The following is a 59,876-nucleotide window of genomic DNA, read 5'->3' as shown; positions in this document are numbered from 1 at the left end:
TTGTTAACGGACGGACGCAGAGTGATTTTAATAGCCCACCATCTGATGATGGTGGGCTAAAAATAGGGGGCAGAGCCAGACGAAAAATAGGTGCGCAAGTTCATATCATGATGAAAGACTCATGCAAGGTTTCATCAATTCGTATCATATACTTTCTGAGCTAGGCGTGTCACAAGGTGAAAATGTGCATTTTCGACTATTTCAGGGGCCATAACTCTAGAAATAGGGGGCAGACCCAGATGAAAAATAGGAGATGCACAAGTTCATATCATGATTAAGACTCATGCAAGGCACAAAAAGTAGGAACAGACCTAAAAAGTAGGACTACTTGAAAGCCCTGCATGGGATACTATGAATACATTTTTTTCACAAGACAGAATAATTTTAATAATCATGAAACATTGGTGTAAATTTATTAAAAAAAAAATCAGGCCAGCAGTTTCTAACAAGATTTTTCAAGTTTTCACTACATAAATATACATGTAGCTGAAAGCGACTACACCCATGGTAGTCATGTTTTTTGGCAAGTCTGATTAATTCAATAACGTTCATGCAGTCACCAAGGAACATGTGAAATTATTTTAAAATTGGGTCTGTGGTTTCTGTCATTTTTACTTTCCACTATATTCATAGAGGAAAAAAGTGATCCTGCCCCCTAGTGGCCATGTAGATCACACAAGGATTATTTGTATGAAATAAATTTAAAATCTGGACACAAGATTTTTAGTTATAAACAAGAAGTGAAAAGTAACCATGCCCCCTGGAATCAAATTAATTTGAAAATTCTTGGTAGAAGGTTATAGGATTATAAAGTGTAAAATTTGGGCAATGACACATTTTAGCACTTTGTTCTCAGGTGAGCTAAAAATACAATTACAAGAACACTGTTTTGGCTAGCCATAATTTTATTTCATATAAAAATAATATGTAAATCACCTTATCTTATCTTTAACAATTTCATTTGTTCATCTGAAATAAGCTTTAACAACTGGTCATCATTAATATTCCCGGTACATTAGTACGAGATGTCATCATTAATATACCCGGTACATTAGTACGAGATGTCATCATTAATATACCCGGTACATTAGTACGAGATGTCATCATTAATATACCCGGTACATTAGTATGAGATGTCGTTTAAAGAACTCTACTTCAAAATTGTAAAAAAATTGCATAAAACATACTTCCAACAGTAAGTAGAATTCCACTTTTTAATTCTGTTTCATATAGCTAGACAACATTATGGCTATTATATACAGAGACACTCTTCCTAACAAAACCACCTCACCCGTCTACATCCTGCTTTGATTACTTGGAGCTGCCTTGGAATGAAAAGAAAATCAAGAAGGCATTCTTACACTAACTGATGTAAATCAAAAATAGCTGCCTCTTAAAACCAAAATCACAACTATTTAATCTTGTGTAAAAATGCTTTCTACCCTCCACTTCTTAACCCACGTCAAATCTCCAACTCGCAAACATCTCCCCACTTCTAGACTTCTCAAAATATACATGTCCCTCTGTTTAAACATCTAAAGGCTAAAATACAAAGAGTTAAAATCACACAAATCTTATGTTATTCTACTGGTAAAAGCCCCAAGATTTAACTGTTTTCTGATGCAACCAATACTGTGAACTGTAATAAATTTGGTTTAAAAGCCAAGCTGTAACCATCCCTTTAAGACTGGTATGCAAACTTCAAATTTCTGTTCATATCTTGTTAACTATTTTCACATTGAGCTATTTTCTTGGTTACAACATTTATCTTGGCAATAAAGCAACATTATTCCTCTGAGTTTACCGTATTCATAAACACCTAGATGCTATCTATGAGATCAAATCCAGCAAATCACTAAAAGCAACAATCAGACTTTATTACCTTCCTAATTAAAAAGGTATTCCAACATATACTTCGAATACTACAATGATTTCATCATGATAAATATACTACAAACATGCCACTGTAAGAGTGAACATATAAAAGCACAGAACACTTACTACAATCACTGCAGTAAGTCAGTCATATGCTATTTTTAAAACATTGCATAGCATTTGTGTGTGATCCATCATAGAAGAAATTTCAGTAAAATGCCTTCTGAAATCAGCAACTATCAGTCACATTGAAAAGTTACATACATGAAGGTTTGCAAAGTTCTTCTTAGAACTACTTGTATACTTTGATTGGTATGTTTAAATTCATCAAGAAAGTAAGTTACAGATATTTCTCTCATGGTGGTACTTAATAGTTGCTACAATACAAAACGAATTCCTGAACATACAATCTCCAACATGAAGATGTGTCAAAATGTGCAGTAGGTTCTAGAAATAAGATTTCAATGATCTACTGCTTCAGCTGAAATAGTTACAAATGTGTGAAATGTGACAGTTAACTTCATAAAAACAAAAACAAACAGGCACTTAGAAAAATGTAATACATAAGTCAATCACTCCTCCACCACCATACACTGAATCAACGATTTTTACAATACTGCAAATATATGCCAATTTCATTAAAGTTCATACTGCAAATACATGCTGAATTTCATTAAAGTTCATACTGCATATAAATGCTGAATTTCATTAAAGTGAATTTCATTTAAGTTCATACTGCATATAAATGCTGAATTTCATTAAAGTTCATACTGCATATAAATGCTGAATTTCATACTGCAAATACATGCTGAATTTCATTCAAGTTCATACTGCATATAAATGCTGAATTTCATTAAAGTTCATACTGCATATAAATGCTGAATTTCATACTGCAAATACATGCTAAATTTCATACTGCAAATACATGCTGAATTTCATTAAAGTTCATAAATACGTAGTTCAAAAACCACTTTTTCCACCAGGATACACTTTTTTAAAATTAAAGCAAAAGAAAACATTACAATATACTACTTCAATAGAATGTTCTAAAGAAACAAAACTGCTAGACCTGCATCTTAGAATAAAGCAGGCAGCATCCTATTGATCAATCTACGCAATCTTGTAACTTTTTAATCTTCGCCAAATTCATTGCAGTCCCTCGCGTAGTGTCCCACCTTGTTACAGTTGTAGCAGGTCACCTCTGCGGCACCTTTGGGACAGTCACGTGCAAAGTGGCCCATCTTGTTACAGTTGTAGCATTCTACATCCTTCTTTGTGGTTGGACAGTCACGGGCAATATGATCATAATCTCCACACCTTAGAATATACATTTTTTAGTAATTTAATGCATTATAAATCTTCCAAAAATCCAGACTAGTCTAATCAAAGAAGTATAAAATACACAGAATGGCAACTGGCTGTTATCTCCCGTGAGCTCGTGTCAGAGCGTGATTCGGCGTTATCTTACTAAAAACAAACATCGGCGAGCATGGAGTTACAATTTGTACCTTTGAAACTACATTAAAAATACATGTTAGCTTCTAAAACAAAATTAGTTTAATGTGAAATGGTCTTAAGACATGAAGTACACAGGTTTTTTTTTGCCATCGACAGAAGCGTGGTCATACGGTGATAATTATTTTACCGATGAATAATTGCTTTCGCATACAAAATGGCGTGTGGAGAAAGCACCACTTCCGGTAAACGAGATCTCGTTTTTTTGTCACGGGAGGTTGGCGAGATTTGCTCTATATGCCTTTCAAGTTGCCAATCTATTTATTTTTATAGCTCTTTGGTCTAATTTGCTAGGCAAAGTGCACACATTCGTGTGTATGGTCCATGGGAACTTGCACCAAACGTTATGTTCGGAGATTATTTCATTTTGGAGCTGAACAGTGTTCATACAAGGGAGTTTAACCTTTGCCCTGCTAAATTTCTAAAATGGACTGGCCCATCTTCCAATCTGGGCAGCACTGAAAATCTACTGACTGAATAGCAAACAGTGCAGACCATGATCAGCATGTGAGGACGTGCAGGCTGATCTTGGTCTGTACTGGTTGCAAAGGCAGAATCACTTGCCAGCAGCAGGCTAAAGGTTGAAATTACACTCTGCAGGTTTACTGCTAGAATGGTTCTTCTTCAAACTTTAACTTGATCAGCTTTAAAAAGACTTTCGCTTCAACTTTTCAAAAATTCCATGCACCAACTCAAACACTGTCAAACACTTGAATTCTTTTCATGCTCCCCCCATAAACCAGTTCAGTGACAATGTCATATTTACTTTTTAAAAAATATTAACCTCATTGGGGCTTCATAACTACGCGTAAAAGTCATTTCCAATTCTAACAAGAGCCATGTTACACATAGCTAATCCCCCCACTGGGCATATTATAATTGAAGATTAAAGTTCCTGGCAATTATAGTGTCTGAAAGTATTAATTTTGGGGAAAGCTTTGAAGAACTGTTAAGTTGTGGTCCGCATCAGGGGTTTTAAAGATGTGGAAGAAAGAATAAGTCAGTAGTGAGGTGGTTTACTGCTAAATTTTATTAATTTTCAAAAACAGTATAGCTATGATGTTTTTCTATATGGTTACTGTAAAAAGAAGGAATGGAAAGCTAACAGCGACAAATTTCTTTACTCTAGCAGCTGTATTTGCAAATGGAATGTTAATTTTGTGGTTGTTTAGTAATCATTGTAAGTCTTTTGTTTTTTTTAAAAGAACAAAAAAACTCCTTACCAGGTAGAGATACCTTATATATAATAAAATACACCTAAAATTGGAGAGTAACATCTATGTTGTACCACAGAAAAGTGGTCTTGTTTTTTTCCCTACGGTCAATTATAAAAATTTTACAATATAAGTTATTTATAGTACCAACTAAGGGAAGTGAGTTTAAAAAAAAAAAAAAAAAAAAAAAAAAAAAAATTTGCAAGTCCACACAAAAATCTTTATCAGGTAGAGATTGGTCAAAATACACCTCAAAATTGGATAAAGCATGCATGTTGTACTACAGAAAAGTGGTCTCGATTTTTCCCTACGACTAGTAATGAAAAAGTTATAATAAAAGCTATTTAAGTAACAAGCAAATTCGATGAATTGGAATCCCCCGCCGAAAGGGTCAGAGTTGAGGAATGGCAAAAAAATATATCCAGCAAAAAGTTAAGAATGTTACCAAGAAGCAAATAATTTCATTAGTCAAAATCAAATTAAAAGAAAATGAATGGTTTGTTTGGGTGGGGGGTGGGGTGAGGATACAACAGTTTACATGTTGATTATAAATATTGATAGAAAACGAAAAATGAAAAAAAAAAAAAAAAATAGGGGGGGGGGGGGGGGGGGAGTGGGGTGACCAAAGTAAGGTGGTGACCAGGTGTAGGTACACAACATCACATGTTTATAAGTTTAATGATATTCTTCCAATTGGTTGGTTTGTTATGTACAGATCTGTGGATTTTCAAACAATTAAAGGGCAATAACTATATGGAAAATTGACCAATCGAAAAAAAACTTGAAGGGCATCATCGCAGTATCTTGGTTCATGTCTATTTCAAGTTTGATGAAATTCTACCTGCTAGTTACTGAGAAATGGCTGCAGACAGACATTTTTCATTAAATCAAGGGCAATAACTCTGAGGGAAATTGACCTATCAAAAAAAAAACTTGACGGGCATCAGCACAGTATCTTGGTTAATTTCTATTTCAAATCTGATGAAATTCTACCTGTTAGTTACTAAGAAATGGCTGCAGACGGACATTTTTTATTAAATCAAGGGCAATAACTCTGTGGGAAATTGACCAATCAAAAAAAAAAAAACTTGACGGGCATCATCGCAGTATGTTGGTCCATGTTTATTTCAAGTTTCATGAAATTCTACCAAGTAGTTACTGAGAAATGGCTGCGGACGGACGGACGGACAACGCCATTTCAATACCCCCCTCCCGATTTCATCGGCGGGGGATAACAACAAAGGGAAGTAATTCTAAAGAAGGGAACTGCACATGACACTTCGTCTCATGATGGTGTATTATTGTGCCAAGTTACATCAAAATCCCTCCATGCATGAAAAAGAAATGCTTCGGACAAAGTCATTCTTGTATCTGACCTTTGGCGTCTAAGTGTGACCTTGACCTTAGACCTAGTGACCTGGATATTGCGCATGACACTCGGTCTCGTGGTGGTGAACATTTGTGCCATGTTATATCAAAATCCCTCTAGGCATGAAGAAGAAATGCTCAGGACAAGGTTTTTATTCTTGTATCCTTTGACCTCTAAGTGTGACCTTGACCGTAGACCTAGGGACCTGGTTCTTGCGTATGACACTCCGCCTCGTGGTGGTAAACATTTGTGCCAAGATATATCAAAATCCCTCCATGCATGAAGAAGATATGCTCCGGACAATTTTTTTTTAGAAAATATGATAAAGGGGAATAACTCAAAACATAGGCAAGGTAGAGTTATTGTTCTTGCACACTGCACTTCCTCCTAATGTGTTCTATCAGTGTATGAAGCTTGAAGAAAATCCCTCCAGTACTTCTGGGGTTATGCTCCGGACAAAATGATGGCCCTATATTGCTCACCTGTTATCATTGCACTTGAGGACAAGAAGGTCCTCAGAAAAAATATCTAAGTCCAAAGGACAGGAACAACAAAGTAAGAAATTTAACCAAACAGAAAAACAAAATTCTTACAAGGTACATTAATGTCAAAATACACCTAAAAATTGGAGGTACCATCCATGTTGTACCACAGAAAAGTGGTCTCGGGTTTTCCCTACGGCCAATAATAAAAAAGTTACTAAAAATAAGCTATTTATAGTAACATAAAAGGGAAGTAATCAAAAAGAAAATTATTGTAAGTGAACAAAAGAAGGATCTGCCAAATAAATCTGTTGACATAAATGAAATTTCAGATCAGTATCTTCATTAGTTGTGGAGATATACCCATTTTAATTTGAAATAAAGGGAGGTAATTTGATTTGACATAAAATCAGTCCATAGTTATCTACCCTGATTGGCTCAGTCCAACTAATGACAATAATGAAATTTCAAATAAGTCCTATAAGTACTTACTGATATAAATCCATTTTGACTACAATCAGGGGAGGTAATCAGATATAAAATAGCTCTGGAAACTACCACTGGATCTGATTTGTCATGGAATCCAGGATTTATTGTTGTTGAAGATATTTTGGAAGTCTGTATCAAATAAAACCATAAATGAAGTCTCTATATGGCTGCAAAAGCCAAAATAGCCAATTTTGGACCTTTAAGGGGCCATAACTCTGGAACCCATGATGAAATCTGGCCAGTTCAAGAAAGGGACCAAGATCTTGTGGTGATACAAGTTGTGTGCAAGTTTGTTTAAAATCAAATCATAAATGAAGTTGTTATTGTGCAGACAAGGTCAAAATAGCTAATTTTGGTCCTTTCAGGGGCCATAACTCTCGAACCCATTAGGGGATCTGGCCGGTTCAATAAAGGAACTGAGATCTTACGGCAACACAAGTTTTGTGCAAGTCTGATTAAATTTAAATCATAAATGAAGCTGCTATTGTGCAGAAAAGGTCAAAATAGCTAATTCTGGCCCTTTCAGGGGCCATAACTCTGGAACCCATGATGGAATCTAGCCAGTTCAAGAAAGGAACCAAGATCTTATAGTGATACAAGTTGTGTGCAAGTTTGGTTAAAATAAAATCATAAATGAAGCTGCTATTGTGCAGACAAGGTCAAAATAGCTAATTCTGGCCCTTTCAGGGGCCATAACTCTGGAACCCATAACGGAATCTGGCCAGTTCAAGAAAGGAACCAAGATCTTATGGTGATACAAGTTGTGTGCAAGTTTGGTAAAAATTAAATCATAAATAAAGCTGCTATTGTGCAGACAAGGTCAAAATAGCTGATTTTGGCCCTTTCAGGGGCCATAACTCTGGAACCCATAATGGGATCTGGCCAGTTCAAGAAAGGAACCGAGATCTTATGGTGATACAAGTTGTGTGCAAGTTTGGTTAAAATAAAATCATAAATGAAACCACTAACGTGCAGACAAGAAATTGTTGACGGACGGATGGATGGACGACGGGTGATCACAAAAGCTCACCTTGTCACTCTTACACTGACTACTACCAGATCCCCCTTTGCCTGCCATGGGGTATACTAAGCAAAGTTAAAACAGGTTATGCAACTACAAAGTAATTTCTATTCAAAATGTTGCTTTTTTTCCAATAGTAACATCTATCCTGCCAAGCAGAAAACCTTACTTGTAACATTCCTGGGAGCGCCTCTCCGATCTTGTAGGTTTCCTTTCATCTGGACAGTCCCTCGACAAATGTCCCACCTCACCACAGTTGTAGCAAGAGCGGGTATCTTCACGTGCTTCATCCTCCATACAGTCCCGTGCAAGATGTCCACCTTCCCCACACCTACAAAATTAATTTACAGATAAGCCAAATCTTAAAACTATTGCTCTCAGGTTTTCACATCAGTATGTGCTGCAGTGCACAAATGAACCCATCATTTAAGGATGGATTACACCAAACCGGAAGTGACTACTCAGTGTAACATGTGAAGTAGTCCAAAATGTAGTTCCATGCTATGGATGAAATCTGGTATAATGAGTGACATGAGGAGGTGACAGTTAAATTTTTGGCTTATGTTTATTGCTTATAGTACTGAGAATAGATCTAGACCATTTTCATTGTAAATTTCTTGGAATAAGTTTTATTCTTTGCGAAAAATGTCTACCTACGTGTAACTGCTAAACGGCTGTTTTCATGGGGGCATTTTTAGAGGGTGATGTTTCTCAGAACAGATTATTTTTCTTATATTCAACATAACATGTCAATATTTTTCTATTTTTGATAAGAAGACATGTTATACTAAATGACCATATATGGTTTTCATATCATTGAAATGCTCTAAAGTGCTAAAAATGAGGTCTGAATGTTTTGTTATTAATATGAAACTAGAATTGTCACAGGAGTGACTCATACCCCCACCATACAGTCTTGTCACAGAAGAATGGCAACCATAAGAAATCTTAAAAATACTTAGTCTTTGGAGTACTTCATCCTGGGCTTCCACATGTAAGTAATACTAGTATAATACTAGTATAGTAATACTAGTAAATATATTAAATCTCTAATATTAGAGATACACTAAAAGTGAATACAAGAAAGTGTCTTACCGACCCATGTTACCACAGAAAAATGTATTTACTTTTTACATAGGACTTATAATAAAAAAGTTAGAAAAATACCTAAAATATTGAAAATCTAAAAATAGGATTTCTAAAAATAGACCAATTCCTGGAATTTAAGGTGAAGAAACTCCATACAAAAGTTAAAAAAAGGTTACTTCCCTTAGGCTCTAAGCCAATCAGAATGAGATATAGTGAAAATACATCAAAATTAACCTTAAATTCTAGGTAAAAGGGACACAATTCAAGAAAAATTAGTGTCAGAGTTATGCACCTTGTGTCACATGATGTGGGTGATGAGGTGGAACATCTATTTTAAGTCTGAATCAAATCCATTCAGTAGTAACTGAGATATAGTGAAAATACATAAAAATTAACCTTAAATTCTAAGTAAAAAGGGGCATAATTCATGAAAAATTGGTGTCAGAGTTATGCACCTTGTGTCACATGATGTGGGTGATGAGGTGGAATATCTATTTTAAGTTTGAATCAAATCCATTTTGTAATAACTGAGATATAAAGAAAATACATCAAAATCAACCTTAAATTTAAAGTAAAAGGGGACATAATTCATAAAAAATTTATGTCAGAGTTAAGCACCTTATGTCACATGATGTAGGTGGTGAGGTGGAACAAGTATTTTAAGTTTGAATCAAATCCATTTAGTAATAACTGAGATATAGTGAAAATACAACAAAATTAACCTTAAATTCTAAGTAAAAGGGGACATAATTCATGAAAACTTGGTGTCAGAGTTATGCACCTTGTGTCACATGATGTGGGTGATGAGGTGGAACATCTATTTTAAGTTTGAATCAAATCCATTCAGTAGTAACTGAGATATAGTGAAAATACATCAAAATCAAGCTTAAATTCTAAGTAAAAAGGGGCATAATTCATAAAAAAAATTGGTGTCAGAGTTATGCACCTTGTGTCACATGATGTGGGTGATGAGGTGGAACATCTATTTTAAGTTTGAATTAAATCCATTTAGTAATAACTGAGATAGAGTGAAAATACAGCAAAATTAACCCTAAACTCTAAGTAAAAGGGGACATAATTCATGAAAACTTGGTGTCAAGAGTTATGCACCTTGTGTCACATGATGTGGGTTACAAGGTGGAACATGTATTTTAAGTTTGAATCAAATCCATTTTGTAATAACTGAGATAATAGATTTCGGGACGCGACGGGACGGGACGGGATGCGACGGAACGCGACAAAACTGACTCCTATATACCCCCCTCAAACATGTTTGGTGGGGGTATAATAAATAAGGAATTGAATTGGTAGAATGTAACCTATAAATATGCTGTAAGTGGACATGCACAAAACCTGGATTTTCATCCTACAAACTATTCCAAACTGCAACATTTAGCAATACTGACCATCCACCATAGATACTAATAGCTCAATATGGAGAAAAGTTAAGGTGAACGTAAAAGAAAAAACTACTTTTATCCTTATCATCCTTATTCAGGGTAAATTTATGGTTAATGTTACATTAAGGTCCCTTTAGCAGATTTAACTTCATACCATCTTTGTCTTAAATGCAAACCCTGTTTAAATTATGATGTCACCAACACTTACTTGTAGCATTTACGGTCATCTTGGCGACTGTAGGAACTACTACTATAGGAACGGTCACTGGTACAGTCACGTGACAGATGACCAACTTCTCCGCAGTTGTAACATTTACGGTCATCCTGTACTTCATCCGGGCATTCACGTGCTAGATGACCCTTTTCTCCACACCTGAATAATGCAAGACATTCATGGAGGTTAACTGTCTAAGCCTAAATATATATTTACCAGAATCCTACCAAACATGTTATATTAAAGACAGCATTGTTCTTTCCTATATAACATCGTCTATAACATACCAGGTTGTGACTGGGTAACAAATGGCGAGTTCTCCTGTCATACAGATTCAGTTATTGTGTAAGTGGTTCATTAAATTTATCCATACATGTTGCAGAAATATTGCTAAATTTTGTTGTTCTTGAACCATAACTTCTTGCCAACTGGTTAATAACCAAACTTATCGCAAATTTTACACACACTTTCCTTTCACTAAGAAATAAAAAACTGGCAGATAACTGTTAACATAACCAGTGTCCCTAAATACAATCCAAAGCCAGTTCTTCATAAAAACATGCTGTACATCAAGTTTGGTGACAGTCAGTCCTAAGTGAACTTCTAAATCAGAAACCTGTATTTGATGTTCTCTAATTTAAACTGTGACAGTGATCTTGACTACTTGAGACCCTTGATCCTTGTTACCTCATATACAATCCCAAATTTTGTCCCTATGCAAGCAACCTAATTACAAACTTTCCTTGCAGTCGGACATTCCTAACCGGTTACTAATGAGCAGGAACCACAGTGTGGCGCCCACCACAATGACATTAACTTATCTAATAACCAGTTAATATTTTTTTTGTAGTTTTTGAAAAAAATATTTAAACAAGAGACCCCAAGTCTCACCTGAAGAAAACCTCAACCATCAACTTTGCTTCTAACTAGGTATGATGAAAATCCATTAAGCTGTTCATTAAAACAAAACATATTTAAACTTTTTTTCGGTAATTTGCCGTCACTCAACAAAAACGCATAATCATCAGAAGAAATCATTCAAAGGTATTTCTATTATAACTCTAGTGGCCCCTAAAAGGGCCCAAGTGCACTCCTTTTAAACAAATTTGGCAGAAGACCTTATTATGATGTTAAAGACCAAGTTTAATGAAGATCCATCAAGCAGTTCATGAGAAGAAGTACTTTAAATGGTATTTCCATTTTAAACTCTAGTGGCCCCTAAAAGGGACCATGTGCCCCCAACTGAACATACCTGGTAAAAGACCTTATAATGATGCTCTAGAGAAGGTTAGATGAAAGACCCATTATGCAGTTCACGAGATGAAGTCATTTAAAGGCATTTCAATTTTTAACTTTAGCAGCCTCTATAAGGGGCCAAGCACCACCACCCACCCAAATTGAACGGATTTGGGAGAGGGCCTTAATATATTGCTTCTGACCAAGTTTGATGAAGATCCATCCAGCAGTTCATAAGAAGAAATCGTTAAAAACTATAATTTTATTTTTAGACCTAGTAGTCCCTACAAGGGGCCGACTGCCGACATTTGAACAAATTTTGGAGAGGACTTTATAATGATGCTACAAACCATGTCTGATGAAGATCCATTCAGCAGTTCATGAGAAGCTGTTCAAATGTATTTCTGATTTTAGCGCTAGCAGCCCAGTGCCCCCCCCCCCCCCCCCCCACATTTGTATAAAACAAATGTAAGTCTTTCTGAACAAAATTGGGAGAGGACCTTGTAATGATGCTACAGACCAAGTTTGATGAAAATCCATCAAGCGATTCATGAGAAGTCAGTTAAAGGTTTTTTTCCCTATTTTTGGCACTTGTGGCCCCAAAAAAGGGCAATGTGACCCCATTTGAACAAAATTGGAAAAGTATGCTATAGACCAAGTTTGATGAAGATCCATCTAGCAGTGGGCCCCATCTGAATAGACTTGAGAGAGGACCTTATAGTGATGCTACAGACCAAGTTCGATTAAGATCCATCAAGCACTTCATGGGAAGTCTTTTAAAGGTTTTTTTTTCTCTATTTTTAGCACTAGTGGCCCCCAAAAAGGGGCCAAGTGCCCCCATTTGAACAAACTTGGTGGAGGACCTTACCATCCAGCGGTTCATTAGAAGAAGTTGTTTAAAGGTATTTCTAATTTTAGCTTTAGCGGCCCTTAAACGGGGCCAAGTGCCCCCATTTAAACAAATTTGAAAGAGGACCTTATAGCAATGCTACAGACTAAGTTTGATGAAGATGCATCAAGTGGTTCATGAGAAGAAGTTGTTTTTTTAAAGCTTTTCTATTTCTGACTCTAAGGTCATTTGAACAAACTTGATAGTTCATTTTAGGATGCTACTGACCAAGTTTGGTGCAATTCTGACCAGTAGTTTCAGCAAAAATGTTGACGTAAGACAACAGATGCCGGACTATCCACCTATACTAATAAATACCAGAACTATTGCTCAATGAAGGTCTTACCTTACTTGTTTTGTAAAGACAGTCTCATTAACCATTTGAGAATAACAAACACTTAAGTCATCTACAATATCATGCCTACTCTACGAATACTTATATTGTTAGCTTAATGAAAGCTTCTGCTTATCCAGGCTAGAAAAATATCTGAAAGAATTATGTACCTATAGCAAGTTTTGGAGTCACCATCAGCATCAGGGCAGTTTTTCTGAATGTGTCCAGATTCTCCACAATTGTAGCATATTCCTGCTGAAAGCAATATTCATGGTAGTCATCTTAAATTGAATGAACTATATTCCCTCCTGATAATTCTTACAACCACTTCTCATAATTCATTAATCTGTCCATTAAAGCAAACACAGTTTATTTATGTATTGAGATTACATAAGACACGTGATATTAACATCACCTCTACACATAAAATATTAACATCACCTGTACATAGAAATTACTGAATAAAATACACCAATCTTATTTTAAAAACTTCTTGTCAATTTAAAAGTTACTACATAACTTAAAATTCCAAAGGTCAATTTCATCTTTTTCAACCATTTGTCCTTTACTATAAAAGATACCATCTATTTCTGACAAAGGCTGTTTTAGTATGTGTAGATTTAGTTAAGCAAGCTGAAAAATTAATGCCCACTTTGTTTTCATTTTTTTTTTTTTTTTGGTCATCTGCAGGTTTATTTTGGTTGATGAGCTCAATACAACTACACTGTATCTCAGTTATGTTACTGCAGCAACTTGACTGGAGTTTCCAGATTCTGCACCAATACAAACGTGACTTCCACAAATAACCAACAACTTCCCCTAATGTGCAAGGTTAACGGGGCTTTTTTCCTCAATTGTGGTAAGCCATTATGTACTCTTTGTTTTATAAAAGACAAGTATGACTCTTCTCAAGAAACAAACTCTTTGAATTATGAAATAAAATGTGCAATATTGACTGGATTTGTGAGAAACATATTTACACTTCAAAATAAAGTTTCAAATATTGTGTTTGAATAATTCTGCATATAAATTTCCAATTGTTTTGGATCTTGTCATCTACTCAGCGGCAATCAAGCAATCTTTTTGTCTTTAGAAGCTATTTCTGAATTATGAAGAGTAACTGTCTTAAAGATAGTACCATCTTTGAACAAATTTAGTTAAGACTAGCCAATACACACTTTTCCCTTCATTCTGCTGAATCTAAATGGAAGTGTTTTTTTTTTCCTGGCAAATGGAAAATGTTACTGCTGACAAACTAATTATCACAGATAAAACATACAGCAAAGAAGTTACATGTAGCAAAATACTATGAGGAATTGATTCTAGTAGTACTGATGATAATGTTTTAAGCCAAACTGGAATCTAGGCAGATGCGGAATCGGTCTAGACCAAACTAGAGAATTCTAGTTTGCCTAGACTAATTCCAGATCTGCAAAGGCCAAACTAGAAGTCTTGTTTAAGTTTTGGTGGTGATAAATAGTTTGTATTTTTGTTTCTTTGGGTAATTTTTATAATTTATTCTTTCATAATGGATGGAAAACAGAGCATATTACTCAGTTTTAGATTTTAAAACAAATAGCCGAGTTCAATAAACGCTTGATGCCCCCAGTGGCATCCTTGTTGATACAAAGCAACCTAAGTCCAAAACGAGGTCAAGGTCAAACTGAGATGATGTCTGAAGATGAGGAATGGTCACAGGTTACATCTGCATTAGTATCAAGACATTCTAGTTATGGGTATTGATCCTAAATGAAATGGTCCCATTTGGTTAACCTCGTACAGACGGACGGACAAACGGACAGGACAATCACTATAATGCCTACCGCATCAGTAGATGCCGGGGGCATAAAAACAAATAAATATGATTATGGTACTTCATTGACAAAATACTTTAACCACTGAACAGTATTAATCATTCACTTCAGCATTAAATACAGATGAAAATGGAAAGGCCTACCTTTATACTTGTTACTATTAAACAAGATAATCTTCAAAAGGAATTGATAGTAATATTTTAGAGGTGAAATATTTTGGTTTTATTACATAATTTTGGGACATGTTTGAAAAAATACAATTAAGTATCCCTTGTAAATAGAGCTTTTTTCATACTATTTAGAGCAAAAAATATAAACCAGAACATTAATTTTCATCTATTATAAATATCTTTTATTTCATAAGAAAGATTCCAGTTTGGCCTAGGCAGATCCGGAATTGGTCTAGCCGAACTAGAATTCTAGTTTGGTCTAGACCGATTCTGGATCTGCCTAAGATTCCAGTTTGGCCTACGACAATAACATGCCTTTAACTTGATCACACTAATTTCAGCCACAACAGACACTCGCATAATTTGCCACATTTGTTCAAAACGGGTATATTAAAAGTGATACTTATTTCAATAATAGTCAGCCAAATAGCTTACCTTCATCAATTTCCTTATCACAGTCTTTGGCAATATGGCCTATCTTGTTACAGTTGTAACACCTATCCCCTTCCATCTTACAGTCACGAGCAAAGTGTCCCAGCTTATTACATTTGTAACACCTCACTGAAACAAATTAAATATAACTTACGTCAAATTCAAGCTAGTTTATAAAATTGTGGTCAACATACAATGGAAAAATCTAATATTCAGACCCAACATACAATGATTTGTGCAAAGTTATTTCAAAATTCCACAATGCACAACAAAGTCGGCAAATTTTGCTTTTAGACTTCTTAATGTCTGGTCACCCTGGTGGCCCATCGGACAAGACTTCTCTACCTGAAAATTAAGAAGTCCTTGGGTAAGAAGAAGGGGTGTAATGATACATCGAACTATCGATGCATTGCGATACTAAGTGTCCCGATAGCATGCATCAATAGAAAAGTCACGATCCAATAACAATCGCCGATAGTTCCTTCAACAATCGATAGTTTCGATAGTTTTGAAATTTTAGTAAATACAGAAATAATTTATAAACCAAGAAACAGAGCCAGCTTTCATTTGCGCCTCAGAAATGTTTACGTCTCCATTACAATAATTACCCTCACGGAATTAAACTACCATGAAGGACTGAGAAGTCTGGGAGATAATTAATAAATTTAGTTTCTTAGAAACTTTGATTAAATATGTTTAAATAACCTGTTAATTTTAGATGAGAAAATGTACTATGGACATGGAGAAAGAAGGCTACTTGTATTATACAGCAAACTGTTCGGTAGGGCCCTTCATTTAGTGCTGGTACACCTAATCAGATCAGTTAATTTTTGTCTTTTTCGATGCTTTGGGTTATTAAACATGTTGACATTCGCAACAAAATGACCGATTTGTTTGAGTATACCTTGCATAGGTTTTTTGTTTTACTTATTGTTCCAAAGCCAAGAAAGGCAAGAAATATTTAATGTTAGAATTATTTCTGTCCGTTTCAGTTGTACAAACATCTCAATGTGTGTTAACAATTATAAACAGTGCCGTCTCTTACACTGTGTAACAATGCCAGTTGGTAGCTTTACTGTATAAAATATGATGGCCGATAACTATTGCTATAGTATCGCAATAGTTTTTAAGCAATATCAATAGTAATGCAATAGTCAAAATTGGCCTCAATAGTCACCTCTAGTAAGAAGATCATGTTACGCAGAAATACAAAACTGCTTAACTTGTTTCCGAATCCTATAACCCTCTACAGAAATTAATCTCCTTTAAAGGTCTTTACATAACAATTCATTGACCAGTTTATCACAAGTTAAAAGTTTACCTGATGTCCTGCCACTTTGGCCACCTCCCCTACTTGAGCCACTAGAACGACACTCCCTGGCAAAGTGTCCTTTCTTCCCACACTTGTAGCATGTAGTGTCAGACATTTTGATCCTTCTCCACCTTTCCCTTTTCTTCAATATTCAGTAACAGCCAATTACCTCCCTTGTCCCTTCACTAAATTACTCTCTCCTACTTCCCCTCCTCCAGTCAAAACTTCTCTCCTCTCCAAACCACACCACCTCTCCTCACCGTCACCTGCAAGTTAAAACAAATGTTACTGAACACAAATATGTAGGGCAAGACTACTTTATGTCTGTAAGATTAAACTGCACAAGCCTTAAATATTTATCTCTGCAAGATAAAACTTGCATCTAGCATACAAGGTCACACATATACCGTACCTAGTGTTTCAACAAAGATTTGCACAATGTATTCAGGCTTCCTTGTTTGCTATCTTTTCTTACATGTAATCTGAGTAAACAGCTGCCTCAAAACTGAAGTAAAACCTTCTACCTTTTATCTAAGGATTTACTTGAAATTCTGCACTTAAAAGTACTTTTATCACAACAGCCAAACTTATTTTAAGATGTTACCATAGCCAAAATAAATTTCCTTCTATAGCCTAATTCAATATTAATTTTAAGGTAATAAGGCATAATTGTTTGTTTCCGGTATACCGACCTACCCTAAATTTTTGGCCCTACCCTAAATGATTTTATGGCCTTGGAGAATAATTTTTTCAACTTTTTGACAAAAAGTTGCAAAACTGCATTTTTTATGCTTTAAACATGGTCAGTGATGTTAGAAATCCACTTCCTGATGCTCTAAAGGCATAACCCCCTTACTTGTATTCATTTTTTGACACAAAAATAATTTCCGAAAAGTCTCCCTTAATAAAAAACAATTCCAAAAAAAAAAAAAAAATTCCGACCTACCTACCCTAATTGTTTTGAGCATGTTACCGGAAACAATTTTTTTTTAGGCCTAATCAGGTTTAAAACAAACGACAACATCCTATCTCAAATGCCTCTTTATTACACATAACAGGAACACTAACATTTTGACAGTTTCTTTTCAAATGAACAGAAATTGTACACAATGTTCTGATGTAAATGTAAAACTTCTAACTCAAAAAATCTAGAACAAGAGCTGTCAGAGGACATCAACACTAAACTCTTCAACAGCCTTGTCAACGGAATGAATATTATTATATAATTAAAGTTGAAAAAGGAGCATACTTTTGTGAATATGCAATACAGAGTTATGCAGTGCTCGCGCTGCCAATCGACATTATCGACAAATGGCGATTATTTTATTCAAATGTTGATTTAAATGCAATTTTTGGCGACAGAAAATGGCGATAAATTTATAAAAATGCTCAAAAAAATATTGCAAACAAGAGCTGTCTCCGTAGGATGACACATGCCCCCGATGGCACTTTGAATGAATAGTTATGGCCGATGTTAAGAGTTTAGGACCTTTGACCTATGGAGCTGGGTCTTGCGCGCGACACATTGTCTTACTGTGTCACACATTCATGCATAGTTATTTTAAAATCCATGCATGAATGACAAAGATATGGACCGGACATGCCCATCAATGCACTATCATGAAAAATGATCTTTAACGTCTAAGTGTGACCTTGACCTTTGAGCTATGGACCTGGGTCTTGCGCACTGCACGTCGTCTTACTGTGGTACACATTCATGCCAAGTTATTTGAAAATCCATCCATCGATGACAAAGATATGGACCGGACACGCCCACCAATGCACTATCCTTTAACGTCTAAGTGTGACCTTGACCTTTGAGCTACGGACCTGGGTCTTGCGCACTGTACGTCGTCTTACTGTGGTACAAATTCATGCCAAGTTATTTGAAAATCCATCCATCGATGACAAAGATATGGACCGGACACGCCCATCAATGCACTATCCTTTAACGTCTAAGTGTGACCTTGACCTTTGAGCTCCGGACCTGGGTCTTGCGCACTGCACGTCGTCTTACTGTGGTACACATTCATGCCAAGTTATTTGAAAATCCATCCATCGATGACAAAGATATGGACCGGACACGCCCATCAATGCACTACCCTTTAACGTCTAAGTGTGACCTTGACCTTTGAGCTACAGACCTGGGTCTTGTGTACTGCACGTCGTCTTACTGTGGTACACATTCATGCAAAGTTATTTGAAAATCCATCCATCGATGACAAAGATATGGACCGGACACGCCCATCAATGCACTATCCTTTAACGTCTAAGTGTGACCTTGACCTTTGAGCTACGGACCTGGGTCTTGCGCACTACACGTCGACTTACTGTGGTACACATTCATGCCAAGTTATTTGAAAATCCATCCATCGATGACAAAGATATGGACCGGACAGGAAAATTGCGGACGGACCGACAGACTGACAGACGGTTCAAAAACTATATGCCTCCCTTTGGGGGCATAAAAATTGTCCTTAAACTGCTGGAACATACGTAATTTTATCAACAAAAACGTGCTAAGTCGGTAGCAGGAAGTGCATTTGCCCAGAGGCATATACACCCTTAGACTAGCCACTAGACTGATAATAACTATATTTCTATATTTTTCCCATTTTTGACGAATTCAATTTCATAGAGACAAAAGCCAGTCTATTTTAGAGATCTTCACACAGGACTGATGTTGAAATTAATATATGATATTGGACATAGGATATAGACTGGCTCAGTTCACTACATTCAATCATAAAAATGTAAAAAGATATCATAGTCTAGGAGTTAGTCTAATACACCCTCTAAACGGTGACCTTTACACGCTTAATTGATTTGTTTATCGCCAACACGTGTACTCGGTATACTTCACTAATTGATCCACAGTTGTGCACTATTGATAGTATAGAAGTTTAAAGCAACAATTATCATCACTTCATCCTTAATCATTTAATCGCCATTAATTACCAAACAAACAAATTAATTAAACATAATTCCTTCAGATGTGGAATTCCTATGTCTGAGCAAAGAACTAAAAATACACAGAATGGAAACTTGGGATATCTCGTGTCATAGCGTTATCTTATTTCAAAGCGTTTGCAGACTTGATCAATCGTGATCAACAGGCGCTTACCGAAGTATAAAATTGGCGGTATGCCCGGCGCATAATAAACCGAATCGAGTCCTTTTTTCAAACGAAAACTGTTGATTTATTAGACTTCCAATCATAAATTCATTCCTTCCCCGTGTAGAAAATACTAATAACATTAAAAAAGCACCATTATCATTATAAACAATCGATCCGAAAGTAACCTAATTTAAAAGCGTTTGCCGACTTGATCCATCGTGATCAACAGACGCTTACAACGAGTCATGGGATGTTGGCGAGATTTGTTCTATAGATCTATGCCTTTCAAGTTGCCGATCTATTTTTTATTTTTATAGCTATTTGGTCCGACTAGACTTTTTGACGTGGACAAAGTGTGTTTTTGCATTCCGTTTGTCCGCGGACAAGCACAAATTAACAGTAGGGATTTATATTACATTAGCTTACACATTATTTTTTGACCTTTAGAAAGTATCTTACATTGACTGGCTCAGTAATTTCCTTAAATCCACTTAATTTTACTCGTATTTTTCAAAACCCAGACTTTAGAAATATATTATCACTGACACTTTGTGACATCTACATCTACATCTACATCTTTCACCCAACCGTCGATTTCCGACTATCACTGGGCGGCGCTGTCAGAGAAACAGTTGTTAAAGAACTGATATGTTACAATGTTAAAAGAATAAAAGCTAAAAAAGACAGTATGCTACAGTTAAAATGGGACAGAGGCAACAGAATTACATACTGACCACCGCCAGCCTCTCTCTAAAGATACCGAGACTGGGCTAGATTTAACATGAGTTGGTAGGGAGTTCCAGAGTCGGATGGTCCTAGGGAAGTAGGAGTTAGAAAAGTACTGAGTGTGAGACATGGGGATTAAGTAATTTAGGTTTCTAGTTGGAATAAGATGAGATTGGTCGACTGCAACTGTCTGGGTCCTTATTTTATAAAACATTACTAATGAATTGTGTAACCTTCTATATTGGAGTGTATTCCATTCTAAGGTTTTCAGCATTTGTGTAACACTACTGGTGTAACTGTAGTCATACATGACGTACCTAGCAGCTGACCTTTGGACATTTTCGACTTTGCTAGTGAGGGTTTTTTGCCAAGGATGCCAGACGCTTGAACAGTACTCAAGTTGAGGGCGGACATAGGTGTTATAGGCAGCAATTTTGACCTTTTTAATTATCAGTTTTGACATTTCGTTGTATGAAGCGAAGAGTGGAAGTTGCTTTGGAAGTGATACTGTCAATGTGTTTGGACCAGTTTAGATCTTTGGAAATGGTTATGCCTAAGTATTTAGCTGCCTCACAAGTTTTTAACTCTATGTTGTGAAGTTTGTAGGGGTAGACTACAGGATTTTTCTTTCTAAAAATTCTAAGGACTTCACACTTGTCCGGGTTGAACTCCATGGACCATGTCTTCTCCCAGGTTTCTAAGCTAATCAGGTCTTGTTGCAGAGATATACTATCTGAAATGGAGTTGATGGTAAGGTATATTATGGTGTCATCTGCAGACATTCTTGCGTTACATTTGACGGAATCTGGTAAGTCATTGATATATACCAGGAAGAGACATGGCCCAAGAACAGACCCCTGGGGAACTCCAGACAGTACAGGAAGTTCACTGGAAAAATGACCATCAACAGCGACTTTCTGGGAGCGGTTGGACAGGAAAGATTTGACCCATTTGGTAATTTGTGGGTTGACACCAAGGCTTTGTAGTTTATAAATTAGTCTAATGTGATCGACCTTGTCAAACGCCTTGGAGAAGTCCATGACAATAACATCTGTTTGTTGACCCTGTTCAGTGTTATTGTAAAGTTCCTGAGTGAAATTAATGAGCTGAGTCTCACAACTGTGACCTGATCTAAAGCCGTGCTGGAACTGGCTAAGTAGCTTATGCTTGTCAAAATAGGTCATAAGATTGGAAACAACAATGTGTTCAAGGAGTTTGGAAGCAATGCAAGTTAGGGAAATTGGGCGATAGTTACTAGGTTTAGACTTGGGACCTTTTTTAAATACGGGGGCTACGGTGGCTTTTTTCCAATCACTGGGTACTAGGCTGGGTAAAATAACCTACGCAAATTACGCAAATTTTTGACACCTGCCATCAGAAACTGGGTTTAACCTGTTTGACAATTTGTTTCTTTTAATGTGTGCCGACACCAGCAGATCAAAGAAGACACCGGCAGATCAAAGAAGACGTGCATGTAATTCCATGTGATGTCATAGTGATGTCACTGCTATTGACAGGACCAGCATAACACACACCTGCTGACTGACTTTGAGTGCATCTTGATTTATTTTTTGCTGAATTAACTTGTTTAATTGTATTCATAAGGGTTTTCTTGGTTTGGGCAATCATTTCAAGAGTGAAAAAAAAAATCTTTAATTTGCAGTTTAAATCACATTAGATTCACAAGGTTTACAAGGATAAGAAAATAGAATCACTGACATTTTCAGTGAATTTATTATTTACTTTAAATTAATAGACTTAAACAAAGACAGGAAATAAGAAAAATAGTAACGTTATATTAAGCATATTTAGTTCCTTTTTCAACTTGCATGTCATGGCACTAAAATCATTCCACGTTTTCCCTACAATCTTGTCACTTCTCCCTAAAATCTCTCCACTTCTCCTTAATCTTAGCTGAGGGAGATGTGACTTCTCCCAAAAATCTTAGCCTAGCTTAAGCCCCGACTTTCATCACAAAAAGTATTAATGATCATTCTTGACAAGAATTCACAATGGGTCATGTCACTTACTAAAACGGTATTTTCAGTGACATTTGAATACAAACAACTGAAGATATGCATAAATATATGATTATTCAAAGTCTATGATAAATATGAATAATGATAACTGAAAAATAAAGTGTGTTTAAGTGTTTCATGAAAAAAATATTAAATAGTTTTTGTGTTTTATGTTTTTCATCGGAATGCTAAAGCGCGCCCGAGGCACGCTGCCAAGTTTGTCTATTAATTTTTTCCCTGAAAAAAAAAGTGGCTATTAATTTATAATGGCCAGGGCTAGCACTGGTTATGGAACCTGTACAATGCATGTCAGCTCATCACTTGGACAAGTTTGTTAAGTTTTAATCCATTCCCAATAGTGGGTACTGAGCTACCAGCTAACCAAAAATTTCAAATCTGAAAAGGGGGCAGAATTGTGTAAAAATGCAAATTCGAGTTAGGAACCCTGTGCACTGCATGTCAGATCATCACAGTGAACAAGTGTATGAAGTTTCAATCCATTCTCGTAAGTGGTTACTGATATACCTACCTACAAAAGCTTAACCGAACACTGCTCAGTGGAAAAAGGGTCATAATTTTGTAATGAGAGGGGCCAAGATGGCCCTAGGTAGCTCACACGTTTTACCTAGTGAATACATGGAAACAAATAGTCTGACCAATTTTCAGTAAGATTGGACCAAAAAACATGGCATCTCGAGAGTAAACAAGCATTTACTTTGATTTGACCTAGTGACCTAGTTTTTTTTACCCCACATGACCCAGATATGAACTTGTCAAAGACTTCATGATAACAAACATTCTGACCAAAATTTATGAAGATAGAATAAACAAGAGCTGTGTGTTGACAGCTCACTCGACTATTCGAAGCATTGATAAAAGTATAGGGTCAAAATATTACCCGAGATTTTCAGACAAAAGAAAAGGAACAGATAAGACAATGTACCTGCATTTGTGGATTTAGATAAGTTTTGCACTATAATGCAATGTGTGACCATGTTGGTAAGCAAGTGTTCAAAGTGTAAAAGCCATATATCAAACAGTTGATAGACAAAATATCAAATGTCTTAATGGTATGCAATACCTAACTAATTTCTATGTCCAGAAAAGGGCCATAACCGAGCTCAAGTCCTTGTCCTATGTAGACTATGAAGGTAAACAAGTGGTCAAAGTTTCAAAGCCAGATGACAAACAGGTTAGGCATAGTATAGACTGGTACGAAAAACTTCACTAATTTCCAAGTCCAAAAAGGGCCATAATTAAGCCAAAATAGTTAGAGTTATGCCTACAGATGGGAATCATGGTGATCAACAACTGTTAAAAGTTTCAAAGCCACATGTCAAATAGCTTTGACAAAAAGTTGACTTATATGAAAACTAAACCAATTTCCAAGTCCAAAAAGGGCCATAATTCAGCCAAATAATGACAAAGTTATTTACTCTTGTCTATAGATCAAGATAATGATGATAAATAAGTGTTCAAAGTTTCAAAGCCACATGTCAAATACTTTGACAAAACATGGACTTGTACGAAAACTAGTCAAAATAGGGCCATAATACAGCCAAAACAGTCGACAGAGTTGCGTACTCTTGCCTACAGATATAAATCATGATGATGAACATTTGTTAAAACTTTCAACGCCACATGAAAAATAATTTTGACAAAACATGGACTTGTACACAAATTGTACCAATTTCCAAGTCCAAAAAGGGCCATAATTCAGTCAAAATAGTTGACAGAGTTATGTACTCTTGCCTACAGATATAAATCATGATGATGAACAATTGTTAAAACTTTCAAAGCCACATGTCAAATAATTTTGACAAAACATGGACTTGTACAGAAATTGTACCAATTTCCAAGTCCAAAAAAGGGTCATAGATCAGTCAAAATAGTTGACAGAGTTATGTACTCTTGCCTACAGAAAGAGACTGTTATAATAAACAAGTGAATTGATAAAAGTTTCAAAGCCATATGTCAAACACTACACAAAATGTGGACTGGTACGAAAACCTTAACCAAGATTTCTAAGATAAAAGGGGCCATAATTCAGCCAAAATCCCTGAGTTATGTACTTTTGCCTACAACTGGACATGGTGATGGTAAACAAGTGTTGAAAGTTTCAAAGCTTTATCTCAAAAGACTTTGTCAACAAGAGCTGTCACTAATGGTGACAAATGCCCCCGTAGCACCTTGACCTTTGACCTCAAAGTCAGTAGGGGTCGTGTACTCAGTAAGCATGTGAAGTTTGAAGGTCCTGGGTGCAGTTGTTTGCGAGTAAAGTGCCTTCATGCAAAAAGTTAACATTGGCCCCTGTGACCTTGAACTTTGATCTGGTGACCCCAAAGTCAATAGGGGTGGTGTACTCAATAAGTACTATCAGCATGTGAAGTTTGAAGGGCCTAGGTGCAGTGATTCGCGAGTAAAGTGCCTTCATGCAAAAAGTAACGAACAAATGGACGGACAGTTGAAAACTAATATGCCTCCCTACGGAGGTATAAAAAGTGGACTGGTACGAAAAACTTAACCAAGGTGTGACGCCGACGCCGTGGTGAGTAGGATAGCTCTACTTATTCTTCAAATAGTCGAGCTAAAAATGTGTCCCCTAGGGTGTAAATAAGCTTATTCTTTGATCTGACCTGGTGACCTAGTTTTTGACCCTACATGACCCAGGTAAAAATTCATAAGATATTTCATGCAGACAAACATTCTGACCAAGTTTCATGCATATCAAATGAACAAGAGTGTTAACACGCTTTTCCTTTGCTATGACTGGGTGACCTAGTTTCTGATCCCATATGACCCAGTTTCAAACTTGGCCTAGGAACCATCAAGATAAACATTCTGACCAAGTTTCATGAAGATAGGTTCATGAATGTTTGTTTGGTTTTGGATTTAACGCCGTTTTTCAACAGTATTTCAGTCATGTAACGGCGGGCAGTTAACCTAACCAGTGTTCCTGGATTCTGTACCAGTATAAACCTGTTCTCTTCAAGTAACTGCCAACTTCCCCACATGAATCAGAGGTGGAGGACTAACGATGGGGCCTCTAGGCTGTTTACAAGCTTTTCCAATTATTTGACCAGACATTACCTAGTTTCGATCCAGGCCTAGAGATCATCAAGATAATCATTCTGTGCAAGTTTGTATCAAATCAAAGCATAAATGAAACCTCTATATGGCTGACAAGGCCAAAATAGAAAATATTGCCCCTTTCAGGGGCAGTAATTCTAGAACCCATGATGGAATCTAGCCAGATCTCCAAAGGAACCCAGATCTTATTGTGACTTCAGTTGTGTGTAAGTGTGATTAAAATCAAAAATAAAATGTCACTTCTATCATGTTCACAAGGTAAAAATTACCAAATATTTTGTTCTTTTAGGGGTCAATCAGGGGCTGTAACTCCAGAACCTATGATTGGATCATGGAATCCAAGATTTATTGTTGTTAAAGGTATTTTACAAGTTTGTTTCAAATTCAACCATAAATGAAGTCTCTATATGGCTGCAAAGCCAAAATAGCAAATTTTGGCCCTTTAAGGGGCCATAACTCTGGAACCCATGATGGGATCTGGCCAGTTTTCAAAAGGAACCGAGATATTTAGCCAATACAAGTTGTGTGCAAGTTTGATTAAAGTTGATAGCAAAATGTTGTCTCTATCGTGTTCACAAACCAAAAATAGTAAATTTGGCCCTTGAAAGGGCCATAACTCTTGATACCCATGATGGGATCTGGCCTGTTTTCGAAAGGAACCAAGATATTATGCCAATACAAGTTGCATGCAAGTCTGATTAAAGTTGATTGCAAAATGTGGTCTCTATCGTGTTCACAAACCAAAAATAGCAAATTCTGGCCCTTTAAGGGGCCATAACTCTGGAACCCATGATGGGATCTGGAATCTGAAAGGAAGCGAGATATTATGCCAATACAAGTTGCGTGCAAGTTTGATTAAAGTTTATTGCAAAATGTGGTATCTATTGAGTTCACAAGCCAAAAATAGCAACTTTTGGCCCTTTAAGGGGCCACAACTCTGGAACCCATGATGGGATCTGGCCAGTTTTCGAAAGGAACCGAGATATTATGCCAATACAAGTTGTGTGCAAGTTTTTTTAAAGTTGATTGCAAAATATGGTCTCTATCATGTTCACAAGCCAAAATTGGCAAATTTTGGCCCTTTAAGGAGCCATAACTCTGGAACCCATGATGGGATCTGGCCAGATTTCGAAAGGAACCGAGATATTATGCCCATACAAGTTGTGTGCATTTATTTTATTTATTTGCGTTTTACGGCGCACCAACACAGTATAGGTTATATGGCGCCAAACAGGACTACAAATTTTGGTTTCACATTTCATTTACATCGAAATAAAAACATGAGGTATGGAATCAAAATTTGCATACCTGCTGGAATCACAGAGTTACAGCAAAACCAAGAATAACTGTTTTAAGTTTGAATCAAATCCATTTAGTAAAACCGAGATAAAGTGGAAGTGCATCAAAACTTTAACCAAAGTGCGAATGCGGAACAATGCCGATGCAAATGGGCAGAGTAGGACAGTTCCCCATACTTTGTATAGTTGAGCTACAAAGGGATCTGCCAAACAAGAGGGCCATGCTGGCCCTATATCGCTAACCTGAGTACCATTGCTTTAACCAACAAAAAGAAACAAGAGCTGTCTCCGTAGGATGACACATGCCCCCGATGGCACTTTGAATGAATAGTTATGGCCGATGTTAGAGTTTAGGACCGTTGACCTACGGAGCTGGGTCTTGCGCGCGACGAATCGTCTTACTGTGTCACACATTCATGCATAGTTATTTTAAAATCCATGCATGAATGACAAAGATATGGACCGGACATGCCCATCAATGCACTATCATGAAAAATGATCTTTAATGTCTAAGTGTGACCTTGACCTTTGAGCTACGGACCTGGGTCTTGCGTGTGACACGTCGTCTTATTGTGTCACACATTCATGCCAAGTTATTTGAAAATCCATCCATCGATGACAAAGATATGGACCGGACATGCCCATCAATGCACTATCCTTTAATGTCTAAGTGTGACCTTGACCTTTGAGCTACGGACCTGGGTCTTGCGCACTGCACGTCGTCTTACTGTGGTTCACATTCATGCCAAGTTATTTGAAAATCCATCCATCGATGACAAAGATATGGACCGGACATGCCCATCAATGCACTATCCTTTAATGTCTAAGTGTGACCTTGACCTTTGAGCTACGGACCTGGGTCTTGCGCACTGCACGTCGTCTTACTGTGGTACACATTCATGCCAAGTTATTTGAAAATCCATCGATCGATGACAAAGATATGGACCGGACACGCCCATCAATGCACTATCCTTTCACGTCTAAGTGTGACCTTGACCTTTGAGCTATGGACCTGGGTCTTGTGCACTGCACGTCGTCTTACTGTGGTACACATTCATGCCAAGTTATTTGAAAACCCATCGATCGATGACAAAGATATGGACCGGACACGAAAATTGCGGACAGACGGTTCAAAAACTATACGCCTCCCTTCGGGGGCATAAAAATTCTAACAAGGTACAGATATGTCAAAATACACCTAAAAATTGGAGGTACCATCCATGTTGTACCACAGAGAAGTGGTCTCCGTTTTTCCCTACAGCCAATAATAAAAAAGTTTCTAAATAAGCTATTTATAATAACATAAAACGGAAGTAATTAACAAAAAATTTATTGTAAGCGAACAAAAGAAGGATCTGCCAAATAAAAATAAAAGCACTGCAATGCAACGCAGAGCAATATACAAACAAAACAAAGACATATGACCCTTGACCCCTAAGTGTGACCTTGACGTTAAAGTGAGCCAACCGAAACATGCACTCTGCAAGAACCAAGATTTTATGGCGATACATGTTTTGTGCAAGTTTGATTAAATTCAAATCATGAATGAAGCTGCTATTGTGCAGACAAGGTCAAAATAGCTAATTCCGGCCTTATCAGGGGCCATAACTCTCTAACCAATAATGGAATCTGGCCAGTTCAAGAAAAGCACCGAGATTTTATGATGACACAAGTTTTGTGCAAGTTTGGTGAAAATCAAATCATAAATAAAGATGCAATTGTGCAGACAAGGTCAAAATAGCTAATTTTGGGCCTTTCAGAGGGCATAACTCTGGAACTCATAATGGGATCTGGCCAATTCAAGAAAAAACCAAGATCTTATAGTGATACAAGTTGTGTGCAAGTTTGGTAAAAATCAAATCATAAATAAAGCTGCTACTATACAGACAAGGTCAAAATAGCTAATTTTGGCCCTTTCAGGGGCCATAACTCTGGAACCGCCCTTTCAGGGGCCATAACTCTGGAACCCATGATGGAATCTAGCCAGTTCAAGAAAGGAAACAAGATCTTATGGTGATACAAGTTGTGTGCAAGTTTGGTTAAAATCAAATCATAAATGAAACTGCTATTGTGCAGACAAGGTTAAAATAGCTAATTCTGGCCCTTTCAGGGGCCATAACTCTGGAACCCATAAGGGAATCTGGCCAGTTCAAGAAAGGAACCAAGACCTTATGGTGATACAAGTTGTGTGCAAGTTTGGTAAAAATCAAATCCTAAATAAAGCTGCTATTGTGCAGACAAGGTCAAAATAGCTAATTTTGGCCCTTTCAGGGGCCATAACTCTGGAACCCATAATGGGATCTGGCCAGTTCAAGAAAGGAACTGACATCTTATGGTGATACAAGTTGTGTGCAAGTTTGGTTAAAATAAAATCATAAATGAAACCACTATCGTGCAGACAAGAAATTGTTGACGGACGGACGCACGATCACAAAAGCTCACCTTGTCACTATGTGACAGGTGAGCTAAAAACAAGTAGGTCAAAGTCACAGTTAAGTAACCCCTTATTGCTTGGGGTCATCAGGTAATTATAATTAAAATAATCAAGGAAATATGATCAGTTAATTTTTGTTTGTTTGTTTTGGGTTTAACGCCGTTTTTCAACAGTATTTCAGTCATGTAACGGCGGGCAGTTAACCTAACCAGTGTTCCTGGATTCTGTACCAGTACAAACCTGTTCTCAGCAAGTAAATGCCAACTTCCCCACATGAATCAGAGGTGGAGGACTAATGATTTCAGACACAATGTCGTTTATCAAATAGTCACGGAGAACATACGCCCCGCCCGAGGATCGAACTCATGACCCCGCGATCCGTAGACTGACGCTCTACCTACTGAGCTAAGCGGGCGGGCTTAGTTAATTTTTGAAGTTTTAACATTCCAATATACTTCATATAACAAGTGACCCCCAGGGCAGGGCCTCTTCACCCCAGGGGCATAATCTGAACAATCTTGTTAGAGATCCACCGGGCATACTAAATATCAAAGGCCTAGGCCTTAAACATTCATACAAGATTTTTATTTTTTCCCCTATATGAAGTCTTATGTTAAATTTGGGATCCCCACGGCAGAACTTTTCACCCCAGGGCCATTATTTGAGCAATTCTGGTAGAGGACCACAAGGCAATGCAACATACCAAATATCAAAAGCATTGGCCTTAGTTTCAGGCAAGAAATTTTTTAAAGTTTTTTTCTATTCTTCTATGTTAAACTAAAGAGCCCCCGGGGAAGGGCCTCTTCTCACCCAAGGGTTATAATTTGAGCAATTTTGGTAGAGGACCACAAGGCAATGTACAAACCAAATATCAACAGCTTAGTAAATGTGATTTTAGATCAGAAGATTTTTAAAGTTTTTTCCTATGCAAAGTCTATGTAATACTTGTGACCACCTTAGTAGGGCCTCTTTTCACCCCAGGGGCACAATTTAAACAATCTTTATAGAGGACCATTAGTCTAGATGATGTAACAAGCCAAATATTAAGGCTCTCTTCTCCGCCTTGTGGTTTTGGACATTTTTAAAGTTTTTCCTTTCGGTTGCCTTGGCAACCAGAGTTCTGCATGGAATTAAATTCTTTGAACAGTTTTGAAAGGGGGCCATCCAAGGATAATTTCTGTGAAGTTTGGTGTAATTCTGCCCAGTGGTTTTCAATTTTTTTTTTTACACCTTATACTCAAGAACTATATGAAAACTAGAAAATGCTTTTGTAAAAAAGCGCATGTCTCCCCCAATGCAAAGTCCTATAGGCAAGAAGTCAATAGGGGTCTGGAGCAAAAGTCAAAGAGACACTGATGGTTGGCTGCAATAGGGATCATCTACTTGGCATGTCCAGTCATCCCCCTAAATTTCAACACTCTTGGCCTAGTGGTTCTCAAGTCACTGTTCCTGTGACCTTGACCTTCAATCAAGTGACCTCAAAATAAATAGGGGTCATCTACTCTGCATGTCCAATCATCCCATTAAGTTTCAACATTGTAGCTCAAGTGGTTCTCAAGTTATTTCCAAAAAATGATTTTACATGAACAGGCCACTGTGACCTTGACCTTTAATAGACTGACCCCAAAATCAATAGGGGTCATCTACTCTGCATGTTCAATCATCCTATTAAGTTTCAACATTCTGGGTCAAGTGGTTCTAAGTTATTGATCGGAACTGGTTATCAATGTTCAGGCCTCTGTGACCTTGACCTTTAATGGAGTGACCCCAAAAACATAAGGGGTCATTTACTCTGCATGAACAATCATCCTATGAAGTTTCAACATTCTGGGTCAAGAGGTTCTCAAGTTATTGATTGGAAATGGTTTTCCATGTTCAGGCCCCTGTGGCCTTGACCTTTAACAGAGTGACCCTAAAATCGTTAGGGGTCATCTACTCTGCATGACCAATCATCCTATGAAGTTTCATCATTCTGGGTCAAGTGGTTCTCAAGTTACTGATCGGAAATGGTTTTCAATGTTCAGGCCCCTGTGACCTTGACCTTTCACAGAGTGACCCCAAAATCGTTAGGGGTCATCTACTCTTCATGACCAATCACCTATTAAGTTTCAACATTCTGTGTCAAGTGGTTCTCAAGTTACTGATCGGAAATGGTTTTCAATGTTCAGGCCCCTGTGACCTTGACCTTTCACAGAGTGACCCCAAAATCGTTAAGGGTCATCTACTCTTCATGACCAATCATCCTATTAAGTTTCAACATTCTGGGTCAAGTGGTTCTCAAGTTACTGACCGGAAATGGTTTTCAATGTTCAGGCCCCTGTGACCTTGACCTTTAATGGAGTGAACCCAAAATCGATAGGGGTCATCTACTTTGCATGTACAATCATCCTATGAAGTTTCAACATTCTGGGTCAAGTGGTTCTCTAGTTATTGATCGGAAATGGTTTTCCATGTTCAGGCCCCTGTGACCTTGACCTTTGATGGAGTGACCCCAAAATCACTAGGCGTCATCTACTCTTCATGACCAATCATCCTATGAAGTTTCAACATTCTGTGTCAAGTGGTTCTCTAGTTATTGATCGATATGGTTTTCAATGTTCAGGCCCCTGTGACCTTGACCTTTGATGGAGTGACCCCAAAATTAATAGGGGTCATCTACTCTTTATGACCAATCATCCTATGAAGTTTCAACATTCTGGGTCAAGTGGTTCTCTAGTTACTGATCGGAAATGGTTTTCAATGTTCAGGCCCCTGTGACCTTGACCTTTGACGGAGTGACCCCAAAATCAATACGGGTCATCTAGTCTTCATGGCCAATCATTCTATGAAGTTTCAACATTCTGGGTCAAGTGGTTCTCTAGTTATTGATCGGAAATGGTTTTCAATGTTCAGGCCCCTGTGACCTTGACCTTTGACGGAGTCACCCGAAAAACAATAGGGGTCGTCTACTCCAGCAGCCCTACAACCCTATGAAGTTTGAAGGTTCTAGGTCAAATTTCATGAAGATCAGTTGAAAATTACAGCCTCTACCGCATACACAAGGTTTTTCTTTGATTTGACCTAGTGACCTAGTTTTTGAACCCAGATTACCCATATTCAAACTTGACCTAGATTTTATCAAGGCTATCATTCTGAAGATCAGTTGAAAAATACAGCCTCCTTCACATACACGAGGTTTTCTTTGATTTGACCCCAGATGACCCATATTCAAATTCTATCTAGATTTTATCAAGGCAATCATTCTGCCATACTTTCAGGAAAATCAACTGAAACGAGATCAAGAGATCACAGAGTGATCTTGGCGCCCACCACAACCATTTTTGAAATGTTCCAAATTTCAAGACTATAGATTAAGGTCAAAATCAAGGTCAAAGTTAATTTCTGTACACAAAACTATGCATGTGCTTCAAATTTGAAGGCTGCAGCTTGAGAAATGTTGGCAATAGATAAAAATCAATGTCAGATTTCAATTCAGAACACAAAACTAGGCAAGTGGTCCAAATTTGAAGTCTGTAGCATGAAAAATGTGAAAGTAGGTTACTAGGTCAATCTAAAGGTCAAAGTTCATTTCGATACACAAAACTATGCATGTGTTCCAAATTTGACGGCTGTAGCTGAAGAATTGTGAAAGTAGGTCACTAGGTCAAAATCAGTCAAATTTCAGTTCGGAACACAGAACTATACATGTGGTCCAAATTTGAAGCCTGTACCTTCAACAAGAGATCACAGAGTGATCTTGGCGCCCACCAATGTGCCATTTTTGAGTGTTCCAAATTTCAAGACTTACTAGCTCCAGGTCAAATTTCATTTCCATACACAACACTGTGCATGTGGTCCAAATTCGAAATCTGTAGCTTGAGAAATGTGAAAGTAGGCCACTAGATCAATTTCAAGGACGAAATGTGAAAGTAGGTCACTAGGTCAAAATCAAGGTCAAATTACACTTCAGAACACAAATTTATGCATGTGGTCCGAATTTAAAGCCTGTACCTTCAAAAATGTGAAAGTAGGTCAATGTCAAGGTCAAAGTTTGTTTCGGTACACACTCCTATGCATGTGGTCTAAATTTGAAGCCTGTAGCTACAGAAATGTGAAAGTAGGTCACTAGGTCAAATTTTATTTCGGAACACAGAAGTATGCATGTGTTCCAAATTTGAAGCCTGTACCTTCAAAAATGTGAAAGTAGGTCACTAGGTCAATGTAAAGGTCAAAGTTTGTTTCGGTACAAAAAACTATGCATGTGGTCCAAATTTGAAGGCTGTAGCTTGAGAAATGTGAAAGTAGGTCAAAATCGAGGTCAAATTCCATTTCGGATCACGAAACTATTCATGTGGTTCAAATTTGAAAGCTGTACCTTCAAAAATGTGAAAGTAGGTCACTTGGTCAATGTCAAGGTTAAAGTGTTTTTCAGTGCACAAAACTATGCATGTGGTCCAAATTTGAAGGCTGTAGCTACAGAAATGTGAAAGTAGGTCAATAGGTCAAAATCAAGGTCAACTCATGTCAAGGTTCATCTTGCCACTCAAAACCATACATGTGGTCCAAATTTGAACGTTGTAGGTTATAGACAAGGTTTTAAAATCTTTTCCCTATAGAAGTCTATATGAACCATGTGACCACCCAGGGCGGGGCCATATTTGACCCTAGGGGGATCATTTGAACAAACTTGGTAGAGAACCACTAGATGATGCTACATTACAAATGCCAAAGCCCTAGGCTTTGTGGTTTCAAGAAGATTTTCAAAGTTTTTCCCTATATAAATCTATGTAATCCATGTGACCCCCGGGGCGGGGCCATATTTGACCCTAGGGGGATAATTTGAACAAGCTTAGTAGAAGACCACTAGATGATGTCATATACAAAATATCAAAGCCCTAGGCCCTGTGGTTTTGAACAAGAGGTTTTTCACTATGTAAGTCAATATAAACCATGTGACCCCCGGGGCGGGGCCATATTAGACCCCAAGGAAACAAGAGCTCGTCGAACACGAAATGCCCCCCCTTGATGCATTTAGTAATTGCACAAGGAACAGAAATTATATGCACACTGTAAATAAGTATATGTAAACCATGTGACCCACAGAGCGGAGCCAAATTTGACCCTTGGGGAATAATTTGAATTATCTTAGTAGAGGATCACTAGATGATGTCATATACAAACTATCAAAGCCCTAGGCCCTGTGGTTTTGGACAAGAGGTTTTTCAAAGTTTTTTCCTATATAAGGCTACATAAACCATGTGACCCTAGGGGTGGGGCCATATTTGACCCCAGGGAAATAATCTGAACAATCCTGGTAGAGGACCACTAGATTTTGCTACATACCAAATATCAAAGCCCTAGGCCCTATGGTTTTGGACAAGAAGATCAGAAACCATTTAACTGTTCCTGGCCAATGTGACCTTGACCTTTGACCTCAAAATCAATAGGGGTCACCTGCTGGTCATGACCAACCTCCCTATCAACTTTCATGATCCTAGGCCTAAGCGTTCTTGAGTTATCATCCGGAAACTGTTTTACTGTTCAGGGTCAGTGACCTTGACCTTTAACATGCTGACCTCAAAATCAATAGGGGTCATGACAAACCTCCCTATCAACTTTCGTGATCCTAGGCCTAAGCGTTCTTGAGTTATTGCCTGGAAACCATTTTACTGTTCCTGGTCACTGTGGCCTTGACCTTTGACATACTGACCTCAAAATCAATAGGGGTCACCTGCTGGTCATGACCAACCTCCCTATCAACTTTCGTGATCCTAGGCCTAAGCGTTCTTGAGTTATCATCTGGAAACTGTTTTACTGTTCAGGGTCACTGTGACCTTGACCTTTAACATACTGACCTCAAAATCAATAGGGGTCATCTGCTGGTCATGACAAACCTCCCTATCAACTTTCATGATCCTAGGCCCAAGTGTTCTTGAGTTATCATCCAGAAACCGTTTTACTATTCAGGGTCACTGTGACCTTGACCTTTGACATACAGACCTCAAAATCAATAGGGGTCATCTACTGGTGATGACCAACCTCCCTATCAACTTTCATGATCCTAGGCTCAAGCATTCTTGAGTTATCATCCGGAAACGGATAGGTCTACATTCCGACCGACCGACCGACATCTGCAAAACAATATACCCCTCCTTTTTCAAAGGGGGGCATAATAATTTGAATCATCTTGGTAGAGGACCACTAGATGATGCTTCATACCAAATATCAAAGCCCTAGGCTCTGTGGTTTTCGACAAGAAGATTTTCAAAGCTTTTCCCTATATAAATCTATGTAAATTATAGAAATAAACAAAGGGCCATAACTCACTAAAAAAATTGTTGAACCAGTCTGATTTTCAGGGGGACACAACTAGGGTACCAATACATCATTTTGACAAAGTTTGGTCAAAATCCCCCCCGGTAGTTTCTGAGGAGATGCGATAACGAGAAATTGTTAACGGAAGGACGGACAGACGTCGGACCACGGACGCAGAGTGATCTGAATAGCCCACCATCTATGATGGTGGGCTAAAAATACAGCCTCTATAGCATACACAAGGTTTTTCTTTGATTTGACCTAGTGACCTAGTTTTTGATCCCAGAGGATTCATTTTCGAACTCTGCCTAGATTTTTTCAAGGTGATCATTCTGACCATAATTCATGAAGATCCACTGAAAAATACAGCCGCTATCCCATACACAAGGTTTTTCTTTGATTTGACCTAGTGACCTAGTTTTTGATCCCAGAGGACTCATTTTCGAACTCTGCCTAGATTTTTTCAAGGTGATCATTCTGACCATAATTCATGAAGATCAACTGAAAAATACAGCAGGTATCCCATACACAAGTTTTTTCTTTGATTTGACCTAGTGACCTGGTTTTTGACCCCAGATGACCCATTTTCAAACCTGGCCTAGATTTCATTAAGGTAATCATTCTGACCAAATTTCATGACGATCAGTTGAAAAATACAGCCTCTATCGTATACACAATCTTAATATTGACAGACGCCAGACATCGAGTGGTCAGAAAAACTCACCCGAGCTAAAAAGTGCATTAAAACTTGAACCAAAGTGCGGACATCTGGTCAAGTAGGACAGCTCTTCATACTTCCTAGTCCAGCTAAAAAGGCAAGTAGTCCAGCTAAAAATTGTTAGAAAATTAATTCCGTGAAACCTACCCAAACTTTTTCGGTCTCAGATTTTTTTTCTGGCCTTCACTAGATACTCCAGTAAAATCTATGTTGCTACCAGTGTATTTTATTAATGGCATGATCAATTCTTTTTCAGAAATTCATGATGGAAATCCCAGCAGCTTTTTTCCCCAATGTATAGATAAAGTGATGGCACATTATGCAAGTAGCAGCAAAGCTGAAGTAAAACAACTCCAGTAATAGCATTAAAGTTTATTTTTTAAAACTGATTACAATTCATATGGCAAATAAAATCAACAAGATTCTTCAAAAAATTGAAATTCATTTGGTAAAATATTTTTTTCAGGGCAATACATGTAATTTACAACATGCTCAAAGTTAACATCTTTGTTTCACCATGAAAGCAACACAGAGTGGCCGAAGAAATTTAAAATGTCAAACTGCTAAATACAGGCCACCAAATGCAGAACGTAACTTTATATTTTTTTAATTATAAAATAAACAAAAAGTTCCAAGGATACAAGTATTCAAAACCTGTCCAAAATGGTTTTACTAATATGAATATTCTGCAATTTCATGTTGTGTAAAATGACAAAAATTTATCTTAATGGAAACAAACGGTTGAACCACAGTGATTACAAGACTTTAGGCTGGTGTTATATAGACTGGGCCCATCCTTTTTGCCCACATGTGTCATTATATAAAACAATTTTTAATAGCATTAATATTACCACATTTTGGAATTTAGAACGTATGCAACACAACAAAAGCATCAAAGAACTACAGTTACATATACTGTACAACAAAAATATCCCCTTCCTAAACCTTGAAACGTGAGCTGCCTTTATGAGAACACTGCTGATGTAGTTGTCTACATATAATCTAGTTTTGCAGCCAAGGGCCTACATTCTCTGTAGTATTTTTTAAACACTTCATTTTAGAATCTAGTCGCCAACCTTAAAGGAACCAACAGTTACTGAAAAGCTGCATACAAGTATCTGCATCTTTGAACATGCCTGCTCATAATCAAATGTTAAATGGGTCCATAAAGCTACCTACTAATTTTTACTCTGTACCCTGCTATCATAATTATGCATTCTACAGGCAAGGTAGGAAAAAGTTTAAAAATGGTGTGATTTGTAATCTAATTTATATGTAGACAACTGATCTGCCTAATTCCAACCACTTTAATATCTTTTTTTTTTTCTTTTTCATTTTGGTAAAAAAGTACAAGAACCTAGTTCTCTATATGGTAGACATCTACCAATCCAATTCAAGAAATTAAATCAAACATTATCACGAACAAATTCCGTAACAAGACTTAACAAGTGTTGCACTACCATTTGGCTCCTTTTAGAAGCAATCTGCAAAGTGTCCAACTTCTCCACATGATATTATGAATTACTGTGATAAAATGAAATGAGCAAATATGATTATCACAAGCTACCACTGCACGACTCCTTTCAATGGTCGAGTCTCCTCAAAGCACTATTAACTTCCATTAGTCAACTCTAAACAACCAATGTCAGCCTCACTTCAAAACTGGTTGACAGCCAGCAACTCTGACCCACAATTTGGGTCAAAATCTAGTATACAAAGCAACATGCTTAAATTTAATTTTAATCTGACTAAAAGTCACAGCTAGCCTTGCACCGGTTTCAAAACCAAAAACTTCTCTTCTGATCTCAGCTGTAACCGTCCATTCAACATCACCTTCGGGTTATCGGGGTATTATTTCCACAATATTTAAGCAAACACACCAAACATTTAGATTTTTCTCGGAAAATTTGGTGTGAATATTTACCAGTCCAGACATCTAAATTTCAAACAAAAAATCCTGTAACTTTACTGACGTATTTTGGAAAGTGGCATCACTTTAGCTGGTGTCAAATTCTTGAAGATTTGGAATAACAAATGAAACTTAGGTGTACTGATACCCATTAAATGGAAGCTTTTCTGCAGCACTTTATTAGTAAAAATTATTATGATCATTTATGATATTCCTATCAAGAGACCATATTACTAGACCCCCACCTACCACACAACCCCCCGTTTATTATCCATTGCTTCTCGAAGATTTCTGCATGCAAATATTGTGGAAACAATGTAAATAGTTAAACATGATTATGGTTAAGTGCAATTCCATTCCCTGCTTCTATAGGTCATTTCACATTTCTACATCTAGAAGTTAAACAACTTTTAAATTTAATGTAGCCATGTTTTGATAAAGTTCACCTTTAAACAAAAACCAACCATAACTAGACAACCATGTACAGACCAAAATACACATTAGGAATAGGTCCTAAACTACTACCAAATTAACTATCCCATCAATTAGGCATAGGAAATAGAGATCAATATAATTGCACCTTTACTAATCCTACCAGGTGTTCTGTATTACAAAAGTGGATCTATTGTGACATTTTGATACAAGCAAAACTGTATTATCTGCACTATTATTTACCTACTGGTACTTCGTTTTATTATTGGCTTGTTAAAAGTTAATTTTTTACCATATGTAAGTTGACAGAATCATAGGAACCATGTCTTAAGGGGTAAATCAAACACAAATGAATAAATCCTTAATGATTTTGTTGTGCAAAAAAGTATGATATTGTGTTTAAAACAGTTTTCATTTTCCACTCAATTGTGTAATTGCAAGGGAAGTAAACCAATAGATCTCTACTTATAAGTACTAGCCTAAGGCAAGAGTTGTCATTCTTTGTGGATCACAACTTTAAATTAAAAATTAAAACTTCTGTTATTGATAATAACAAAACTATCATAAACTCCACATTTGTGAAATCATTTTTGGTTATTTCAAGGACTTGGAAATTACTTTCTAGACTTTATTTAATGTAATATTATCATTGAAAATTTTAGGGCCTATCTCTACATCAATTAAAAAGCTTTCTTACAGCAAAGAAATTGCAAATAACCATTCACAAAGCAAAAGTGTAATTTTCTCTACATTTCAAATGGCGAGAATTAAAGATTCATCCAGCCCAAATTTCAACCATACCACCATTAGGAATGCCCAAATAATTCCTTTTCCCATTTTTAATCCATCTCGCCATTTTGCATGATTCTACCAAAACAAACACCCTAGAATTTAATAAACATTTAAAAAATACATCAATGCATTTTCTGAAATTTACATGTGGCGAATGACCTTTCTGTCTGTATATGATCATCTCCAAGTAGGAGTAACCATCACAATGCTTTCAATTCACCAAGATGTCATGTACATGCCGAAGCGCCTAAATTAATCCAGAGCGCATTTTCTGTCAACTGGCATGGATCATTAGTGTTTAATCCTTATTTTGGCAGTCACGGGCAAAATGACCTTCTTCGCCGCACTCATAGCATTTTCCACCGCCACCGCCACGTCTTTGTTGTTGTCTACCACCATCCTGTCTTTCACCCTGACAGTCTCTTGCTATATGGCCAGCCCCTCCACAGCTGAAAAAAATATAGCATTAGATACATGCAAGACAACGGCTGTATCTGAAACTATGTCTGCAGATGCAGCAGATAAGATTCCATAAAACCATATTGGGGCAAGAAAGACCAGTCCCAACAGTCGTATTTTGCTTGACAAATCAGGGTGGATTTTAACAATATTAGTAGATCTACGATCACAGAAGTATTTCTGTAATATTTCAAAATTGGACCAAACAGTTGTTAAGAGATTTTTTTATGTAGCTGAAGCCAAATGACTTAAGTGTGGACACTGGACAGATGATGGACCGAGTTTTCACAATAGCTCACGCTGAGCAATTTGTGCTCTGGCAATCTAAAGAGTAAACAACTCCAAACAAAGAGGACCATGATGGCCCTATATCGCTCACCAGAGTTGATCTGGCCTACTGACCTAGTTTTTAACCTCGCATGACCCAGTTTCAAACTTGACCCAGAGATCATGAAGACAAACATTCTGACCAAGTTTCATAAAGACTGGGTCACAACTGTGGCCTCTAGATTAACAAGTGTTTCCTTTAATTTGACCAGGTGACCCAGTATCTGGCCCCACATTACCCAGGCAGGGTTCCCACAAAGCTGAGAAAATAAAATTCTCTGACTTTTCACTGACCAAAGTCCAATTTTCCCTGACCAAAACGCTCAGTGTTCACAGAAGCTTAGCTGCTCATAGCTCAATAAATGTTGGCCTCAATCCTCCCTATCAGCTTAATTTTAGCACCTTTCTCGTTATAATGCTGTATTATTTTAGTGAGATGTAACAGACAATAAGAACGGTCCATACTATTCACTGAAACACTACCTATGATTGCATTTGCAGTTTTACTACTGGATAAGTTCAGAAAAATGTATGACATTCTGTGAAAATTTGCCCTTATTCATACATCATTTTTATAGAAAATAGTGCTTTTTTGCTAAATTTTAATATGACTGTGGTCATTAGACCCTTGTCTTGACACAGTCATATATGCTGCAATATATTTAGAAGAAATCGGTTTTTTTGTGTTTTATATTACAGTAGTTCAGTTTACATTGTAAAAATAAGATCAGTCATGAAATCAATTTAAGAAGACATGCCTGTTTATTTTCAAAAGTAAAAAACTTAAGTGTAAAGAACAAATATTTTCACCAAAAAGAAAATCTAAAATTAACCAAACTGCTGCAACTGCAATATGTAAACATACCATCATTTAATATGATTAAAAACTATATAATTATGTCTTAGTTTTCCACTATTTCTAATGCTGAGTTACTGTTTTCAATTGGAAAGAACTTTCCATACACTTTATATATATACAAGAGTAGCAGTGTTTTGATAATTTTTGTTTTGTTTAATTTTAACTTTTTGTTAGCTCAGTTATATTAGATTTGAAGCCATGATGCAAAGTATGTCCTAATATCCACTCTATGTATTCCTCCCTTTAGAAGTATACATCAGTTTGTTTATCTTCTATCAGCCCTTTTTTTGTAAATTTGGGGAAGGGTACCAGGTCCCTTTTGGAGGGGAAATTTACGTCGCGAAATCATTGTTTGGAGGAATATATTTGCTGAAAAGTTGTTAAAATCAGGACTGAATGTCAAAACTAATTTCATTTTTTTTTGCATGGGGAATTTTTGGCCAAGGTGGGGAAAAAAGTATACTTTTTAGATTGGGGAATGGGGCCGAATTTCGGCCCTAACAGGGCTTTTTCAGGGGGTTTTGGGAAAAAGGCCCCTGGTCATATTGGGAATTTTTAACGCAATAAATTGTCAAATTTGGGAAAATATACTGACAAATTAAGTGAGTTTTTAATTCATATATATTGGTTTAAATCTTCAGTTTCAAGTTTTACTGGTAGACAGTATCCCCTTGCGAAATTTTGAGAATTTTTCTTTTTTCAGGATTGTGTTCCAATATTGCCTAAAAATACAGTAACTCTTTATTTGTCATGTGAAAATTTTTGTTTACAGTTTGTTTTCACCAAAGTCATAACTGAAATTATCCAAAAAGTAAAATGGCAAAGTGGTGTATTTTCGAGTGTAAAAACTGGGTCGCGAAAATATGTGACAATTGATTTTATTGGTATAAGAACTACCTGTCAACATGTTTTGGGTACTTTATTCAATTAATATTTGTGTTTTCATGCATTTTGAGAGGTTTATGCATACAAATCATACATTTCTTTAGCAATTAATATCTTGTAATTATTTTTTGCCGAGGTTGCAGACTCATGTTACTAAAAATAGAAACGAGTTGGTTTTTCCAACATTTTGTTTGATTTACTTGGCAAACAAAACTAATTGTGCAAGATTGCCAAGAATTATTATTGAAAAACAGAAAGTAACTGATTTCAGTTGGGAAATTTTTCATTGGATTTGGAACTTTTTGCTCCAGATTGGGAAAAATAGAGCATATTTGGCATTGGGAATGGGGCCGAATATCGGCCCCATGAGATAGGGTGAAAAAGCCCTGCCTAAAATCAGCATAAAAAAAGGCCTGTCTATACCTTTCTAATCTTCTATTAGCTGATTTCAGTTATCGAACTTGGCCGAGGTCTGATGGTCAAACACGTTTTGTTCAAGTTTGGTGAAGATCGAATGAGAAATGTTTTATTAAGAGTGCAGACATGAGTAAAAAGGCCGATTTTTCGATAATTCAAGGGCTGTAACTCCAAAATGCCTGGACCGATTTGGCTAGTTATCGAACTTGGAAAAGGTCTCATGGTCAAACACATTTTGTTTAAGTCTGGTGAAGATTGGATGAGAAATATTTGAATTAGTGCGGACAAGAGTAAAAAGACCGATTTTTGGTAATTCAAGGGCCATAACTCCAAGACGCCTGGACCGATTTGGCTAGTTTTTGAACTTGGCCGAGGTCTTATGGTCAAACACGTTTTGTTCAAGTTTGGTGAAAATCGGATGAGAAATGTTCGACTCAAGAGTGCGACAAGCTTTGTTAACAGACACACACACACACACAGACTGGAGTAAATCAATGTCTCCCACACCACTGTGTGGTGGGAGACATAATTATATACTTGTGTATAAAATGAAATCTAACATTCAGGATTTCAAGTTATGAAACAGACGGACATTTCGCTAACTGCAACTCGAAAATTAGGCCTGTGTCTGAAATCTTACTCTATCTGCATTTTGTTACCATTTACTACCAACAAGAGGGCCATGATGGCCCTATATCGCTCACCTGTTATCATTGCACTTGAGGACAAGAAGATCCTCAGAAAAAATATCTAAATCCGAAGGACAGGAACAACAAAGGGATGAAATTTAACCAAAAAGAAGAAAAAAAAATCTTACAAGGTATAGATATGTCAAAAAACACCTAAAAGTTGGAGGTACCATCCATGTTGTACCACAGAAAAGTGGTCTCGGTTTTTCCCTATGGCCAATAATAAAGTTACTAAAAATAAGCTATTTATAGTAACGTAAAAGGGAAGTAATTAAAACAAGAGCTGTCGGAGGATAGCAACGCTCGACTATTCAACAGCCTTGTCATTTGAATGAATACAAAAGTTGAAAAAGGGGCATAATTTTGTAAAATGCAAAGTAGAGGTATTGAACCTCTGTACTGCATGTCATATCATGACAGTGAACAAGTGTGTGAAGTTTCAATCCTTTCCAATTTGTGGATACTGAGATACCAGCTTACATACAAAAACTTAACAAAAAACTGCTAAGTCAAAGGGGCATAATTTTGTAAAAATGCCAAGTAGAGTTATGGGACCTTCACAGTGCATGTTAGATCATGACAGTGAACAAGTGTGTGAAGTTTCAATCCATTCCAATTAGTGGATACTGAGATATCAGATTACATACAAAAATTTAACCAAAAACTGCTAAGTCGAAAAAGGGGCATAATTTTGAAAAAAAAAAGAGTAGAGTTATTGGACTTGCTTAGTGCATGTCAGATCATGATAGTGAACAAGTATGTGAAGTTTCAATCCATTCCCATTAGTAAGTACTGAGATACCAGCTTACATACAAAACGTTAACCAAAAATTTCTAAGTCGAAAAAGGGGCATAATTTTGTAAAAAAGCAAAATAGAGTTATGGAACCTGTGCAATGTAGATCAGTTCATCACAGTGAATAAGTGTGTGAAGTTTCAATCCATTCCCACAGGTGGTTACTGAGTTACCAGCTTACATACAAAACCTTAACCAAAAATTTCTAAGTCGAAAAAGGGGCATAATTTTGTAAAAAAGCAAAATAGAGTTATGGAACCTGTGCAATGTAAGTCAGTTTGTCACAGTGAATAAGTGTGTGAAGTTTCAATCCATTCCCACAAGTGGTTACTGAGATACCAGCTTACATACAAAACCTTAACCAAAATCGGGATGCGGACGCGGACGCGGACGCCGACGCATGGGCGAGTGCAATAGCTCACTATTCTATGAATAGTCGAGCTAAAAATAAATATTGTAAGTGGACAAAAGAAGGATCTGCCAAATAAATATATTGGCATGAACGAAATTTCAGATCAGTATCTTCATTAGTTACGGAGATATACCCATTTTAATCTGAAATAAAATCAGTCCACAGTTATCTACCCTGATTGTCTCAGTCCAACTAATAACAATAAGGTAATCAGATATAAAATGACTGAACCTACGACTGGATCTGATTTGTCATGGAATCCAAGAATTATTGTTGTTGGAAGTAATTTTGAAAGTTTGTATCAAATAAAACCATAAATGAAGTCTCTATATGGCTGCAAAAGCCAAAATAGCCAATTTTGGACCTTTAAGGGGCCATAACTCTTGAACCCAAGATGGAATCTGGCCAGTTCAAGACAGGAACCAAGATCTTGTGGTGATACAAGTTGTGTGCAAGTTTGGTTAAAATCAAATCATAAATGAAGCTGCTATTGTACAGACAAGGTCAAAATAGCTAATTTTGGCCCATTCAGGGGCCATAACTCTGGACCCCATTATGGGATCTGGCCGGTTCAAGAAAGGAACCGAGATCTTATGGTGACACAAGTTTTGTGCAAGTTTGATTAAATTCAAATCATAAATGAAGCTGCTATTGTGCAGACAAGGTCAAAAAAGCTAATTCTGGCCCTTTCAGGGGCCATAACTCTGGAACCCATAATGGGATCTGGCTAGTTCAAGAAAGGAACCAAGATCTTATGGTGACACAAGTTTTGTGCAAGTTTGGTTAAAATAAAATCGTAAATGAAGCTGCTATTGTGCAGACAAGGTCAAAATAGCTATTTTTGGTCCTTTCAGGGGCCATAACTCTGGAACCCATAATGGGATCTGGCCTGTTCAAGAAAGGAACCGACATCTTATGGTGATACAAGTTGTGTGCAAGTTTGGTTAAAATAAAATCAATAATGAAACCACTATCGTGCAGACAAGAAATTGTTGACGGACGCATGCAGACGACGGACGAAGGGTGATCACAAAAGCCCTTGTCACTATGTGACAGGTGAGCTAAAAATAAATTCAATCCATTCATACTTTCAGCAGTTGTCAAACAATGATCTGTCTACCATATATGAATTCCCTCTATTAAGCATTTCAAGGGGTATCCCAACAGACACCTTGCTGAATTTTTTAGTCAAAAGGGGAGCCATAACTGGCAAAAATGAGCCAACTGTTGCAATCATCCTCAACCTGGAAGTTGGATAATGTTATATACCTCCGTACCAAAAATAAACTCTATCTACCTATTTTTTCACGAGAGATCAGTTACTGCAAGTACCAGATCGGCAACTTCAGTATACCCCCTGCTAAACTCTGTTTCAAAACAAAACACCCAGTTAGCACAAAGAACAAGAGGACCATGATGGTCCTGAATCGCTCACCTATGCCCACATGACCCAGTGCTGAACTGAGTATGACGTCGTTATTTCTATCATTTGACATAGTGACCTAGTTTTTGAGCACATGTGACCTAGATATCATCAAGATAAAAAATTCTGACCAATTTTCATGAAGATCCATTCAAAAATATGGCCTCTAGAGAGGTCACAAGGTTTTTCTATTATTTGACTTAATGACCTCGTTTTTGAAGGCACGTGACCCAGTTATGAACTTGACCTAGATATCATCAAGCTAAATATTCTCACTAATTTTCATGAAGATCCATTGAGAAATATGGCCTCTAGAGAGGTCACAAGGTTTTTCTATTTTTAGACCTACTGACCTAGTTTTTGACCCCACGTGACCCAGTTTCGAACTTGACCTAGATATCATCAAGGTGAACATTCTGACCAATTTTCATGAAGATCCATTGAAAAATATGGCCTCTAGAGAGGTCACAAGGTTTTTCTATTTTTAGACCTACTGACCTAGTTTTTGACCGCACGTGAGCCAGTTTCGAACTTGACCTAAATATCATCAAGGTGAACATTCTGATCAATTTTCATGAAGATCCATTGAGAAATATGGCCTTTAGAGAGGTCATAAGAGTTTTTCTATTTTTAGACCTACTGACCTAGTTTTTGACCCCACATGACCCAGTTTCGAACTTGACCTAGATATCATCAAGGTGAACATTCTGACCAATATTCATGAAGATCTCATGAAAAATATGGCCTCTAGAGAAGTCACAAGGTTTTTCTATTTTTAGATCTACTGACCTAGTTTTTAATCCCACGTGACCCAGTTTCAAACCTGACCTAGATATCATCAAGATGAACATTCTGACCAATTTTCATGAAGATCCATTGAGAAATATGGCCTCTATAGAGGTCACAAGGTTTTTCTATTTTTAGACCTAATGACCTAGTTTTTGACCCCACGTGACCCAGTTTCGAACTTGACCTAGATATCATCAAGGTGAACATTCTGACCAATATTCATGAAGATCTCATGAAAAATATGGCCTCTAGAGAGGTCACAAAGTTTTTCTATTTTTAGACCTACTGACCTAGTTTTTGACCCAATGTGACCCAGTTTCGAACTTGACCTAGATATCATCAAGGTGAACGTTCTGACCAATATTCATGAAGATCTTATGAAATATATGGCCTCTAGAGAGGTCACAAGGTTTTTCTATTTTTAGACCTACTGACCTAGTTTTTGAGGGCACGTGACCCAGTTTCGAACTTGACCTAGATATCATCAAGATGAACATTCTGACCAACTTTCATAAAGATCCCACAAAAAATGTGACCTCTAGAGTGGTCACAAGCAAAAGTTTACGGACGGACGCTGCGTGATCACAAAAGCTCACCTTGTCACTATGTGACAGGTGAGCTAAAAAGATGAAAACAATATTACAAATTTACTTGTTAATTAACCAGTGTTCTTTCTGGCCTCAAGAATGTCAACAGGCTTTTTTTTATGAATTGAATTAGTGACCAACTTTAAAACCTGGAGTAAGCCAGTTTCAAAGCTGTCCTAGATTTTATAACAAGAGGACCATGATGGTCCTGAATCGCTCACCTATCCCCACATGACCCAGTGTTGATGTTGAACTGAGTACGACGTCGTTATTTCTATTATTTGACATAGTGTCCTAGTTTTTGAGCACATGTGACCTAGATATCATCAAGATAAAAAATTCTGACCAATTTTCATGAAGATCCATTGAAAAATATGACCTCTAGAGAGGTCACAAGGTTTTTCTATTATTTGACCTAATGACCTAGTTTTTGAAGGCACGTGACCCACTTCTGAATCCCACCTAGATATCATCAAGGTGAACATTCTCACCATTTTTCATGAAGATCTCATGAAAAATATGGCCACTAGAGAGGTCACAAGGTTTTTCTATTTTTCGACCTACTGACCTAGTTTTTGACAGCACGTGACCCAGTTTCGAACTTGGCCTAGATATCATCAAGAGGAACATTCTGATCAATTTTCATGAAGATCCATTGAGAAACATGGCCTCTAGAGACGTCACAAGGTTTTTCTATTTTTCGACCTACTGACCTAGTTTTTGACCGCACGTAACCCAGTTTCAAACCTAACCTAGATATCATCAAGGTGAACACTCTCACCAATTTTCATGAAGATCCATTGAGAAATATGGCCTCTAGAGAGGTCACAAGGTTTTTCTATTTTTAGACCTACTGACCTAGATTTTGAATCCATGTGACCGAGTTTCGAACTTGACCTAGATATCATCAAGGTGAACATTCTGATCAATTTTCATGAAGATCCATTAAGAAATATGGCCTCTAAAGAGATCACTAGGTTTTTCTATTTTTAGACCTACTGACCTAGTTTTTGACCCCACATGACCCAATTTCGAACTTGACCTAGATATCATTAAGGTGAACATTCTGACCAATTTTCATGAAGATCCATTGAGAAATATGGCCTCTAGAGAGGTCACAAGGTTTTTCTATTTTTAGACCTACTGACCTCGTTTTTGACCGCAGTTAACCCAGTTTCGAACTTGACCTAGATATCATCAAGGTGAACATTCTGACTAATTTTCATGAAGATCCATTGAGAAATATGGCCTCTAGAGAGGTCACAAGATTTTTCTATTTTTAGACCTACTGACCTAGTTTTTGACCCCACGTGACCCAGTTTCGAACTTGACCTAGATATCATTAAGGTGAACATTCTGACCAATTTTCATGAAGATCTCATGAAAAATATGGCCTCTAGAGAGGTCACAAGGTTTTTCTATTTTTAGACCTACTGACCTAGTTTTTGACGGCACGTGACCCAGTTTCGAACTTGACCTAGATATCATCAAGATGAACATTCTGACCAATTTTCATAAAGATCCCATGAAAAATGTGACCTCTAGAGAGGTCACAAGCAAAAGTTTACGCACGAACGCACGCACGGACGGACGACGGACGCCACGCGATCACAAAAGCTCACCTTGTCACTTTGTGACAGGTGAGCTAAAAACAAACTTCTGACAAAGTTTAATGAACACGAGGTAGAAAATGTGGCCTCCAGACGTAACATTTTCATATAAACTGACCTACTGTTCTTGTTTTCACCACAGATGACCCAGAAACAAGCTCAACAGATTTTATTAAATTAAGGGCAGAGGGGTCTTTCAAAAAGTAACTTCAGACTCCCACCATACACTAAATACTGAACAGCCCATACTATAAACTATCTAAATGTAAATAATTACTTGTAGCATGCGCCGCCGCCGCCACCACCAAAACCACCACCACGGCCACCTCTGCGTTGCTGCTGTTCCTCTGGACAGTCACGAGCCATGTGGCCTTCCTTGCCACAGTTGTAGCATGCGCCACCACCTGAACGTCTTCCATAACCACCCTGATTTTTGTCATAACCACCTTGATTTTTGTCGGGGCATTCTCTAGACATGTGTCCAGTTCCACCACAGCTGTAACAGGTCATCTCCCGACCTACAAAAAGAAGTTTATCATAAACTCTCCTGTACAAATCAAGGATAAAATCTCGAAAAAAAAATTCTACACCTAAAATTTTATGATGCAATAGCAACAGGTAAGCTTCAGTCTATCAAGTTCTTTCATAAAATTTACTAAATTGTTGGAATGCACCTTGCTACTGCTTAAATACTTTGTTTTATAACTGTTTTCTGACTCTTCTTCTAAACTATCAAATCTCTACAAAGAAAAGGTTTAGATCCCACTTAACATGAAAAACTAGATGTAATTTATCAAATTTTTAGTTTTAAAAGGAAGTGCTAACTTTTCACAAGATAAAACATCGGTCGCAAATTAATTTTGGTTACTAAAACACTACTAATTTAAGGGGTCTAGGAGTTGTGCATTACACTGTGCCATAGTGGAAAACATTTTGTGCCTTCACTATTGAAATCTTGCATGTTGTAGACTGACCAATGGTAAAGTGCAATTTTTAGACCAGTAGAGTACTAATAATAGCTTATCTGATGCTCTTGATGCAAAAGTGTAAAACTAAATCAACAATTACAAATAAAAGGAAGTATAAAAAGATGCAATACTCACTTCTTCCACCACCACCACGACGATCGCCATCCGGACATTCTCTAGCCATATGTCCTCCTTTACCGCAACTGTAACAAGCCCGATCTCCCATGACGACAACTTGTTTCTACTATGTTAAATCTCAACTCTGATCTCAACTTTTAACCTCTCAACTTCACCTACAGCACACAAGCAATTGCAGTGTCAAAAGCCACTCAATACAATGTCATGGTTACACAAACGTTGTTCAAGCTCCAACACTTTGCCCAGGTCACAAATTCCATATGGGAAGACATGACAGAAGCAGAGCGTATTTCACTTGTCAATATACACAGAATACAACACATAACTTGGTCGTCAACTGCACTGTAGACATGTCTCTGCCATCTTCTCTTACCAAGGTCACCAACTGAAATCAATCTGCACTTTTTCCATTAAAACAAACGTATATCAGGAACACTTGATTACAACTGCATCCCTGCAAAGTCCAGTTCCCAAATGGCTCACATCTCCTTTCTACCATTTCTCGAATTCTTATTCTAAACCATACATAAATCATATCATTTTAAATTTAATGGAACATTTTCTGCCTCAAATTGCAACAACTGGTTGTACTTCAGCAAGTGAATTTACTGCAATCACTGGCTTTCCTTCAACCAGTGAATAATCATGTGCTAAAGTATTTGTTACAAGGCACTGGAAGTGTGAATTAGTGATGTGGACCAATCTTAAATTGTGTAAACACGCTTGAATTTTTGACAGGAAGTCCTGCACACCCAATACTTTCTGACAACACAAGCCAAAAGTTGAACAACATACAGTGCCATAACCTTTTTTGCTTGATATTGTATCTTTGTTTTACTCCAATTAATACTAGTCCAGATCTTGTTCATATACACCAATGAATTACCATGCACAGCTCGGAACATTAAGCAAAAACATTTGGTCAAATTATACAATTACAACACTTACAACACGTGGCTTTTTCCGTTTGTTTTTTTTTCAGAAAAAGGCTCCTGTTCAAACTGGGAATTTTTAAGGCGGTAAATTGTCAAAATTGGGAAAATATATCGACAAATCAAATGATTTTATAACATGTAATTATCAAGTTTTACTAGTAGACATATTAAATGAATTACAAATTTAAAGTGTCCCCTTGTGAAATTTTGCGAATTTATTGTTTAAGGATTTTGAACTATTGCCAAAAAAATAAATAAAATACAGTAGCTCTTTTAATTGTTATCTTTAAAAATTTTGTTTACAGTGTTTTCACCACAATTATAACTGAATTTTCCAAAAAGTGGAGTGGCAAAGTGGGTGCATGTTCTAGTGAAAAAACTGGGTCGCAAAAATAAGTCACAACTGGTATTAATGGTATAGGAACTATCTGTCAACATGTTTTGGGTACTTTATTCAATTAATATCGATCTTTTCTTGCATTTTGAGTTTTTTTTACATATAAATCATAAATTTATTTAGCAAAATCTTGTATTTAATTTTTGCCGGGGTTGCAGACGTCATGTTACTAAAAATAGAAACAAGTTGGTTTTTCTAACAATTTGTTTGATTTCCTTGGCCAATAATTCAAATGTTTGCAGTCTTAATGGGGTACAACCTCAACAATCATTTTTTGAAAAGGATTCATTATTCTAGCCTTTTACTTTTTGAGCTATGAGCCATCACAAACAAAAAATCTACTATTTTGGTTATTCCACGGGCCATAACTCTGTAATAAGAGCTAAAATTCTCAAGAGGAATGCCAAGTGTGCAAGTTCACATCACGATAAAGACTCAAGCAAGGTTTCCTGAAGTTACATCTGATACTTTTTGAGCTAGGCACATAATTAGGTGAAAAAGAGCATTTTTTCACTGTTTCAGGGGCCATAACTTTAAAAGTAGGGGGTGGAGCCAGCCAAAAAATTAGAGGTGTGCAACTTTATATCATGATGGGGGGGTGGGGGGGGGGGGGGGGGGGGGGGGGGCACAAAAAATAGCGTACAGGGATATGAACTAGTTATTTTTATTTAGGGGCCCAGACTAAAAAAAAATGTTTAACATTAGGTATATGGGCATTTGCTCCAACAATTAAGGGGCCCAGACCAAAACCTAGGGGCCATGGGCTTCTGGGTCCCTGCTAATTTATATCCCTGGTGTACAAAGTTTGTTGATGTTCCATAAAGTGGTTCATGTTAAGTTTTTTTAAAAAGTTTTTTTCTTCTATTTTTAGCTGTCCTAGAAGGGGACGCAATTTCAAAAATTAGAAGCTACAACATTTCACAATCATTTCTTATCCAAATCTGATGTATACTGCGAGTTTCTAAATACTTCGATACTCCAAATATATCACAGAAGCATTAAATTTTTTTTCAATGTGAACAAGGTCGACATCATGAACACATTCCCTCTGAAAATGCTCACTAGGATAATCTGCATTTACTACCATACTGATATGACCGCAAGAATTTTTTGATCTGAGTTTTCCTCGATTCCTTTCCGTGATGTTTTTTGCGTATTTTTACTGCCCAATATCGACACTTTCCCTCGCCAAAATAGGCCATTTCCCCCCCAAAAATCGTCAATTTTTACCCTAAGAAAGTGACATGTTTTCCCCTCTCAAATTATAATTTATGGTCAGAGTTTCCACTCACGTAAAATACTACGTAAATCACGTAATAAAAATAAAATTCAGACAAGTATTTTTTACCCGGTGCGAGACCGCGCGCGTATAATTCTGCCGTGGACAAATCCGCTAAGCTGGAATCCCACGCTATGTGTACAATAATAAACCTTGGAAATACTGCCGCAGTGCGTCATCTGCGAATCAATTGGCTTACAGCCCTCTGACGTCAAAAATGTAGACGGGTTGTATCTTTTAACGCATTGGTAAATGAATGTACACTTATTAAAGAGTTACCGATCTACATCCCTGTTCCCGGGAACTGTCTCGTCTGCAAGAAAGTCGCAGTCGAAATTTTTGGCGTTTGGCTTCACGGCAAAAGATGCACAAACAAACGATGTTCGGCAAGGATCGAGTGAAGAGTGTCAGCCGTCAACCAGTAGACACTTCTTGTTCTAAAATTCCCAAAAAGTACCCTAAACATTTTCAAAATAAGTGGTTGTCCGAGTTTTCGGGGCTGAAATTTGATTCCGAGAAAGGAACTATGCACCGTTCAAACTATGTGTTTGTTGTTTTATGTATAGCCTTAAGCATGGAAAATTTGATCTTGAATTTTCATACCCCCAAAATTTGTGTTTTATCCCCCGTTTTTGTACCCAGGGGGCAAGTTTACCCCTGAAAAAAAAGAGTGGGAACACTGACTGTAATGAAAAATGACAATATCTCTTCTAATTTTTGAAAAATTGGAGATCAAAATCGCAGTGATTGTACAGATTTTCGGATCGACAAAATTTCGAACGTTCTCAAATTTCAAGGGCTTGAAATGAAAATTGATAAATACAATTCTTACAAGTTGTATTGGTGTCTTAATTTATTTTATCACCCAAAAATTTCACGATTTTAAATCCAAAATTGGTTTTGAAAAAATATTAACTCTTCAAACAAAATTCAGTTAGGAAATATACAGATTTATCTCTTAGTATGTAAATTAAACATATTTCTATTTTCCCCAATTTTTATAATTTATCGCGCCAAATTCAGCGGGCACAGGAACCTTTATTTTTCCCCCCAAAAAAATCACTGCCTTTTCGTACTGTATTCCCAAATGACCAACAAAAAATTCTGAATGCATCATCAATGATGCATATGTACTCACAAACTTTTAGCAATTTCACTTATATTCATAGGTACCTGATCAACTTGAGCACTAGACTGGGACCAAGTAAGAATTAGTAATGTGGTACTACCATCCAGATACGACTATAAGAATTTCTTGATCCGGGTTTTCCTCTACTCATTTTAGTATACCATATCCCAAACACAGGTGGCAGTAATGTACCTAGGGTACAGTATGGGTCCATGAGCCATATGAACTTAAATTTATCACAATTATATTTTTTTAAGAAAAAATGACAAAAAGCCATTTTGAAAAAAAATTTGCACCTGTGACAATGACCCATGAGAAAGGTAAGTAAAAACAGTTTGACACGTGCTTTGCTTCCAGGTACGTATTTTTTTTCAAAACAATATTTCCTTATACATCAATGACTGTCCGTCTTTTGGGCAAAGGAATAATCTTTCAGAAAAACCTTTCTTCAAAGGTTTAAGCCCAGTTCCAAACTGTCTACCCATCACGAGCAAGCAACAGCGTACGAAACAGTATTTTCTCTGTCCGAATAAATCCCAAACATTTTTTGCATTTAAAAACATGATAAAACACTGTTGTATCTTATCACTTTGTTTATTTAGCCCTAATTCAATCAAGCTTTCTAAACTCGTTATAAAGGTGAGAACTGATTTGCTATAAAGGCGATAAATATCACCTGCAATTTATTTACTGCACAGTAGCTATATAGTAGCTTATTATGATGAACAGAAGCAAGTCTATCAAAGGTCCAGACTTGTGTATTGGCCCTTACTGCCAATACGCAGACCTTATTATCCCCATAGGCCACATACCAGAACCAGTGTCTTGAAACATAAAATGAAGTGCAAGTCATGTTAGAATACAAACACTAGAATGTGAGACCATGTTTAGATCAAAAGAATGTCTCTCAATCAAGTGAAGTCTTCCTGTTTAAAACACTTCTCTCCAATTACATTGATACCACAACATTTGAGAAACAAGAGGACCATAATGGTCCTGAATCGCTCACCTATCCCCACATGACCCAGTATGATGTTGTTATTTCTATTATTTGACATAGTGACCTAGTTTTTGAGCACAGGTGACCTAGATATCATCCATATAAAAAATTCCGACCAATTTTCATGAAGATCCATTGAAAAATATGACTTCTAGAGAGGTCACAAGGTTTTTCTATTATTTGACCTAATGACATAGTTTTTGAAGGCACGTGACCCACTTTTGAACTTGACATAGATATCATCAAGGTGAACATTCTCACCAATTTTCATGAAGATCTCATGAAAACTATGGCCTCTAGAGAGGTCACAAGGTTTTTCTATTTTTAGACCTAATGACCTAGCTTTTGACCGCACATGACCCAGTTTCGAATCTGACCTAGATATCATCAAGATGAACATCCTCACTAATTTTCATGAAGATCCATTGAAATATATGGCTTCTAGGGAGGTCACAAGGTTTTTCTATTTTCAGACCTACTGACCTAGTTTTTGACCGCACCTGACCCAGTTTTGAATTTGATCTAGATATCAAGTTGAACCCTCTCACCAATTTTCATGAAGACCCATTGAGAAATATGGCCTCTAAAGAGGTCAAAAGGTTTTTCTATTTTTAGACCTACTGACCTAGTTTTTGACTGCACGTGACCCAGTTTCGAACTTGACCTAGATATCATCAAGATGAACATTCTAATCAATTTTCATGAAGATCTCTTGAAAAATATGGCCTCTAGAGAGGTCACAAGGTTTTTCTATTTTTAGACCTTCTGACCTAGTTATTAACCGCACGTGACCCAGTTTCAAACTTGACCTAGATATCATCAAGGTGAACAATCTGACTAATTTTCATAAAGATCCCATGAAAAATATGACCTCTAGAGAGGTCACAAGGTTTTTCTATTTTTAGACCTTCTGACCTAGTTATTAACCGCACGTGACCCAGTTTCAAACTTGACCTAGATATCATCAAGGTGAACAATCTGACTAATTTTCATAAAGATCCCATGAAAAATATGGCCTCTAGAGAGGTCACAAGGTTTTTCTATTTTTAGACATACTGACCTTGATTTTGACCCCACGTGACCCAGTTTCAAACTTGACCTAGATATCATCAAGGTGAACATTCTCACCAATTTTCATGATGATCCATTGAGAAATATGGCCTCTAGAGAGGTCACAAGGTTTTTCTATTTTTAGACCTACTGACCTAGTTTTTAACCCCATGTGACCCAGTTTCGAACTTGACCTAGATATCATCAAGATGAACATTCTGACCAACTTTCATAAAGATCCCATGAAAAATGTGACCTATAGAGTGGTCACAAGCAAAAGTTTACGCACGGACGGACGCCACGCGATCACAAAAGCTCACCTTGTCACTTTGTGACAGGTGAGCTAAAAAACAACACGTAACACTGGCAGGTTCTCTTAACCGAACAATGTAATACCTTTGGATTGGGTGATTAGCTGATAAAACAGATATAAAGTGCTGAACGGCACACATTAAAATAATGTTACAGCACTTAACTTCTTAAGACTAGATTCCTTAAATGGAAACGAAAACGAAAAAAAACAACACAAAATTAAACAAGAAATATCTTTAAAAATGATGGTCGGCGAATTGTAATAAGGAAAGAAGTTACTGAATTTTTCATCTAACGTTTTTCAAATTGCAAAACTAAACACCGCACTTTAACAATTTAAATGGTTCTCTTTTAATTTTTCGCAAAGGTTTCGTAGGGCTGCAATTTTGTTTCGTTTCTCCTTAGACGAATAATTACAGCAGTAGTTTGATGAAGATTCATGAAGCGATTCACAAGAAGAGGTCATTAAATGTGTTTATATTTTTAGTTAAATTGGTCCCTATCCCCATTTGTAACAAAATAGCAGGAGACCTTACGATATTGTTACACATCGAGTTTGATAAAAATCCATTACATTTTAGTGGTTTATGCGAAGAAAAGCATATCTACTTTTAGCTATAGTGGTCCCTAATAGGGCCCAAGTTCCTATATAAATAAATTTGAAAGAGGACCTTATAATGATGCTCCAGACCAAGTATGACAAAGATCCACCAAGCTGTTCATGAGACGCTGTATAAAGGCATTTCTAGTTTTAGCTCTAGCAGCCCCTAAATCAGGGGTTCCACTAGACCTGAAAACCCAGGAGTCCCAGGACCCTTGGGCCCAAATTTTAAAGGGTCCTTTTCCAAAATACTGGAGTCCTGTCCCAACACGTCCATATAATTGACTATATTTTTTTTTTATTTAGTAATACGTAGATCTTTACCTAAGAAAACAATAAACCCAAGATCATGTTACAGCATAATAAAAATGTCAGTTTCAGGTCATAAGTCTCATATTGTAAACTAATATTTATCAAAATTCATGTTATTTTGATTAGGTTTTTCTTCTATATTTCATTTAATTTTTAATAACAGAACAGTGCTATAACACTCTATAAATATGTATCCAAAATGTACTATCCGGATACTGGTACACTTTAGGAATGTCATCGGAAAGTAGTTTTTGCTTAGTTTACTTGGCCAACTAAGCTAAATCAGAGATAGTTCCTCAAATAATGATGCTATTTATCATTAAAAACTGCATTGAAAGTCAGTTTTTTTAAGGAATTTTGGAAATATGCTTATGACATTGGGTGTAATTAGACTCGTGAACGGACATTCTAAATTTATTTTTGCTTTCAAAATTCATCAAAATTTGTGAAGTTTCTTGTTGAAATTACGGTATGATCACTAAACAATGGTCTAATTTAAAGTTGGCATGAAAAAATGTTGCAGGGCACTTTTCACATGCTCGGTAATCAGCTGCTTACGATATTTAATAATTGGCGCCTTTTTTGACAGTACACAGGATCAATACTCTTTATCAATTAATTTCAACACTTCATTGATTCTTCTTACCTATGTGCACTCACCGTGACGTAACTTGCTGATAAAAAAATCAGCGAGGCATGTCTACAGAAGAAAGGGCGGGATTTAGCAGAAGATCAAAGAATGGAGGGCATGACCGCGAGTGTTTATTTTGGAATACACGTGTCTATCGTGGAAATAGTTTTACTGAAGGAAATGAATGATAAGAGAAAGGATTATCAAAGGAAAATGCCTCCGGGTCCCGAAGGACGCACAGGCAAGTATCATGCCGGGTCCTTTGAGTGTCTTTTGAAAATCTCCCGGGTCAAATGGAACCCCTGCTAAATGGGGTTAAATGTCCCAGCTGAACAAAGTTGGCTGCGGGCCTAATAAAAATGCTACAAATCAAGTTTGATTAGAATACACAAGAAAAAATCAATTGAAGGATTTTTTTATTTATTTCTAAAATAGGCCAACTGATCCCGCTTTAACAAATGCATATTCTCTATTCATGAATCTTTGGACAATGACCTCACACCTATAAAAAAGTGAAGGTCAAGCAAAACATACGATTGTATTTATTTCAATATTTCTATTTCGTATGCAAAGTTTGACCGTAGTCGTATCACGTAGATAAACTGTATGCAGCGTACCTTCATTTCAGTGTAATATGATTCAGTCATTATATAGCATATATATAATAAAACAGATTTCAACCGAGTTCAATATTTGCATACCATACTAAAGAAAAATATTCATATATAATAAATCAGTTAAATAATTTATAACAAATATATCAAAGCAAACAAGTACTCCTTTTAATATGCAATCTGAGTAAGTCACAAAAGCAAGAAACCTTTTCATATACAGACGACAATTGTAACAAGGAAAATCTTTTAAAAAGCACTCTCTACATAAAAGACTCTTTAATACACCCTTACTCATGTGATAAGCAGACCGTATTCAGCTCTTTCTTTAATTTGATATATGTTGGTATTTGAACAGGTTTTTATCATATTTATTAAACTTACTTATCATTTTGCGATATATCAATATTCTTGCTAAATATACTGAGCCAAAGTTAGCTTTAAAACTGTAAACAGCGTCGTTTAGGATAAAAGCTTTGCCTACATTTCCCTCAGCGTAGCACCATCAACACAGTGAAAGAAATTGACACTCTCGTCCAATCAGTCAGTGTTGCATAAATCTTTCATTTTGATAAATTATCTATAATGCGTTATCAAGTAGTTTGATTTGCAAACTGAAGTCACGTGGCATAGGTAACGAAAATGAATTTAGACGGCGTCGCCGAAAAAAAATAACTTAATCTAAGTTATAGAAAATCTCGAGTACAACCACGTGGTGTTCGAAACCACGTGACCGTAAAAAAATTACTCCGTTATAACTTTTGAATTAAACAATACCGACTACGTTCATAATCTTTGCAATAATTAATACCTGAAATCTCACTCAGGATTTTCTAGGAGACGCGAGCAACAATAACTTGTGAAAAAAGAAAAATACCAAATTTTTATATATCCCACCCACCATCATGTTTTCCAAAAGGCGATCCTTTTTCCCCACAAAGATCTGTTTAAGCGAACTTCCTGATATTTAACGACACATAAACCCTACTGATATGCTTTATTACTGATATTTGTGTAATACAATATTAGTTACAACAACGAACTCGAAACAAAACACATTTCTCACCCTTTCCGTCTAACCGCCTGGCACGTTCTTTCTCAACCTGTGTAGGTAAATGTATGGTTTGCACACGGCTCAACGAAAGTGGGAAAATCCTGATTTTGCACACGTTTCTATACAGAAAAGATATTTCGAACTTAATATTTCTCGAGCCATCATATCATCGGCTTTTGTCAACCCGATTTATTTCAACTTCTTCCTCTATTCTTATATATTTTTACTGTCCTTGTCCCAGCCGAATATGTCATGGTGTAAGGTCACAGTGTATAGACTCTCTGTACGCCCAACCGGAAGTCGCCAAAAACTAGGCGTTCAGAAATCAAAACACAATTTTTTGCTGTCGCGGATGGCTTGGATTTTCATTGTTTATTTCGTTAATATAGCATGAAGTAAGCGTATTTTTTATTTTACGTATCGATATGGAATTACTTTTTACGTGGATACCAAACACGCCTGTTAAAACTCTTAATATACTTAATTTCAAGTCAAGTCACGCGTGGGTATTTGTTCGATTTTGT

At 36.9% G+C, this 59,876-nt stretch overlaps 2 protein-coding genes across 3 annotated transcripts; both read right to left on the bottom strand.

The window, feature by feature from the left end:
* Window positions 1–887: 887 nt before the first annotated feature.
* LOC123530013 (CCHC-type zinc finger nucleic acid binding protein-like) lies at window positions 888–59,514 on the bottom strand. Of its 2 annotated transcripts, none has more exons than XM_045310695.2 (7): window positions 59,365–59,514; window positions 16,865–17,121; window positions 15,547–15,672; window positions 13,298–13,382; window positions 10,663–10,827; window positions 8,135–8,296; window positions 888–3,192 (listed from the first exon to the last, which is right to left on the bottom strand). In XM_045310695.2, exons 2-7 carry the CDS (start codon window positions 16,968–16,970, stop codon window positions 3,006–3,008), a joined length of 831 nt encoding a protein of 276 aa, XP_045166630.1. In that variant the 5' UTR covers window positions 16,971–17,121; window positions 59,365–59,514; the 3' UTR covers window positions 888–3,005. The 2 variants fall into 2 exon arrangements, with proteins under 2 accessions (XP_045166630.1, XP_045166631.1); XM_045310696.2 differs by having other exon boundaries at window positions 13,298–13,379; window positions 59,365–59,513.
* On the bottom strand, window positions 39,983–50,129 carry LOC123530550 (uncharacterized). Its single transcript, XM_045311324.1, has 3 exons — window positions 50,039–50,129; window positions 49,213–49,453; window positions 39,983–40,133 (listed from the first exon to the last, which is right to left on the bottom strand). The coding sequence occupies exons 1-3, from the start codon at window positions 50,127–50,129 to the stop codon at window positions 39,983–39,985; spliced, it is 483 nt and encodes a 160-aa protein (XP_045167259.1).
* Window positions 59,515–59,876: the final 362 nt, after the last annotated feature.

The sequence above is a fragment of the Mercenaria mercenaria genome, chromosome 13 (genome assembly GCF_021730395.1).
Source record: "Mercenaria mercenaria strain notata chromosome 13, MADL_Memer_1, whole genome shotgun sequence".
In the NCBI taxonomy this organism is placed as follows: domain Eukaryota; kingdom Metazoa; phylum Mollusca; class Bivalvia; order Venerida; family Veneridae; genus Mercenaria; species Mercenaria mercenaria.
This window is presented reverse-complemented; position numbering and strand designations above follow the sequence as displayed.

Coding starts and splice junctions, on each gene's coding strand:
- LOC123530013 (XM_045310695.2), bottom strand. CDS start 16,970: ATGTCTGACACTACATGCTACAAGTGTGGGAAGAAAGGACACTTTGCC. Junction 13,383..15,546: donor TGATAAGGAAATTGATGAAG/GTAAGCTATTTG, acceptor TATTGCTTTCAG/CAGGAATATGCTACAATTGT. Junction 10,828..13,297: donor GACTCCAAAACTTGCTATAG/GTACATAATTCT, acceptor TGCATTATTCAG/GTGTGGAGAAAAGGGTCATC.
- LOC123530550 (XM_045311324.1), bottom strand. CDS start 50,129: ATGGGAGATCGGGCTTGTTACAGTTGCGGTAAAGGAGGACATATGGCT. Junction 49,454..50,038: donor TCGTGGTGGTGGTGGAAGAA/GTGAGTATTGCA, acceptor TTCTTTTTGTAG/GTCGGGAGATGACCTGTTAC. Junction 40,134..49,212: donor GGCGGCGGCGCATGCTACAA/GTAATTATTTAC, acceptor TATTTTTTTCAG/CTGTGGAGGGGCTGGCCATA.